The sequence below is a fragment of the Gorilla gorilla genome, chromosome 9 (assembly GCF_029281585.2).
Source record: "Gorilla gorilla gorilla isolate KB3781 chromosome 9, NHGRI_mGorGor1-v2.1_pri, whole genome shotgun sequence".
NCBI classification, from domain to species: Eukaryota; Metazoa; Chordata; class Mammalia; order Primates; family Hominidae; genus Gorilla; species Gorilla gorilla.
This window is the reverse complement of record NC_073233.2, coordinates 146,472,020-146,544,108: the sequence shown is the minus strand read 5'-3', so window position 1 is coordinate 146,544,108 and position 72,089 is coordinate 146,472,020.

The window sequence follows — 72,089 nt, the reverse complement described above, 5'->3', positions numbered from 1 at the left end:
TCTGTATAAACATGGAAATATCCGCACCGCTATCTGTGTAAACATGGAAATATCTACACCCCTATCTGCATAAACATGGAAATATCTACACCGCCATCTCTATGAACATGGCAATATCTACAATGCCATCTGTCTGAACATGTAAATATCTACACCGCCATCTGTATGAACATGCAAATATGTACACAGCTATCTGTATATCAATGGAAATATCTACGCTGCTATCTCTATAAACGTGGAAATAACTACACTGCTATCTGTATAAACATGGAAATATCTACACCGCCATCTCTATGAACATGGAAATATCTACACCGCCATTTGTATGAACATGGAAATATCTACACCGCCATCTCTATGAACATGCACATATCTACACCGGCATCTGTATGAACATGTAAATATCTACACCGCCATCTGTATGAACATGGAAATATCTACACCGCTGTCTGTATGAACATGGAAATATCTACACCGCTATCTGTATGAACATGGAAATATCTACACCGCTGTCTGTATGAACATGGAAATATCTACACCGCAATCTGTATTAACATGCAAAAATCTACACAGCTATCTGTATATCAATGGAAATATCTACACTGCTATCTCTATAAACATGGAAATAACTACACTGCTATCTGCATAAACATGGAAATATCTACACCGCCACCTGTATGAACATGGAAATATCTACAGTGCCCTCCGTACGAACCTGGAAATGTCTACAATGCCGTCTGTATGAACATGTAAATATCTACACTGCCATCTGTATGAACATGGAATTATCTACACCGCTAACTGTATTAACATGGAAATATCAACACCGCTATCTTTATGAACATGGAAATATCTACACCGCTATCTGTATGAACATAGAAATATCTACACCGCTATCTGTATGAACATGCAAATATCTACCCAGCTATCTGTATATCAATGGAAATATCTACACTGCTATCTCTGTAAACATGGAAATAACTACACTGCTCTCTGAATAAACATGGAAATATCTACACCGCCATCTCTATGAACATGGGAATATCTACACCGCCATTTGTATGACCATGGAAATATCTACACCGCCATCTCTATGAACATGGAAATATCTACACCGCCATTTGTATGAACATGGAAATATCTACACCGCCATCTGCATGAACATAGAAATATCTTCACCGCCATCTGTATGAACATGGATATATCTACACCGGCATCTGGATGAACATGGAAATATCTACACCGCTATCTGCATGAACATGGCAATATCTACACAGCTATCTGCATATACATGGAAATATCTACACAGATTTCTCTATAAATATGGAAATAACTACAGCGCTATCTCTATAAACTTCGAAATATCTACACTGCCATCTGTATGAACATGGAAATATCTACACCGCCATCTGTACGATCTTGGAGATATCTACACCGCCATCTGTACTAAGATGGAAATATCTACACTGCTATCTGTATAAACACGGAAATATCTACAGCGCCATCTGTATGAACATGGAAATATCTACACCCCCATCTGTATAAACGTGGAAATATCTACACCGCTATCTGTATGAACTTAGAAATATCTACATTGCTATCTGTATAAAATTGGAATTATCTACACCGCTATCTCTATAAACATGGAAATATCTACACCGCTACCTGTATAAACATTTAAATATCTACACCGCTATCTGTATAAATATGGAAATATCTTCACCGCTATCTGTATAAACATGGAAATATCTACAACGCTGTCTCTATAAACTTGGAAATATCTACACCACTATCTCTATATACATGGAAATACCTAGACCGCCATCTCTATAAACATGGAAATATCTACACCCCCATCTTTATAAACATGGAAATATCTATACCGCTATCTGCATAAACATATAAATATCTACACCGCCATCTCTATGAACATGGAAATATCTACAAGGCCATTTGTACGAACATGGAAATATCTACACCGCCATCTGTATGTACATGTAAATATCTACACCGCCATCTGTATGAACATGGAAATATCTACACCGCTAACTGTATGAATATGGAAATATCTACACCGCTATCTGTATGAACATGGAAATATCTGCACCGTTATCTGTATGAACATGGAAATATCTACACCGCTATCTGTATGAACATGGAAATATCTACACCGCTATCTGTATGAACATAGAAATATCTACACAGCTATCTGTATATCAATGGAAATATCTACACTGCTATCTCCATAAACATGGAAATAACTGCATTGCTATCTGTATAAACATGGAAACATCTAAACCGCCAACTGTATGAACATGGAAATATCTACACCGCTATCTGTATGAACATGGAAATATCTACACCGTTATCTGTATGAACATGGAAATATCTACACCGCTATGTGTATGAACATGGAAATATCTACACCGCAATCTGTGTGAACATGGAAATATCTACACCGCTATCTGTATGAACATTCAAATATCTACAAAGCTATCTGTATATCAACGGAAATATCTACACTGCTATCTCTATAAACATGGAAATAACTACACTGCTATCTGTAAAAACATGGAAATATCTACACCACCACCTGTATGAACCTGGAAATATCTACACCGCCATCTGTACGAACATGGAAATATCTACACCACCATCTGTATGAACACGGAAATATCTACAACGACATCCGTATGAACATGGAAATATCTACACCGCTAACTGTATGAACATGGAAATATCTACAACGTTATCTGTATGAACATGGAAATAACTACACCGCTATCTGTATGAACATGGAAATATCTACACCGCTATCTGTATGAACATGCAAATATCTACACAGCTATCTGTATATCAATGGAAATATCTACACTGCTATCTCTATAAACGTGGAAATAACTACACTGCTATCTGTATAAACATGGAATTATCTACACCGCCATCTCTATGAACATGCAATTATCTACACCGCCATTTGTATGAACATGGAAATATCTACACCGCCATCTCTATGAACATGGAAACATCTACACCGCCATCTGTATGAACATGGAAATATCTACACCGCTAACTGTATGAACATGGAACTATCTTCAAAGCTATCTGCCTGAACATTGAAATATCTACACAGATATCTGCATATACGTGGAAATATCTACACAGATTTCTCTATAAATATAGAAATAACTACAGCGCAATCTCTATAAACTTTGAAATATCTACACCGCCATCTGTATGAACATGGAAATATCTACACCGCCATCTGTATGAACATTTACATATTTATACCGCCATCTGTATTAAGATGGAAATATCTACACCGCTATCTGTATAAACATGGAAATATCTGCATCACTATCTGTATAAACATGGAAATAAGCGCACCGCTATCTGTATAAACATGGAAATATCTACACTGCTATCTGCATACACATGGAAATATCCACACCGCTATCTGTGTAAACATGGAAATGTCTACACCGCTATCAGTGTAAACATGGAAATATCTACACCGCCATCTGTGTAAGCATGAAAATATCTACACCGCCATCTCTGTGAATATGGAAATATCTACACCGCAATTTGTATGAACATGGAAATATCTACACCGCCATCTGCATGAACATGGAAATATCTTCACCGCCATCTGTATGAACATGCATATATCTACACCGGCATCTGGATGAACATGGAAATATCTACACCGCTATCTGCATGAACATGGAAATATCTACACAGCTATCTGCATATACATGGAAATATCTACACAGGTTTCTCTATAAATATGGAAATAACTACAGCGCTATCTCTATAAACTTCAAAATATCTACACTGCCATCTGTATGAACATGGAAATATCTACACCGCCATCTGTACGAGCATGGAGATATCTACACCGCCATCTGTATTAAGATGGAAATATCTACACTACTATCTGTATAAACATGGAAATATCTGCCCAACTATCTGTATAAACATGGAAATATCCGCACCGCTATCTGTGTAAACATGGAAATATCTACACCCCTATCTGCATAAACATGGAAATATCTACACCGCCATCTCTATGAACATGGCAATATCTACACCGCCATCTGTATGAACATGTAAATATCTATACCACCATCTGTACGAACATGTAATTATCTCCACCTCCATCTGTATGAACATGGAAATATCTACACCGCTATGTGTATAAACATGGAAATATGTACACCGTTATCTGTATGAACATGGAAATACCTACACCGCTATGTGTATGAACATGGAAATATCTACACCGCTATCTGTATGAACATGGAAATATCTACACCGCTATCTGTATGAACATGCAAGTATCTACAAAGCTATCTGTATATCAACGGAAATATCTACACTGCTATCTCTATAAACATGGAAATAACTACATTGATATCCGTAAAAACATGGAAATATATACACCGCCACCTGTAAGAACATGGAAATATCTACACTGCCATCCGTACGAACATGGAAATATCTACACCGCTATCTGTATGAACATGCAAATATCTACACAGCTATCTGTATATCAATGGAAATATCTACGCTGCTATCTCAATAAACGTGGAAATATCTACACTGCTATCTGTATAAACATGGAAATATCTACACCGCCATCTCTATGAACATGGAAATATCTACACCGCCATTTGTATGAACATGTAAATATCTACACCGCCATCTCTATGAACATGGAAATATCTATACCGCCATCAGTATGAACATGTAAATATCTACACCGCCATCTGTATGAACATGGAAATATCTACACCGCTATCTGTATGAACATGGAAATATCTGCACCTTTATCTGTATGAACATGGAAATATCTACACCACTATCTGTATGAACATGGAAATATCTACACCGCTGTCTGTATGAACATGGAAATATATACGCCACAATCTGTATGAACATGCAAAAATCTACACAGCTATCTGTATATCAATGGAAATATCTACACTGCTATCTCTATAAACATGGAAATAACTACACTGCTAACTGCATAAACATGGAAATAGCTACACCGCCACCTGTATGAACATGGAAATATCTACAGTGCCATCCGTAAGAACATGGAAATATCTACAACGCCGTCTGTATGAACATGTAAATATCTACACCGCCATCTGTATGAACATGGAAATATCTACACCGCTAACTGTATGAACATGGAAATATCTACACCACTATCTTTATGAACATGGAAATATCTACACCGCTATCTGTATGAACATAGAAATATCTATACCGCTATCTGTATGAACATGCAAATATCTACCCAGCTATCTGTATATCAATGGAAATATCTACACTGCTATCTCTATAAACATGGAAATAACTACACTGCTATCTGAATAAACATGGAAATATCTACACCGCCATCTCTATGAACATGGAAATATCTACACCGCCATTTGTATGACCATGGAAATATCTACACCGCCATCTCTATGAACATGGAAATATCTACACCGCCATTTGTATGAACATGGAAATATCTACACCGCCATCTGCATGAACATGGAAATATCTTCACCGCCATCTGTATGAACATGGATATATCTACACCGGCTTCTGCATGAACATGGAAATATCTACACCGCTATCTGCATGAACATGGAAATATCTACACAGCTATCTGCATATACATGGAAATATCTACACAGGTTTCTCTATAAATATGGAAATAACTACAGTGCTATCTCTATAAACTTCGAAATATCTACACTGCCATCTGTATGAATATGGAAATATCTACACCGCCATCTGTACAAGCATGGAGATATCTACACCGCCATCTGTATTAAGATGGAAATATCTATACTGCTATCTGTATAAACATGGAAATATCTGCCCAACTATCTGTATAAACATGGAAATATCCTCACCGCTATCTGTGTAAACATGGAAATATCTACACCCCTATCTGCATAAACATGGAAATATATACACCGCCATCTCTATGAACATGGCAATATCTACAACGCCATCTGTATGAACATGTAAATATCTACACCGCCATCTCTATGAACATGGAAATATCTACACCGCTAACTGTATGAACATGGAAATATCTACACCGCTATCTCTATGAACATGGAAATATCTACACCGTTATCTGTATGAACATGGAAATACCTACACCGCTATGTGTATGAACTTGGAAATATCTACACCGCTATCTGTATGAAGATGGAAATATCTACACTGCTATCTGTATGAACATGCAAGTATCTACAAAGCTATCTGTATATCAACGGAAATATCTACACTGCTATCTCTATAAACATGGAAATAACTACACTGCTATCTGTAAAAACATGGAAATATATACACCGCCACCTGTAAGAACATGGAAATATCTACACTGCCATCCGTACGAACATGGAAATATCTACACCGCCATCTGTATGAACATGTAAATATCTATACCGCCATCTGTATGAACATGGAAATATCTACACCGCTAACTGTATGAACATGGAAATATCTACACCGCTATCTTTATGAACATGGAAATATCTACACTGCTATCTGTATGAACATAGAAATATCTACACCGCTATCTGTATGAACATGCAAATATCTACCCAGCTATCTGTGTATCAATGCAAATATCTACACTGCTATCTCTGTAAACATGGAAATAACTACACTGCTATCTGAATAAACATGGAAATATCTACACCGCCATCTCTATGAACATGGAAATATCTACACCGCCATTTGTATGACCATGGAAATATCTACACCGCCATCTCTATGAACATGGAAATATCTACACCGCCATTTGTATGAACATGGAAATATCTACACCGCCATCTGCATGAACATAGAAATATCTTCACCACCATCTGTATGAACATGGATATATCTACACCGGCATCTGGATGAACATGGAAATATCTACACCGCTATCTGCATGAACATGGCAATATCTACACAGCTATCTGCATATACATGGAAATATCTGCACAGATTTCTCTATAAATATGGAAATAACTACAGCGCTATCTCTATAAACTTCGAAATATCTACACTGCCATCTGTATGAACATGGAAATATCTACACCGCCATCTGTACGATCTTGGAGATATCTACACCGCCATCTGTATTAAGATGGAAATATCTACACTGCTATCTGTATAAACATGGAAATATCTATAGCGCCATCTGTATGAACATGGAAATATCTACACCCCCATCTGTATAAACGTGGAAATATCTACACCGCTATATGTATGAACTTGGAAATATCTACACTGCTATCTGTATAAAATTGGAATTATCTACACCGCTATCTCTATAAACATGGAAATATCTACACCGCTATCTGTATAAACATTTAAATATCTACACCGCTATCTGTATAAATATGGAAATATCTTCACCGCTATCTGTATAAACAAGGAAATATCTACAATGCTGTCTCTATAAACTTGGAAATAACTACACCACTATCTCTATATATATGGAAATACCTAGACCGCCATCTCTATAAACATGGAAATATCTGCACCACCATCTTTATAAACATGGAAATATCTATACCGCTATCTGCATAAACATATAAATATCTACACCGCCATCTCTATGAACATGGAAATATCTACAAGGCCATGTGTATGAACATGGAAATATCTACACCGCCATCTGTATGAACATGTAAATATCTACACCGCTAACTGTATGAACATGGAAATATCTACACCGCTATCTGTATGAACATGGAAATATCTGCACCGTTATCTGTATGAACATGGAAATATCTACACCACTATCTGTATGAACATGGAAATATCTACACCGCTATCTGTATGAACATAGAAATATCTACACAGCTATCTGTATATCAATGGAAATATCTACACTGCTATCTCTATAAACATGGAAATAACTGCATTGCTATCTGTATAAACATGGAAACATCTACACCGCCAACTGTATGAACATGGAAATATCTACACCGCTATATGTATGAACATGGAAATATCTACACCGTTATCTGTATGAACATGGAAATATCTACACCGCTATGTGTATGAACATGGAAATATCTACACCGCAATCTGTGTGAACATGGAAATATCTACACCGCTATCTGTATGAACATTCAAATATCTACAAAGCTATCTGTATATCAACGGAAATATCTACACTGCTATCTCTATAAACATGGAAATAACTACACTGCTATCTGTAAAAACATGGAAATATCTACACCACCACCTGTATGAACCTGGAAATATCTACACCGCCATCTGTACGAACATGGAAATATCTACCCCGCCATCTGTATGAACACGGAAATATCTGCACCGACATCCGTATGAACATGGAAATATCTACACCGCTAACTGTATGAACATGGAAATATCTACAACGTTATCTGTATGAACATGGAAATAACTACACCGCTATCTGTATGAACATTTAAATATCTACACCGCTATCTGTATGAACATGCAAATATCTACACAGCTATCTGTATATCAATGGAAATATCTACACTGCTATCTCTATAAACGTGGAAATAACTACACTGCTATCTGTATAAACATGGAATTATCTACACCGCCATCTCTATGAACATGGAATTATCTACACCGCCATTTGTATGAACATGGAAATATCTACACCGCCATCTCTATGAACATGGAAACATCTACACCGCCATCTGTATGAACATGGAAATATCTACACCACTAACTGTATGAACATGGAACTATCTACACCGCTATCTGCCTGAACATTGAAATATCTACACAGATATCTGCATATACGTGGAAATATCTACACAGATTTCTCTATAAATATAGAAATAACTACAGCGCTATCTCTATAAACTTCGAAATATCTACACCGCCATCTGTATGAACATGGAAATATCTACACCGCTATCTGTATGAACATTTACATATCTATTCCGCCATCTGTATTAAGATGGAAATATCTACACCGCTATCTGTATAAACATGGAAATATCTGCATCACTATCTGTATAAACATGGAAATAAGCGCACCGCTATCTGTATAAACATGGAAATATCTACACCGCTATCTGCATACACATGGAAATATCCACACCGCTATCTGTGTAAACATGGAAATGTCTACACCGCTATCAGTGTAAACATGGAAATATCTACACCGCCATCTGTGTAAACATGAAAATATCTACACCGCCATCTCTATGAATATGGAAATATCTACACCGCAATTTGTATGAACATGGAAATATCTACACCGCCATCTGCATGAACATGGAAATATCTTCAACGCCATCTGTATGAACATGGATATATCTACACCGGCATCTGGATGAACATGGAAATATCTACACCGCTATCTGCATGAACATGGAAATATCTGCACAGCTATCTGCATATACATGGAAATATCTACACAGGTTTCTCTATAAATATGGAAATAACTACAGCGCTATCTCTATAAACTTCGAAATATCTACACTGCCATCTGTATGAACATGGAAATATCTACACCGCCATCTGTACGAGCATGGAGATATCTACAGCGCCATCTGTATTAAGATGGAAATATCTACACTGCTATCTGTATAAACATGGAAATATCTGCCCAACTATCTGTATAAACATGGAAATATCCGCACCGCTATCTGTGTAAACATGGAAATATCTACAACCCGATCTGCATAAGCATGGAAATATTTACACCGCCATCTCTATGAACATGGCAATATCTACACCGCCATCTGTATGAACATGTAAATATCTATACCGCCATCTGTACGAACATGTAAATATCTACACCGCCATCTGTATGAACATGGAAATATCTACACCGCTATCTGTATAAACATGGAAATATCTACACCGTTATCTGTATGAACATGGAAATACCTACACCGCTATGTGTATGAACATGGAAATATATACACCGCTATCTGTATGAACATGGAAATATCTACACCGCTATCTGTATGAACATGCAAGTATCTACAAAGCTATCTGTATGTCAACGGAAATATCTACACTGCTATCTCTATAAACATGGAAATAACTACACTGATATCCGTAAAAACATGGAAATATATACACCGCCACCTGTAAGAACATGGAAATATCTACACTGCCATCCGTACGAACATGGAAATATCTACACCGCTATCTGTATGAACATGCAAATATCTACACAGCTATCTGTATATCAATGGAAATATCTACGCTGCTATCTCAATAAACGTGGAAATATCTACACTGCTATCTGTATAAACATGGAAATATCTACACCGCCATCTCTATGAACATGGAAATATCTACACGGCCATTTGAATGAACATGTAAATATCTACACCGCCATCTCTATGAACATGGAAATATCTATACCGCCATCTGTATGAACATGTAAATATCTACACCGCCACCTGTATGAACATGGAAATATCTACACCGCTATCTGTATGAACATGGAAATATCTGCACCTTTATCTGTATGAACATGGAAATATCAAAACCACTATCTGTATGAACATGGAAATATCTACACCGCTGTCTGTATGAACATGGAAATATCTACGCCACAATCTGTATGAACATGCAAAAATCTACACAGCTATCTGTATATCAATGGAAATATCTACACTGCTATCTCTATAAACATGGAAATAACTACACTGCTATCTGCATAAACATGGAAATATCTACACCGCCACCTGTATGAACATGGAAATATCTACAGTGCCATCCGTACGAACATCGAAATATCTACAACGCTGTCTGTATGAACATGTAAATATCTACACCGCCATCTGTATGAGCATGGAAATATCTACACCGCTAACTGTATGAACATGGAAATATCTACACCGCTATCTTTATGAACATGGAAATATCTACACCGCTATCTGTATGAACATAGAAATATCTACACCGCTATCTGTATGAACATGCAAATATCTACCCAGCTATCTGTATATCAATGGAAATATCTACACTGCTATCTCTATAAACATGGAAATAACTACACTGCTATCTGAATAAACATGGAAATATCTACACCGCCATCTCTATGAACACGGAAATATCTACACCGCCATTTGTATGACCATGGAAATATCTACACTGCCATCTATATGAACATGGAAATATCTACACCGCCATTTGTATGAACATGGAAATATCTACACCGCCATCTGCATGAACATGGAAATATCTTCACCGCCATCTGTATGAACATGGATATATCTACACCGGCATCTGGATGAACATGGAAATATCTACACCGCTATCTGCATGAACATGGAAATATCTACACAGCTATCTGCATATACATGGAAATATCTACACAGGTTTCTCTATAAATATGGAAATAACTACAGCGCTACCTCTATAAACTTCGAAATATCTACACTGCCATCTGTATGAATATGGAAATATCTACACCGCCATCTGTACGAGCATGGAGATATCTACACCGCCATCTGTATTAAGATGGAAATACCTATAATGCTATCTGTATAAACATGGAAATATCTGCCCAACTATCTGTATAAACATGGAAATATCCGCACCGCTATCTGTGTAAACCTGGAAATATCTACACCCCTATCTGCATAAACATGGAAATATCTACACCGCCATCTCTATGAACATGGCAATATCTACAACGCCATCTGTATGAACATGTAAATATCTACACCGCCATCTGTATGAACATGGAAATATCTACACCGCTAACTGTATGAACATGGAAATATCTACACCACTATCTCTATGAACATGGAAATATCTACACCGTTATCTGTATGAACATGGAAATACCTACACCGCAAAGTGTATGAACTTGGAAATATCTACACCGCTATCTGTATGAAGATGGAAATATCTACACCGCTATCTGTATGAACATGCAAGTATCTACAAAGCTATCTGTATATCAACGGAAATATCTACACAGCTATCTCTATAAACATGGAAATAACTACACTGCTATCTGTAAAAACATGGAAATATATACACCGCCACCTGTAAGAACATGGAAATATCTACACTGCCATCCGTACGAACATGGAAGTATCTGCACCGCCATCTGTATGAACATGTAAATATCTATACCGCCATCTGTATGAACATGGAAATATCTACACCGCTAACTGTATGAACATGGAATTATCTACACCGCTATCTCTATGAACATGGAAATATCTACACCTCTATCTGTGTGAACATGGAAATACCTACACTGCTATCTGTAAGAACATGGAAATATCTACACCACTATCTGTATGAACATGGAAATATCTACACCGCTATCTGTATGAACTTGCAAATATCTACACAGCTATCTGTATATCAATGGAAATATCTACGCTGCTATCTCTATAAACGTGGAAATAAATACACTGCTATCTGTATAAACATGGAAATATCTACACAGCCATCTCTATGAACATGGAAATATCTACACCGCCATTTGTATGAACATGGAAATATCTACACCGCCATCTCTATGAACATGGAAATATCTGCACCGTTATCTGTATGAACATGGAAATATCTACACCACTATCTGTATGAACATGGAAATATCTAAACCGCTGTCTGTATGAACATGGAAATATCTACACCGCAATCTGTATGAACATGCAAAAGTCTACACAGCTATCTGTATATCAATGGAAATATCTACATTGCTATCTCTATAAACATGGAAATAACTACACTGCTATCTGCATAAACATGGAAATATCTACACCGCCATCTGTATGAACATGGAAATATCTACAGTGCCATCCGTACGAACATGGAAATATCTACACCGCTAACTGTATGAACATGGAATTATCTACACCGCTATCTCTATGTACATGGAAATATCTACACCGCTATCTGTATGAACATGGAAATATCTACACCGCTATCTGTATGAACATGGAAATATCTACACCACTATCTGTATGAACATGGAAATATCTACACCGCTATCTGTATGAACATGCAAATATGTACACAGCTATCTGTATATCAATGGAAATATCTACGCTGCTATCTCTATAAACGTGGAAATAACTACACTGCTATCTGTATAAACATGGAAATATCTACACCGCCATCTCTATGAACATGGAAATATCTACACCGCCATCTCTATGAACATGGAAATATCTACACCGGCATCTGTATGAACATGTAAATATCTACACCGCCATCTGTATGAACATGGAAATATCTACACCGCCATCTGTATGAACATGGAAATATCTACACCGCCATCTGTATGAACATGGAAATATCTACACCGCAATCTGTATGAACATGCAAAAATCTGCACAGCTATCTGTATATCAATGGAAATATCTACACTGCTATCTCTATAAACATGGAAACAACTACACTGCTATCTGCATAAAGATGGAAATATCTACACCGCCACCTGTATGAACATGGAAATATCTACAGTGCCATCCGTACGAACATGGAAATATCTACACCGCTAACTGTATGAACATGGAATTATCTACACCGCTATCTCTATGAACATGGAAATATCTACACCGCTATCTGTATGAACATGGAAATATCTACACCGCTATCTGTATGAACATGGAAATATCTACACCACTATCTGTATGAACATGGAAATATCTACACCGCTATCCGTATGAACATGCAAATATGTACACAGCTATCTGTATATCAGTGGAAATATCTACGCTGCTATCTCTATAAACGTGGAAATAACTACACTGCTATCTGTATAAACATGGAAATATCTACACCGCCATCTCTATGAACATGGAAATATCTACACCACCATTTGTATGAACATGGAAATATCTACACCGCCATCTCTATGAACATGGAAATATCTACACCGGCATCTGTATGAACATGTAAATATCTACACCGCCATCTGTATGAACATGGAAATATCTACACCGCTATCTGTATGAACATGGAAATATCTACACCGCTATCTGTATGAACATGGAAATATCTACACCGCTGTCTGTATGAACATGGAAATATCTACACCGCAATCTGTATTAACATGCAAAAATCTACACAGCTATCTGTATATCAATGGAAATATCTACACTGCTATCTCTATAAACATGGAAATATCTACACTGCTATCTGCATAAACATGGAAATATCTACACCGCCACCTGTATGAACATGGAAATATCTACAGTGCCATCCGTACGAACATGGAAATATCTACAACGCCGTCTGTATGAACATGTAAATATCTACACCGCCAACTGTATGAACATGGAAATATCTACACCGCTAACTGTATTAACATGGAAATATCTACACCGCTATCTTTATGAACATGGAAATATCTACACCGCTATCTGTATGAACATAGAAATATCTACACCGCTATCAGTATGAACATGCAAATATCTACCAAGCTATCTGTATATCAATGGAAATATCTACACTGCTATCTCTGTAAACATGGAAATAACTGCACTGCTATCTGAATAAACATGGAAATATCTACACCGCCATCACTATGAACGTGGAAATATCTACACCGCCATTTGTATGACCATGGAAATATCTACACCGCCATCTCTATGAACATGGAAATATCTACACCGCCATTTGTATGAACATGGAAATATCTACACCGCCATCTGCATGAACATAGAAATATCTTCACCGCCATCTGTATGAACATGGATATATCTACACCGGCATCTGGATGAACATGGAAATATCTACACTGCTATCTGCATGAACATGGCAATATCTACGCAGCTATCTGCATATACATGGAAATATCTACACAGATTTCTCTATAAATATGGAAATAACTACAGCGCTATCTCTGTAAACTTCGAAATATCTACACTGCCATCTGTATGAACATGGAAATATCTATACCGCCATCTGTACGATCTTGGAGATATCTACACCGCCATCTGTATTAAGATGGAAATATCTACACTGCTATCTGTATAAACATGGAAATATCTACAGCGCCATCTGTATGAACATGGAAATATCTACACACCCATCTGTATAAACGTGGAAATATCTACACCGCTATCTGTATGAACTTGGAAATATCTACACTGCTATCTGTATAAAATTGGAATTATCTACACCGCTATCTCTATAAACATGGAAATATCTACACCGCTATCTGTATAAACATTTAAATATCTACACCGCTATCTGTATAAATATGGAAATATCTTCACCGCTATCTGTACAAACATGGAAATATCTACAACGCTGTCTCTATAAACTTGGAAATAACTACACCACTATCTCTATATACATGGAAATACCTAGACCGCCATCTCTACAAACATGGAAATATCTACACCACCATCTTTATAAACATGGAAATATCTATACCGCTATCTGCATAAACATATAAATATCTATACCGCCATCTCTATGAACATGGAAATATCTACAAGGCCATTTGTACGAACATGGAAATACCTACACCGCCATCTGTATGAACATGTAAATATCTACACCGCCATCTGTATGAACATGGAAATATCTACACCGCTAACTGTATGAACATGGAAATATTTACACCGCTATCTGTATGAACATGGAAATATCTGCACCGTTATCTGTATGAACATGGAAATATCTACACCGCTATCTGTATGAACATGGAAATATCTACACCGCTATCTGTATGAACATAGAAATATCTACACAGCTATCTGTATATCAATGGAAATATCTACACTGCTATCTCTACAAACATGGAAATAACTGCATTGCTATCTGTATAAACATGGAAATATCTACACCGCCACCTGTATGAACATGGAAATATCTACACTGCCATCCGTACGAACATGGAAATATCTACAACGCCGTCTGTATGAACATGTAAATATCTATACCGCCATCTGTATGAACATGGAAATATCTACACCGATAACTGTATTAACATGGAATTATCTACAATGCTATCTCTATGAACATGGAAATATCTACACCGCCATCTGTATGAACATGTAAATATCTACACCGCCATCTGTATGAACATGGAAATATCTACACAGCTAACTGTATGAACATGGAAATATCTACACCGCTATCTGTATGAACATGGAAATATCTGCACCGTTATCTGTATGAACATGGAAATATCTACACCGCTATCTGTATGAACATGGAAATACCAACACCGCTATCTTTATGAACATGGAAATACCTACACAGCTATCTGTATGAACATGCAAATATCTACACAGCTATCTGTATACCAATGGAAATATCTACACTGCTATCTCTATAACCATGGAAATAACTACACTGCTATCTGTATAAACATGGAAATATCTACTCCGCCATCTGTATGAACATGGAAATATCTACACCGCCATTTGTATGAGCATGGAAATATCTACACCGCCATCTCTATGAACATGGAAATATCTACACCGCCATTTGTATGAATCTGGAATTATCTAAACCGCCATCTGTATGAACATGGAAATATCTTCACCGCCGTCTGTATGAACATGGATATATCTACTCCGGCATCTGGATTAACATGGAAATATCTACACTGCTATCTGCATGAACATGGAAATATCTACAAAGCTATCAGCATATACATGGAAATATCTACACAGATTTCTCTATAAATATGGAAATAACAACAGCGCTATCTCCATAAACTTCGAAATATCTACACCGCCATCTGTATGAACATGGACATATCTACACCGCCATCTGTATTAAGATGGAAATATCAGCACCGCTATCTGTATAAACATGGAAATATCTGCCCAACTATCTGTACAAACATGGAAATATCCGCACCGCTATCTGTATAAACATGGAAATATCTACACCCCTATCTGCATAAACATGGAAATATCCACACCGCTATGTGTGTAAACATGTAAATGTCTACACCGGAATCTCTGTATACATGGAAATATATACACCGCCATCTGTGTAAATATGAAAATATCTACACCGCCATCTCTATAAACATGGAAATATCTACAGCGCCATCTGTATGAACTTGGAAATATCTACACCGCGATCTCTATAAACCTGGAAATATCTACACCGCTATCTGTATGAACTTGGAAATATCTACACTGCTATATGTATAAAATTGGAATTATCTACACCACTATGTCTATAAACATGGAAATATCTACACCGCTATCTGTATAAACATGGAAATATCTACACCGCTATCTGTATAAACATGGAAATACCTTCACCGCTATCTGTATAAACATGGAAATATTTACAACGCCATCTCTATAAACTTGGAAATAACTACACCACTATCTCTATAAACATGGAAATATCTAGACCGCCATCTCTATAAACATGGAAATATCTACACCACCATCTGCATAAACATCGAAATATCTATACCGCTATCTGCATAAACATGGAAATATCTACGCCACCGTCTCTATGAACATGGAAATATTTACACCGCCATCTCTATAAACTTGGAAATAACTACACCACTATCTCTATAAACATGGAAATATCTAGACCGCCATCTCTATAAACATGGAAATATCTACACCACCATCTGTATAAACATGGAAATATCTATACCGCTATCTGCATAAACATGGAAATATCTACGCCACCGTCTCTATGAACATGGAAAACCTACACCGCCATCTGTACGAACATGTAAATATCTACACCGCCATCTGTATGAACATGGAAATATCTACACCGCTAACTGTATGAACATGGAAATATCTACTCCGCTATCTGTATGAACATGGAAATATCTACACCGTTATCTGTATGAACATGGAAATATCTACACCGCTATGTGTATCAACATGGAAATATCTACACCGCTATCTGTATGAACATGGAAATATCTACACCGCTATCTGTATGAACATGCAAGTATCTACAAAGCTATCTGTATATCAACGGAAATATCTACACTGCTATCTCTATAAACATGGAAATAACTACACTGCTATCTGTAAAAACATGGAAATATATACACCACCACCTGTAAGAACATGGAAATATCTACACTGCCATCCGTACAAACATGGAAATATCTACACCGCCATCTGTATGAACATGTAAATATCTATACCGCCATCTGTATGAACATGGAAATATCTACACCGCTAACTGTATGAACATGGAAATATCTACAAAGCTATCTGTATGAACATGGAAATATCTACACCGCTATCTGTATGAACATGGAAATATCTACACCGCTGTCTGTATGAACATGCAAATATCTACACAGCTATCTGTATATCAATGGAAATATCTACGCTGCTATCTCTATAAACATTGAAATAACTACACATGGAAATATCTACACCACCATCTGTATGAACATGGAAATATCTACACCACTATCTGTATGAACATGGAAATATCTACAGCGCTATCTGAACATGCAAATATCTACACAGCTATCTGTATATCAATGGATATATCTACGCTGCTATCTTTATAAACGTGGAAATATCTACACTGCTATCTGTATGAACATGGAAATATCTACACCGCTATCTGTATGAACATGGAAATATCTACACCGCTATCTGTATGAACATGGAAATATCTACACCGCTATCTGTATGAACATGCAAATATCTACACAGCTATCTGTATATCAATGGAAATATCTACGCTGCTATCTCTATAAACGTGGAAATAACTACACTGCTATCTGTATAAACATGGAAATATCTACACCGCCATCTCTATGAACATGGAAATATCCACACCGCCATTTGTATGAACATGGAAATATCTACACCGCCATCTCTATGAACATGGAAATATCTACACCGCCATCTGAATGAACATGTAAATATCTACACCGTTATCTGTATGAACATGGAAATATCTACACCGCTAACTGTATGAACATGGAAATATCTACACCGCTATCTGTATGAACATGGAAATATCTACACCGCTATCTGTATGAACATGCAAATATCTACACAGCTATCTGTATATCAATTTAAATATCTACACTGCTATCTCTATAGACATGGAATAACTACACTGCTATCTGCATAAACATGGAAATACCTACACCGCCACCTGTATGAACATGGAAATATCTACACTGCCATCCGTACGAACATGGAAATACCTACAAAGCCGTCTGTATGAACATGTAAATATCTACACCGCCATCTGTATGAACATGGAAATATCTAAACCGATAACTGTATGAACATGGAAATATCTACACCGCTATCTGTATGAACATGGAAATAACTACACCGCTATCTGTATCAACATGGAAATATCTACACCGCTATCTGTATGAACATGGAAATATCTACACCGCTATCTTTATGAACATGGAAATATCTTCACAGCTATCTGTATGAACATGCAAATATCTACACAGCTATCTGTATATCAATGGAAATATCTACACTGCTATCTCTATAACCATGGAAATAACTACACTGCTATCTGTATAAACATGGAAATATCTACACCGCCATCTGTATGAACATGGAAATATCTACACCGCCATTTGTATGCGCATGGAAATATCTACACCGCCATCTCTATGAGCATGGAAATATCTACACCGCCATTTGTATGAACATGGAATTATCTACACAGCCATCTGTATGAACATGGAAATATCTTCACCGCCATCTGTATGAATATGGATATATATACTCCGGCATCTGGATGAACATGGAAATATCTACACTGCTATCTGCATGAACATGGAAATATCTACAAAGCTATATGCATATACATGGAAATATCTACACAGATTTCTCTACAAATATGGAAATAACTACAGCGCTATCTCCATAAACTTCGAAATATCTACACCGCCATCTGTATGAATATGGAAATATCTACACCGCCATCTGTACAAGCATGGAGATATCTACACCGCCATCTGTATTAAGATGGAAATATCTATACTGCTATCTGTATAAACATGGAAATATCTGCCCAACTATCTGTATAAACATGGAAATATCCGCACCGCTATCTGTGTAAACATGGAAATATCTACACCCCTATCTGCATAAACATGGAAATATATACACCGCCATCTCTATGAACATGGCAATATCTACAACGCCATCTGTATGAACATGTAAATATCTACACCGCCATCTCTATGAACATGGAAATATCTACACCGCTAACTGTATGAACATGGAAATATCTACACCGCTATCTCTATGAACATGGAAATATCTACACCGTTATCTGTATGAACATGGAAATACCTACACCGCTATGTGTATGAACTTGGAAATATCTACACCGCTATCTGTATGAAGATGGAAATATCTACACCGCTATCTGTATGAACATGCAAGTATCTACAAAGCTATCTGTATATCAACGGAAATATCTACACTGCTATCTCTATAAACATGGAAATAACTACACTGCTATCTGTAAAAACATGGAAATATATACACCGCCACCTGTAAGAACATGGAAATATCTACACTGCCATCCGTACGAACATGGAAATATCTACACCGCCATCTGTATGAACATGTAAATATCTATACCGCCATCTGTATGAACATGGAAATATCTACACCGCTAACTGTATGAACATGGAAATATCTACACCGCTATCTTTATGAACATGGAAATATCTACACTGCTATCTGTATGAACATAGAAATATCTACACCGCTATCTGTATGAACATGCAAATATCTACCCAGCTATCTGTGTATCAATGGAAATATCTACACTGCTATCTCTGTAAACATGGAAATAACTACACTGCTATCTGAATAAACATGGAAATATCTACACCGCCATCTCTATGAACATGGAAATATCTACACCGCCATTTGTATGACCATGGAAATATCTACACCGCCATCTCTATGAACATGGAAATATCTACACCGCCATTTGTATGAACATGGAAATATCTACACCGCCATCTGCATGAACATAGAAATATCTTCACCACCATCTGTATGAACATGGATATATCTACACCGGCATCTGGATGAACATGGAAATATCTACACCGCTATCTGCATGAACATGGCAATATCTACACAGCTATCTGCATATACATGGAAATATCTACACAGATTTCTCTATAAATATGGAAATAACTACAGCGCTATCTCTATAAACTTCGAAATATCTACACTGCCATCTGTATGAACATGGAAATATCTACACCGCCATCTGTACGATCTTGGAGATATCTACACCGCCATCTGTATTAAGATGGAAATATCTACACTGCTATCTGTATAAACATGGAAATATCTATAGCGCCATCTGTATGAACATGGAAATATCTACACCCCCATCTGTATAAACGTGGAAATATCTACACCGCTATATGTATGAACTTGGAAATATCTACACTGCTATCTGTATAAAATTGGAATTATCTACACCGCTATCTCTATAAACATGGAAATATCTACACCGCTATCTGTATAAACATTTAAATATCTACACCGCTATCTGTATAAATATGGAAATATCTTCACCGCTATCTGTATAAACAAGGAAATATCTACAATGCTGTCTCTATAAACTTGGAAATAACTACACCACTATCTCTATATATATGGAAATACCTAGACCGCCATCTCTATAAACATGGAAATATCTGCACCACCATCTTTATAAACATGGAAATATCTATACCGCTATCTGCATAAACATATAAATATCTACACCGCCATCTCTATGAACATGGAAATATCTACAAGGCCATGTGTATGAACATGGAAATATCTACACCGCCATCTGTATGAACATGTAAATATCTACACCGCTAACTGTATGAACATGGAAATATCTACACCGCTATCTGTATGAACATGGAAATATCTGCACCGTTATCTGTATGAACATGGAAATATCTACACCACTATCTGTATGAACATGGAAATATCTACACCGCTATCTGTATGAACATAGAAATATCTACACAGCTATCTGTATATCAATGGAAATATCTACACTGCTATCTCTATAAACATGGAAATAACTGCATTGCTATCTGTATAAACATGGAAACATCTACACCGCCAACTGTATGAACATGGAAATATCTACACCGCTATATGTATGAACATGGAAATATCTACACCGTTATCTGTATGAACATGGAAATATCTACACCGCTATGTGTATGAACATGGAAATATCTACACCGCAATCTGTGTGAACATGGAAATATCTACACCGCTATCTGTATGAACATTCAAATATCTACAAAGCTATCTGTATATCAACGGAAATATCTACACTGCTATCTCTATAAACATGGAAATAACTACACTGCTATCTGTAAAAACATGGAAATATCTACACCACCACCTGTATGAACCTGGAAATATCTACACCGCCATCTGTACGAACATGGAAATATCTACCCCGCCATCTGTATGAACACGGAAATATCTGCACCGACATCCGTATGAACATGGAAATATCTACACCGCTAACTGTATGAACATGGAAATATCTACAACGTTATCTGTATGAACATGGAAATAACTACACCGCTATCTGTATGAACATTTAAATATCTACACCGCTATCTGTATGAACATGCAAATATCTACACAGCTATCTGTATATCAATGGAAATATCTACACTGCTATCTCTATAAACGTGGAAATAACTACACTGCTATCTGTATAAACATGGAATTATCTACACCGCCATCTCTATGAACATGGAATTATCTACACCGCCATTTGTATGAACATGGAAATATCTACACCGCCATCTCTATGAACATGGAAACATCTACACCGCCATCTGTATGAACATGGAAATATCTACACCACTAACTGTATGAACATGGAACTATCTACACCGCTATCTGCCTGAACATTGAAATATCTACACAGATATCTGCATATACGTGGAAATATCTACACAGATTTCTCTATAAATATAGAAATAACTACAGCGCTATCTCTATAAACTTCGAAATATCTACACCGCCATCTGTATGAACATGGAAATATCTACACCGCTATCTGTATGAACATTTACATATCTATTCCGCCATCTGTATTAAGATGGAAATATCTACACCGCTATCTGTATAAACATGGAAATATCTGCATCACTATCTGTATAAACATGGAAATAAGCGCACCGCTATCTGTATAAACATGGAAATATCTACACCGCTATCTGCATACACATGGAAATATCCACACCGCTATCTGTGTAAACATGGAAATGTCTACACCGCTATCAGTGTAAACATGGAAATATCTACACCGCCATCTGTGTAAACATGAAAATATCTACACCGCCATCTCTATGAATATGGAAATATCTACACCGCAATTTGTATGAACATGGAAATATCTACACCGCCATCTGCATGAACATGGAAATATCTTCAACGCCATCTGTATGAACATGGATATATCTACACCGGCATCTGGATGAACATGGAAATATCTACACCGCTATCTGCATGAACATGGAAATATCTGCACAGCTATCTGCATATACATGGAAATATCTACACAGGTTTCTCTATAAATATGGAAATAACTACAGCGCTATCTCTATAAACTTCGAAATATCTACACTGCCATCTGTATGAACATGGAAATATCTACACCGCCATCTGTACGAGCATGGAGATATCTACAGCGCCATCTGTATTAAGATGGAAATATCTACACTGCTATCTGTATAAACATGGAAATATCTGCCCAACTATCTGTATAAACATGGAAATATCCGCACCGCTATCTGTGTAAACATGGAAATATCTACAACCCGATCTGCATAAGCATGGAAATATCTACACCGCCATCTCTATGAACATGGCAATATCTACACCGCCATCTGTATGAACATGTAAATATCTATACCGCCATCTGTACGAACATGTAAATATCTACACCGCCATCTGTATGAACATGGAAATATCTACACCGCTATCTGTATAAACATGGAAATATCTACACCGTTATCTGTATGAACATGGAAATACCTACACCGCTATGTGTATGAACATGGAAATATATACACCGCTATCTGTATGAACATGGAAATATCTACACCGCTATCTGTATGAACATGCAAGTATCTACAAAGCTATCTGTATGTCAACGGAAATATCTACACTGCTATCTCTATAAACATGGAAATAACTACACTGATATCCGTAAAAACATGGAAATATATACACCGCCACCTGTAAGAACATGGAAATATCTACACTGCCATCCGTACGAACATGGAAATATCTACACCGCTATCTGTATGAACATGCAAATATCTACACAGCTATCTGTATATCAATGGAAATATCTACGCTGCTATCTCAATAAACGTGGAAATATCTACACTGCTATCTGTATAAACATGGAAATATCTACACCGCCATCTCTATGAACATGGAAATATCTACACGGCCATTTGAATGAACATGTAAATATCTACACCGCCATCTCTATGAACATGGAAATATCTATACCGCCATCTGTATGAACATGTAAATATCTACACCGCCACCTGTATGAACATGGAAATATCTACACCGCTATCTGTATGAACATGGAAATATCTGCACCTTTATCTGTATGAACATGGAAATATCAAAACCACTATCTGTATGAACATGGAAATATCTACACCGCTGTCTGTATGAACATGGAAATATCTACGCCACAATCTGTATGAACATGCAAAAATCTACACAGCTATCTGTATATCAATGGAAATATCTACACTGCTATCTCTATAAACATGGAAATAACTACACTGCTATCTGCATAAACATGGAAATATCTACACCGCCACCTGTATGAACATGGAAATATCTACAGTGCCATCCGTACGAACATCGAAATATCTACAACGCTGTCTGTATGAACATGTAAATATCTACACCGCCATCTGTATGAGCATGGAAATATCTACACCGCTAACTGTATGAACATGGAAATATCTACACCGCTATCTTTATGAACATGGAAATATCTACACCGCTATCTGTATGAACATAGAAATATCTACACCGCTATCTGTATGAACATGCAAATATCTACCCAGCTATCTGTATATCAATGGAAATATCTACACTGCTATCTCTATAAACATGGAAATAACTACACTGCTATCTGAATAAACATGGAAATATCTACACCGCCATCTCTATGAACACGGAAATATCTACACCGCCATTTGTATGACCATGGAAATATCTACACTGCCATCTATATGAACATGGAAATATCTACACCGCCATTTGTATGAACATGGAAATATCTACACCGCCATCTGCATGAACATGGAAATATCTTCACCGCCATCTGTATGAACATGGATATATCTACACCGGCATCTGGATGAACATGGAAATATCTACACCGCTATCTGCATGAACATGGAAATATCTACACAGCTATCTGCATATACATGGAAATATCTACACAGGTTTCTCTATAAATATGGAAATAACTACAGCGCTACCTCTATAAACTTCGAAATATCTACACTGCCATCTGTATGAATATGGAAATATCTACACCGCCATCTGTACGAGCATGGAGATATCTACACCGCCATCTGTATTAAGATGGAAATACCTATAATGCTATCTGTATAAACATGGAAATATCTGCCCAACTATCTGTATAAACATGGAAATATCCGCACCGCTATCTGTGTAAACCTGGAAATATCTACACCCCTATCTGCATAAACATGGAAATATCTACACCGCCATCTCTATGAACATGGCAATATCTACAACGCCATCTGTATGAACATGTAAATATCTACACCGCCATCTGTATGAACATGGAAATATCTACACCGCTAACTGTATGAACATGGAAATATCTACACCACTATCTCTATGAACATGGAAATATCTACACCGTTATCTGTATGAACATGGAAATACCTACACCGCAAAGTGTATGAACTTGGAAATATCTACACCGCTATCTGTATGAAGATGGAAATATCTACACCGCTATCTGTATGAACATGCAAGTATCTACAAAGCTATCTGTATATCAACGGAAATATCTACACAGCTATCTCTATAAACATGGAAATAACTACACTGCTATCTGTAAAAACATGGAAATATATACACCGCCACCTGTAAGAACATGGAAATATCTACACTGCCATCCGTACGAACATGGAAGTATCTGCACCGCCATCTGTATGAACATGTAAATATCTATACCGCCATCTGTATGAACATGGAAATATCTACACCGCTAACTGTATGAACATGGAATTATCTACACCGCTATCTCTATGAACATGGAAATATCTACACCTCTATCTGTGTGAACATGGAAATACCTACACTGCTATCTGTAAGAACATGGAAATATCTACACCACTATCTGTATGAACATGGAAATATCTACACCGCTATCTGTATGAACTTGCAAATATCTACACAGCTATCTGTATATCAATGGAAATATCTACGCTGCTATCTCTATAAACGTGGAAATAAATACACTGCTATCTGTATAAACATGGAAATATCTACACAGCCATCTCTATGAACATGGAAATATCTACACCGCCATTTGTATGAACATGGAAATATCTACACCGCCATCTCTATGAACATGGAAATATCTGCACCGTTATCTGTATGAACATGGAAATATCTACACCACTATCTGTATGAACATGGAAATATCTAAACCGCTGTCTGTATGAACATGGAAATATCTACACCGCAATCTGTATGAACATGCAAAAGTCTACACAGCTATCTGTATATCAATGGAAATATCTACATTGCTATCTCTATAAACATGGAAATAACTACACTGCTATCTGCATAAACATGGAAATATCTACACCGCCATCTGTATGAACATGGAAATATCTACAGTGCCATCCGTACGAACATGGAAATATCTACACCGCTAACTGTATGAACATGGAATTATCTACACCGCTATCTCTATGTACATGGAAATATCTACACCGCTATCTGTATGAACATGGAAATATCTACACCGCTATCTGTATGAACATGGAAATATCTACACCACTATCTGTATGAACATGGAAATATCTACACCGCTATCTGTATGAACATGCAAATATGTACACAGCTATCTGTATATCAATGGAAATATCTACGCTGCTATCTCTATAAACGTGGAAATAACTACACTGCTATCTGTATAAACATGGAAATATCTACACCGCCATCTCTATGAACATGGAAATATCTACACCGCCATCTCTATGAACATGGAAATATCTACACCGGCATCTGTATGAACATGTAAATATCTACACCGCCATCTGTATGAACATGGAAATATCTACACCGCCATCTGTATGAACATGGAAATATCTACACCGCCATCTGTATGAACATGGAAATATCTACACCGCAATCTGTATGAACATGCAAAAATCTGCACAGCTATCTGTATATCAATGGAAATATCTACACTGCTATCTCTATAAACATGGAAACAACTACACTGCTATCTGCATAAACATGGAAATATCTACACCGCCACCTGTATGAACATGGAAATATCTACAGTGCCATCCGTACGAACATGGAAATATCTACACCGCTAACTGTATGAACATGGAATTATCTACACCGCTATCTCTATGAACATGGAAATATCTACACCGCTATCTGTATGAACATGGAAATATCTACACCGCTATCTGTATGAACATGGAAATATCTACACCACTATCTGTATGAACATGGAAATATCTACACCGCTATCCGTATGAACATGCAAATATGTACACAGCTATCTGTATATCAGTGGAAATATCTACGCTGCTATCTCTATAAACGTGGAAATAACTACACTGCTATCTGTATAAACATGGAAATATCTACACCGCCATCTCTATGAACATGGAAATATCTACACCACCATTTGTATGAACATGGAAATATCTACACCGCCATCTCTATGAACATGGAAATATCTACACCGGCATCTGTATGAACATGTAAATATCTACACCGCCATCTGTATGAACATGGAAATATCTACACCGCTATCTGTATGAACATGGAAATATCTACACCGCTATCTGTATGAACATGGAAATATCTACACCGCTGTCTGTATGAACATGGAAATATCTACACCGCAATCTGTATTAACATGCAAAAATCTACACAGCTATCTGTATATCAATGGAAATATCTACACTGCTATCTCTATAAACATGGAAATATCTACACTGCTATCTGCATAAACATGGAAATATCTACACCGCCACCTGTATGAACATGGAAATATCTACAGTGCCATCCGTACGAACATGGAAATATCTACAACGCCGTCTGTATGAACATGTAAATATCTACACCGCCAACTGTATGAACATGGAAATATCTACACCGCTAACTGTATTAACATGGAAATATCTACACCGCTATCTTTATGAACATGGAAATATCTACACCGCTATCTGTATGAACATAGAAATATCTACACCGCTATCAGTATGAACATGCAAATATCTACCAAGCTATCTGTATATCAATGGAAATATCTACACTGCTATCTCTGTAAACATGGAAATAACTGCACTGCTATCTGAATAAACATGGAAATATCTACACCGCCATCACTATGAACGTGGAAATATCTACACCGCCATTTGTATGACCATGGAAATATCTACACCGCCATCTCTATGAACATGGAAATATCTACACCGCCATTTGTATGAACATGGAAATATCTACACCGCCATCTGCATGAACATAGAAATATCTTCACCGCCATCTGTATGAACATGGATATATCTACACCGGCATCTGGATGAACATGGAAATATCTACACTGCTATCTGCATGAACATGGCAATATCTACGCAGCTATCTGCATATACATGGAAATATCTACACAGATTTCTCTATAAATATGGAAATAACTACAGCGCTATCTCTGTAAACTTCGAAATATCTACACTGCCATCTGTATGAACATGGAAATATCTATACCGCCATCTGTACGATCTTGGAGATATCTACACCGCCATCTGTATTAAGATGGAAATATCTACACTGCTATCTGTATAAACATGGAAATATCTACAGCGCCATCTGTATGAACATGGAAATATCTACACACCCATCTGTATAAACGTGGAAATATCTACACCGCTATCTGTATGAACTTGGAAATATCTACACTGCTATCTGTATAAAATTGGAATTATCTACACCGCTATCTCTATAAACATGGAAATATCTACACCGCTATCTGTATAAACATTTAAATATCTACACCGCTATCTGTATAAATATGGAAATATCTTCACCGCTATCTGTACAAACATGGAAATATCTACAACGCTGTCTCTATAAACTTGGAAATAACTACACCACTATCTCTATATACATGGAAATACCTAGACCGCCATCTCTACAAACATGGAAATATCTACACCACCATCTTTATAAACATGGAAATATCTATACCGCTATCTGCATAAACATATAAATATCTATACCGCCATCTCTATGAACATGGAAATATCTACAAGGCCATTTGTACGAACATGGAAATACCTACACCGCCATCTGTATGAACATGTAAATATCTACACCGCCATCTGTATGAACATGGAAATATCTACACCGCTAACTGTATGAACATGGAAATATTTACACCGCTATCTGTATGAACATGGAAATATCTGCACCGTTATCTGTATGAACATGGAAATATCTACACCGCTATCTGTATGAACATGGAAATATCTACACCGCTATCTGTATGAACATAGAAATATCTACACAGCTATCTGTATATCAATGGAAATATCTACACTGCTATCTCTACAAACATGGAAATAACTGCATTGCTATCTGTATAAACATGGAAATATCTACACCGCCACCTGTATGAACATGGAAATATCTACACTGCCATCCGTACGAACATGGAAATATCTACAACGCCGTCTGTATGAACATGTAAATATCTATACCGCCATCTGTATGAACATGGAAATATCTACACCGATAACTGTATTAACATGGAATTATCTACAATGCTATCTCTATGAACATGGAAATATCTACACCGCCATCTGTATGAACATGTAAATATCTACACCGCCATCTGTATGAACATGGAAATATCTACACAGCTAACTGTATGAACATGGAAATATCTACACCGCTATCTGTATGAACATGGAAATATCTGCACCGTTATCTGTATGAACATGGAAATATCTACACCGCTATCTGTATGAACATGGAAATACCAACACCGCTATCTTTATGAACATGGAAATACCTACACAGCTATCTGTATGAACATGCAAATATCTACACAGCTATCTGTATACCAATGGAAATATCTACACTGCTATCTCTATAACCATGGAAATAACTACACTGCTATCTGTATAAACATGGAAATATCTACTCCGCCATCTGTATGAACATGGAAATATCTACACCGCCATTTGTATGAGCATGGAAATATCTACACCGCCATCTCTATGAACATGGAAATATCTACACCGCCATTTGTATGAATCTGGAATTATCTAAACCGCCATCTGTATGAACATGGAAATATCTTCACCGCCGTCTGTATGAACATGGATATATCTACTCCGGCATCTGGATTAACATGGAAATATCTACACTGCTATCTGCATGAACATGGAAATATCTACAAAGCTATCAGCATATACATGGAAATATCTACACAGATTTCTCTATAAATATGGAAATAACAACAGCGCTATCTCCATAAACTTCGAAATATCTACACCGCCATCTGTATGAACATGGACATATCTACACTGCCATCTGTATTAAGATGGAAATATCAGCACCGCTATCTGTATAAACATGGAAATATCTGCCCAACTATCTGTACAAACATGGAAATATCCGCACCGCTATCTGTATAAACATGGAAATATCTACACCCCTATCTGCATAAACATGGAAATATCCACACCGCTATGTGTGTAAACATGTAAATGTCTACACCGGAATCTCTGTATACATGGAAATATATACACCGCCATCTGTGTAAATATGAAAATATCTACACCGCCATCTCTATAAACATGGAAATATCTACAGCGCCATCTGTATGAACTTGGAAATATCTACACCGCGATCTCTATAAACCTGGAAATATCTACACCGCTATCTGTATGAACTTGGAAATATCTACACTGCTATATGTATAAAATTGGAATTATCTACACCACTATGTCTATAAACATGGAAATATCTACACCGCTATCTGTATAAACATGGAAATATCTACACCGCTATCTGTATAAACATGGAAATACCTTCACCGCTATCTGTATAAACATGGAAATATTTACAACGCCATCTCTATAAACTTGGAAATAACTACACCACTATCTCTATAAACATGGAAATATCTAGACCGCCATCTCTATAAACATGGAAATATCTACACCACCATCTGCATAAACATCGAAATATCTATACCGCTATCTGCATAAACATGGAAATATCTACGCCACCGTCTCTATGAACATGGAAATATTTACACCGCCATCTCTATAAACTTGGAAATAACTACACCACTATCTCTATAAACATGGAAATATCTAGACCGCCATCTCTATAAATATGGAAATATCTACACCACCATCTGTATAAACATGGAAATATCTATACCGCTATCTGCATAAACATGGAAATATCTACGCCACCGTCTCTATGAACATGGAAAACCTACACCGCCATCTGTACGAACATGTAAATATCTACACCGCCATCTGTATGAACATGGAAATATCTACACCGCTAACTGTATGAACATGGAAATATCTACTCCGCTATCTGTATGAACATGGAAATATCTACACCGTTATCTGTATGAACATGGAAATATCTACACCGCTATGTGTATCAACATGGAAATATCTACACCGCTATCTGTATGAACATGGAAATATCTACACCGCTATCTGTATGAACATGCAAGTATCTACAAAGCTATCTGTATATCAACGGAAATATCTACACTGCTATCTCTATAAACATGGAAATAACTACACTGCTATCTGTAAAAACATGGAAATATATACACCACCACCTGTAAGAACATGGAAATATCTACACTGCCATCCGTACAAACATGGAAATATCTACACCGCCATCTGTATGAACATGTAAATATCTATACCGCCATCTGTATGAACATGGAAATATCTACACCGCTAACTGTATGAACATGGAAATATCTACAAAGCTATCTGTATGAACATGGAAATATCTACACCGCTATCTGTATGAACATGGAAATATCTACACCGCTGTCTGTATGAACATGCAAATATCTACACAGCTATCTGTATATCAATGGAAATATCTACGCTGCTATCTCTATAAACATTGAAATAACTACACATGGAAATATCTACACCACCATCTGTATGAACATGGAAATATCTACACCACTATCTGTATGAACATGGAAATATCTACAGCGCTATCTGAACATGCAAATATCTACACAGCTATCTGTATATCAATGGATATATCTACGCTGCTATCTTTATAAACGTGGAAATATCTACACTGCTATCTGTATGAACATGGAAATATCTACACCGCTATCTGTATGAACATGGAAATATCTACACCGCTATCTGTATGAACATGGAAATATCTACACCGCTATCTGTATGAACATGCAAATATCTACACAGCTATCTGTATATCAATGGAAATATCTACGCTGCTATCTCTATAAACGTGGAAATAACTACACTGCTATCTGTATAAACATGGAAATATCTACACCGCCATCTCTATGAACATGGAAATATCCACACCGCCATTTGTATGAACATGGAAATATCTACACCGCCATCTCTATGAACATGGAAATATCTACACCGCCATCTGAATGAACATGTAAATATCTACACCGTTATCTGTATGAACATGGAAATATCTACACCGCTAACTGTATGAACATGGAAATATCTACACCGCTATCTGTATGAACATGGAAATATCTACACCGCTATCTGTATGAACATGCAAATATCTACACAGCTATCTGTATATCAATTTAAATATCTACACTGCTATCTCTATAGACATGGAATAACTACACTGCTATCTGCATAAACATGGAAATACCTACACCGCCACCTGTATGAACATGGAAATATCTACACTGCCATCCGTACGAACATGGAAATACCTACAAAGCCGTCTGTATGAACATGTAAATATCTACACCGCCATCTGTATGAACATGGAAATATCTAAACCGATAACTGTATGAACATGGAAATATCTACACCGCTATCTGTATGAACATGGAAATAACTACACCGCTATCTGTATCAACATGGAAATATCTACACCGCTATCTGTATGAACATGGAAATATCTACACCGCTATCTTTATGAACATGGAAATATCTTCACAGCTATCTGTATGAACATGCAAATATCTACACAGCTATCTGTATATCAATGGAAATATCTACACTGCTATCTCTATAACCATGGAAATAACTACACTGCTATCTGTATAAACATGGAAATATCTACACCGCCATCTGTATGAACATGGAAATATCTACACCGCCATTTGTATGCGCATGGAAATATCTACACCGCCATCTCTATGAGCATGGAAATATCTACACCGCCATTTGTATGAACATGGAATTATCTACACAGCCATCTGTATGAACATGGAAATATCTTCACCGCCATCTGTATGAATATGGATATATATACTCCGGCATCTGGATGAACATGGAAATATCTACACTGCTATCTGCATGAACATGGAAATATCTACAAAGCTATATGCATATACATGGAAATATCTACACAGATTTCTCTACAAATATGGAAATAACTACAGCGCTATCTCCATAAACTTCGAAATATCTACACCGCCATCTGTATGAACATGGAAATATCTACACCGCCATCTGTATTAAGATGGAATTATCTACACCGCTATTTGTATAAACATGGAAATATCTGCCCAACTATCCATACAAACATGGAAATATCCACACCGCTATCTGCATAAACATGGAAATATCTACACCGCTATCAGCATAAACATGGAAATATCCACACGGCTATCTGTGTAAACATGGAAATGTCTACACCGATATCTTTGTATACATGGAAATATCTACACCGCCATCTGTGTAAATATGAAAATATCTGCACCGTATTTTCTATAAACATGGAAATATCTACACCGCCATCTGTATAAACATGGAAATATCTACAACGCCATCTCTATAAACCTGGAAATATCTACACCGCTGTCTGTATGAACTTGGAAATATCTACACTGCTATCTGTAGAAAATTGGAATTATCTACACCACTATGTCTATAAACATGGAAATGTCTTCAACGCTATCTGTGTAAACATGGAAACATCTACAACGCCATCTCTATAAACTTGGAAATAACTACACCACGATCTCTATAAACATGGAAATATCTAGACTGCCATCTCTATAAACATGGAAATATCTACACCACCATCTGTATAAACATGGAAATATCTATACCGCAATCTGCATAAATATGGAAATATCTACGCCACCGTCTCTATGAACATGGAAATACCTACACCGCTATGTGTATTAACATGGAAATATCTACACTGCTATCTGTATGAACATGGAAATATCTACACCGCTATCTGTATGAACATGAAAGTATCTACAAAGCTATCTGTATATCAACGGAAATATCTACACTGCTATCTCTATAAACATGGAAATAACTACACTGATATCTGTAAAAACATGGAAATATCTACACCGCCAACTGTATGAACATGGAAATATCTACACTGCCATCCGCACGAACATGGAAATATCTACACCGCCATCTGAATGAACATGTAAATATCTTCACCGCCATCTGTATGAACATGGAAATATCTACACCGCTAACTGTATGAACATGGAATTATCTACACCGCTATCTCTATGAACATGGAAATATCTACACCGCTATCTGTATGAACATGGAAATATATACACCGCTATCTGTATGAACATGGAAATATCTACACCGCTATCTGTATGAACATGGAAATATCTACACCGCTATCTGTATGAACATGCAAATATCTACACAGCTATCTGTATATCAATGGAAATATCTATGCTGCTAACTCTATAAACGTGGAAATAACTACACTGCTATCTGTATAAACATGGAAATATCTACACCGCCATCTCTATGAACATGGAAATATCTACACCGCCATTTGTATGAACATGGAAATATCTACACCGCAATCTCTATGAACATGGAAATATCTACACCGCCATCTGTATGAACATGTAAATATCTACACCGCCATCTGTATGAACATGGAAATATCTATACCGCTAACTGTATGAACATGGAAATATCTACACAGCTATCTGTATATCAATGGAAATATCTACACTGCTATCTCTATCAACATGGAAATAACTACACTGCTATCTTCATAAACATGGAAATATCTACACAGCCACCTGTATGAACATGGAAATATCTACACCGCTATCTGTATGAACATGGAAATATCTACACCCCTATCTGTATGAACATGGAAATATCTGCACCGTTATCTGTATGAACATGGAAATATCTACAACGCCATCTCTATAAACCTGGGAATATCTACACCACTATCTGTATGAACTTGGAAATATCTACACTGCTATCTGTATAAAATTGGAATTATCTACACCACTATGTCTATAAACAGGGAAATATCTACACCGCTTTCTGTATAAACATGGAAATAACTTCACCGCAATCTGTATAAACATGGAAATATCTACAACGCCATCTCTATAAACTTGGAAATAACTACACCACTATCTCTATAAACATGGAAATATCTAGACCGCCATCTCTATAAACATGGAAATATCTACACCACCATCTGTATAAACATGGAAATATCTATACCGCTATCTGCATAAACATCGAAATATCTACGCCATCGTCTCTATGAACATGGAAATATCTACACCGCCATCTGTACGAACATGTAAATATCCACACCGCCATCTATATGAACGTGGAAATATCTACACCGCTAACTGTATGAACATGGAAATATCTACACCGCTATCTGTATGAACATGGAAATATCTACACCGTTATCTGTATGAACATGGAAATACCTACACCGCTATGTGTATGAACATGGAAATATCTACACCGCTATCTGTATGAACATGGAAATATCTACACCGCTATCTGTATGAACATGCAAGTATCTACAAAGCTATCTGTATATCAATGGAAATACCTACACTGCTATCTCTATAAACATGGAAATAACTACACTGCTATCAGTAAAAACATGGAAATATATACACCGCCACCTGTAGGAACATGGAAACATCTACACTGCCATCCGTACGAACATGGAAATATCTACACCGCCATCTGTATGAACATGTAAATATCTATACCGCCGTCTGTATGAACATGGAAATATCTACACCGCTAACTGTATGAACATGGAATTATCTACACCGCTATCTCTATGAACATGGAAATATCTACACCACTATCTGTATGAACATGGAAATATCTACACCGCTATCTGTATGAACATGGAAATATCTACACCGCTGTCTGTATGAACATGGAAATATCTACACCGCTATCTGTATGAACATGCAAATATCTACACAGCTATCTGTATATCAATGGAAATATCTACACTGCTATCTCTATAAACATGGAAATAACTACACTGCTATCTGCATAAACATGGAAATATCTACACCGCCACCTCTATGAACATGGAAATATCTACACTGCCATGCGTACGAACATGGAAATATCCACAACGCCATCTGTATGAACATGTAAATATCTACACTGCTATCTGTATGAACATGGAAATATCTACACCGCTAACTGTATGAACATGGAAATATCTACACCGCTATCTGTATGAACATGGAAATATCTACACCGCTATCTGTATGAACATGGAAATATCTACACCGCTAATTGTATGAACATGGAAATATCTACACCGCCATCTCTATGAACATGGAAATATCTACACTGCCATCTGAATGAACATGTAAATATCTACACCGCCATCTGTATGAACATGGAAATATCTACACCGCTCTCTGGATGAACATGGAAATATCTACACCACTATCTGTATGAACATGGAAATATCTACACCGCTATCTGTATGAACATGCAAATATCTACACAGCTATCTGTATATCAATGGAAATATCTACGCTGCTATCTCTATAAACGTGGAAATAACTACACTGCTATCTGTATAAACATGGAAATACCTACACCACCAACTCTATGAACATGGAAATATCTACACTGCCATTTGTATGAACATGGAAATAACTACACCGCCATCTCTATGAACATGGAAATATCTACACCGCTATCTGTATGAACATGGAAATATCTACACCGCCATTTGTATGAACATGGAAATATCTACACCGCCATCTGCAGGAACATGGAAATATCTTCACCGCCATCTGTATGAACATGGATATATCTACACCGGCATCTGGATGAACATGGAAATATCTACACCGCTATCTGCACGAACATGGAAATATCTACACAGCTATCTGCATATACATGGAAATATCTACACAGATTTCTCTATAAATATGGAAATAACTACAGCGCTATCTCTATAAACTTCGAAATATCTACACTACCATCTGTATGAACATGGAAATATCTACACCGCCATCTGTACGAACATGGAGATATCTACACTGCCATCTGTATTAAGATGGAAATATCTACATTGCTATCTGTATAAACATGGAAATATATGCCCAACAATCTGTATAAACATGGAAATATCGGCACCGCTATCTGTGTAAACATGGAAATATCCACACCGCTATCTGCATAAACATGGAAATATCCACACCGCTAACTGTGTAAACCTGGAAATGTCTACACCGCTTTCTGTGTAAACAAGGAAATATCTACACCGCCATCTGTGTTAACATGAAAATATCTACACCGCCATCTCTATAAACATGGAAATATCTACAGCGCCATCTGTATGAACATGGAAATATCTACACCCCCATCTGTATAAACGTGGAAATATCCACACCGCTATCTGTATGATCTTGGAAATATCTACACTGCTATCTGTATAAAATTGGAATTATCTACACCACTATCTCTATAAACATGGAAATATCTACACTGCTATCTGTATAAACATTTAAATATCTACACCGCTATCTGTATATATATGGAAATATCTTCACCGCTATCTGTATAAACATGGAAATATCTACAACGCTGTCTCTATAAACTTGGAAATAACTACACCACTATCTCTATATACATGGAAATACCTTGGCCGCCATCTCTATAAACAAGGAAATATCTACACCACAATCTGTATAAACATGGAAATATCTATACCGCTATCTGCATAAACATATAAATATCTACACCGCCATCACTATGAACATGGAAATATCTTCACCGCCATCTGTACGAACATGGAAATATCTACACCGCCATCTGTATGAACTTGTAAATATCTACACCGCCATCTGTATGAACATGGAAATATCTACACCGATATCTGTATGAACATGGAAATATCTACACCGCTATCTGTATGAACATGGAAATATCTGCACCGTTATCTGTATGAACATGGAAATATCTACAACGCCATCTCTATAAACCTGGGAATATCTACACCACTATCTGTATGAACTTGGAAATATCTACACTGCTATCTGTATAAAATTGGAATTCTCTTCACCACTATGTCTATAAACATGGAAATATCTACACCGCTTTCTGTATAAACATGGAAATATCTACACCGCTATCTGTATAAACATGGAAATATCTTCACCGCCATCTGTATGAACATGGAAGCATCTAAATCGCCATCTGTACGAACATGGAGATATCTACACCGCCATCTGTATTAAGATGGAAATATCTTCACCGTTATCTGTATAAACATGGAAATATCTGCCCAACTATCTGTATAAACATGGAAATATCCGCACCGCTATCTGTATAAACATGGAAATATCTACACCGCTATCTGCATAAACATGGAAATATCCACACCGCTATATGTGTAAACATGGTAATGTCTACACCGCTCTGTGTGTAAACATGGAAATATCTACACCGCCATCTGTGTAAACATGAAAATATCTACACCGCCATCTCTATAAACATGGAAATATCTACACCACCATCTGTATGAACATGGAAATATCTACACTGCCATCTCTATAAACGTGGAAATATCTACACCGCTATCTGTATGAACATGGAAATATCTACACCGCTATCTGTATGAACATGGAGATATCTACACCGCTATCTGTACGAACATGGAAATATCTAAACCGCTATCTGTATGAACATGCAAATGTCTACACAGCTATCTGTATGAACATGGAAATATCTACACTGCTATCTCTATAAACATGGAAATAACTACACTGCTATCTGTAAAAACATGGAAATATCTACACCGCCCTCTGTATGAACATGGAAATAACTACACCGCCATCCGTATTAACATGGAAATATCTACACCGCTAACTGTATGAACATGGAATTATCTACACCGCTATCTCTATGAACATGGAAATATCTACACCGCTATCAGTATGAACATGGAAATATCTACACCGCTGTCTGTATGAACATGGAAATATCTACACCACCATCTCTATGAACATGGAAATATCTACATTGCCATTTGTATGAACAAGGAAATATCTACACCGCCATCTGTATGAACATGGAAATATCTTCACCGCCATCTGTATGAACATGGATATATCTACACCGGCATCTGGATGAACATGGAAATATCTACACCTCTATCTGCATGAACATGGAAATATCTACACACCTATCTGCATATACATGGAAATATCTACACAGATTTCTCTATAAATATCGAAATAACTACAGCGCTATCTCTATAAACTTCGAAATATCTACAGCGCCATCTGTATGAACAAGGAAATATCTACACCACTATCTGAATAAACATTTAAATATCTACACCGCTATCTATATAAACATGGAAATATCTTCACCGCCATCTGTATAAACATGGAAATATCTACAACGCAATCTGTATGAACATGGAAATATCTACACCGCTATCTGTATGAACATGGAAATATCTACAGCGTTATCTGTATAAACATGGAAATATCTTCACCGCTATGTGTATGAACATGGAAATATCTACACCGCTATCTGTATAAACATGGAAATATCTGCCCAACTATCTGTACAAACATGGAAATATCCGCACCGCTACCTGTATAAACATGGAAATATCTACACAACTATCTGCATAAACATGGAAATATCCACACCGCTATCTGTGTAAACATGGAAATGTCTACACCGGTATCTGTGTATACATGGAAATATCTACACCGCCATCTGTGTAAATATGAAAATATCTGCACCGCCATCTCTATAAACATGGAAATATCTACACCGCCATCTGTATGAACATGGAAATATCTACACCGCCATCTCTTTAAACCTGGAAATATCTACACCGCTATCTGTATGAACTTGGAAATATCTACACTGCTATCTGTATAAAATTGGAATTATCTACACCACTATGTCTATAAACATGGAAATATCTACACCGCTTTCTGTATAAACATGGAAATATCTACACCGCTATCCGTATAAACATGGAAATATCTTCACCGCTATCTGTATAAACATGGAAATATCTACAACGCCATCTCTATAAACTTGGAAATAACAACACCACTATCTGTATAAACATGGAAATATCTAGACCGCCATCTCTATAAACATGGAAATATCTACACCACCATCTGAATAAACATGGAAATATCTATACCGTTATCTGCATAAACATGGAAATATCTACGCCACCGTCTCTATGAACATGGAAATATCTACACCGCTATCTGTACAAACATGTAAATATCTACACCGCCATCTGTATGAACATGGAAATATCTACACCGCTAACTGTATGAACATGGAAATACCTACACCGTTATCTGTATGAACATGGAAATACCTACACCGCTATGTGTATGAACATGGAAATATCTACACCGCTATCTGTATGAACATGGAAATATCTACACCGCTATCTGTATGAACATGGAAATATCTACACCGCTATCTGTATGAACATGCAAGTATCTACAAAGCTATCTGTATATCAATGGAAATATCTACACTGCTATCTCTATAAACATGGAAATAACTACACTGCTATCTGTAAAAACATGGAAATATCTACACCGCCACCTGTATGAACATGGAAATATCTACACCGCCATCTGTATGAACATGGAAATATCTACACCGCTAACTGTATGAACGTGGAATTATCTACACCACTATCTCTATGAACATGGAAATATCTACACCGCTATCTGTATGAACATGGAAATATCTACACCGCTGTCTGTATGAACATGGAAATATCTACACCGCCATCTCTATGAACATGGAAATATCTACATTGCCATTTGTATGAACAAGGAAATATCTACACCGCTATCTGTATGAACATGGAAATATCTTCACCGCCATCTGTATGAACATGGATATATCTACACCGGCATCTGGATGAACATGGAAATATCTACACCGCTATCTGCATGAACATAGAAATATCTACATACCTGTCTGCATATACAGGGAAATATCTACACAGATTTCTCTATAAATATGGAAATATCTACAGCGCTATCTCTATAAACTTCGAAATATCTACAGCGCCATCTGTATGAACAACGAAGTATCTACACCACTCTCTGAATAAACATTTAAATATCTACACAGCTATCTATATAAACATGGAAATATCTTCACTGCTATCTGTATAAACATGGAAATATCTACAACGCAATCTGTATGAACATGGAAATGTCTACACCGCTATCTGTATGAACATGGAAATATCTACAGCTTTATCTGTATGAACATGGAAATATCTACACCGCTATGTGTATGAACATGGAAATATCTACACCGCTATCTGTATAAACATGGAAATATCTGCCCAACTATCTGTACAAACATGGAAATATCCGCAACGCTATCTGTATAAGCATGGAAATATCTACACCACTATCTGCATAAACATGGAAATATCCACACCGCTATCTGTGTAAACATGGAAAAGTCTACACCGGTATCTGTATATACATGGAAATATCTACACCGCTATCTGTATGAACATGGAAATATCTACACCGTTATCTGTATGAACATGGAAATACCTACACCGCTATGTATTTCAACATGGAAATATCTACACCACTATCTGTATGAACATGGCAATATCTACACCGCTATCTGTATGAACATGCAAGTATATACAAACTATCTGTATATCAACGGAAATATCTACACTGCTATCTCTATAAACATGGAAATAACTACACTGGTATCTGTAAAAACATGGAAATATCTACACCGCCACCTGTATGAACATGGAAATATCTACACTGCCATCCGTATGAACATGGAAATATCAACATCGCCATCTGTATGAACATGTAAATATCTACACCGCCATCTGTATGAACATGGAAATATCTACACCGCTAACTGTATGAACATGGAATTATATACACCGCTATCTCCTTGAACATGGAAATATCTACACCGCTATCTGTATGAACATGGAAATATCTACACCGCTATCTGTATGAACATGGAAATAACTACACCGCTATCTGTATGAACATGGAAATATCTACACCGCTATCTGCATGAACATGCAAATATCTACACAGCTATCTGTATATCAATGGAAATATCTACGCTGCTATCTCTATAAACGTGGAAATAACTACACTGCTATCTGTATAAACATGGAAATATCTACACCGCTATCTCTATGAACATGGAAATATCTAAACCGCCATTTGTATGAACATGGAAATATCTACACCGCCATCTCTATGAAAATGGAAATATCTACACCGCCATTTGTATGAACAAGGAAATATCTACACCGCCATCTGTATGAACATGGAAATACCTTCACCGCCATCTGTATGAAGATGGATATATCTACACCGGCATCTGGATGAACATGGAAATATCTACACCGCTATCTGCATGAACATGGAAATATCTACACAGCTATCTGCATATACATGGAAATATCTACACAGATTTCTCTATAAATATGGAAATAACTACAGCGCTATCTCTATAAACTTTGAAATAACTACAGCGCCATCTGTATGAACATGGAAATATCTACACCACTATCTGAATAAACATTTAAATATCTACACCTCTATCTATATAAACATGGAAATATCTTCACCGCTATCTGTATAAACATGGAAATATCTACAACGCCATCTGTATGAACATGGAAATATCTACACCGCCATCTCTATAAACATGGAAATATCTAGACCGCCATCTCTATAAACTTGGAAATATCTACACCACCATCTGTATAAACATGGAAATATCTATACCGCTATCTGCATAAACACGGAAATATCTATGCCACCATCTCTATGAACATGGAAATATCTACACCGCCATCTGTACGAACATGGAAGTATCTACACCGCCATCTGTATCAACATGTAAATATCTACACCGCCATCTGTATGAACATGGAAACATCTACACCGCTAACTGTATGAACATGGAAATATCTACACCGCTATCTGTATGAACATGGAAATATCTACACCGTTATCTGTATGAACTTGGAAATATCTAAACCGCTAACTGTATGAACATGGAAATATCTACACCGCTATCTGTATAAACATGGAAATATCTGCCCAACTATCTGTACAAACATGGAAATATCCGCACCGCTATCTGTTTAAACATGGAAATATCTACACCCCTATCTGCATAAACATGAAAATATCCACACCGCTATCTGTGTAAACATGGAAATGTCTACACTGGTATCTGTGTATACATGGAAATATCTACACCGCCATCTGTGTTACTATGAAAATATCTGCACCGCCATCTCTATAAACATGGAAATATCTACACCGCCATCTCTATAAACGTGGAAATATCTACACTGCTATCTCTATAAACATGGAAATAACTACACAGCTATCTGTAAAAACACGGGAATATCTACACCGCCACCTGTATGAACATGGCAATATCTACACTGCCATCCGTACGAACATGGAAATATCTACACCGCCATCTGTATGAACATGTAAATATCTACACCGCCATCTGTATGAACATGGAAATATCTACACCGCCATCTGTATGAACATGGAAATATCTACACCGCTAACTGTATGAACATAGAAATATCTACACCGCTATCAGAATGAACATGGAAATATCTACACCGCTCTCTGTATGAACATGCAAATATCTACACAGCTATGTGTATATCAATGGAAATATCTACACTGCTATCTCTATAAACATGGAAATATCTACACCGCCATCTCTATGAACTTGGAAATATCTACACCGCCATGTGTATGAACATTGAAATATCAACATCGCCATCTGTATGAACATGGAAATATCTTCACCGCCATCTGTATGAACATGGAAATATCTACACCGCCATGTGTATGAACATTGAAATATCTACACCGCCATCTGTATGAACATGGAAATATCTTCACCGCCATCTGTATGAACATGGATATATCTACACAGGCATCTGGATGAACATGGAAATATCTACACCGCTATCTGCATGAACATGGAAATATCTACAGAGCTATCTGCATATACATGGAAATATCTACACAGATTTCTCTATAAATATGGAAATAACTGCAGCGCTGTCTCTATAAACTTCAAAATATCTACACCGCCAGCTGTATGAACATAGACAAATCTACACCGCCATCTGTATTAAGATGGAAATATCTACACCGCTATCTGTATAAACATGGAAATATTTGCCAAACTATCTGTATAAACATGGAAATATCCGCACCGCTATCTGTATAAACATGGAAATATCTACACCGCTATCTGCATAAACATGGAAATATCCACACCGCTACCTGTGTAAACATGGAAATGTCTACACCGCTATCTGTGTAAACATGGAAATATCTACACCGCCATCTGTGTAAACTTGAAAATATCTACACCGCCATCTCTATAAACATGGAAATATCTACACCGCCATCTGTATGAACATGGAAATATCTACACCGCCATCTCTATAAATGTGGAAATATCTACAGCGCTATCTGTATGAACTTGGAAATTTCTACACTACTATCTGTATAAAATTGAAATTATCTACACCACTATCTCTATAAACATGGAAATATCTACACTGCTGTCTTTATAAACATGGAAATATCTACACCGCTATCTGTATAAACATGGAAATATCTTCACCGCTATCTGTATAAACATGGAAATATCTACAACGCTGTCACTATAAACTTGGAAATAACTACACCACTATCACTATAAACATGGAAATATCTAGACCGCCATCTCTATAACCATGGAAATATCTACACCACCATCTGTATAAACATGGAAATACCTATACCGCTATATGCATAAACATGGAAATATCTACACCGCCATCTCTATGAACTTTGAAATATCTACACCGCCATCTGTATGAGCCTGGAATCATCTACTCCGCCACCAGTAGGAACATGGATATATCTACACCACCATCTGGATGAACATATTAATATCTACACCACCATATGTATAAACATGGAAATATTTACACCGCCATCTGTATGAACATGGAAATATCTACACCGCTATCTGTATGAACATGGAAATATCTACACCGCTATCTGTATGAACATGGAAATATCTACACCGCCATCTGTATGAATATGTATATACCTACACCGCCATCTGTATGAACATGGAAATATCTACACCGCTAACTGTACCAACATGGAAATATCTACACCGCTATCTGCATGAACATGGAAATATCTAAACCGCTATCTGTATGAACATGGAAATATCTACACCGCTATCTGTATGAACATGGAAATATCTACACCGCTATCTGTATGAACATGGAAATATCTACAGCACAATCTGTATGAACATGGAAATATCTACACCGCTATCTGTATGAACATGCAAATATCTACACAGCTATCTGTATATCAATGGAAATATCTACACTGCTATCTCTATAAACATGGAAATAACTACACTGTTATCTTTATAAACATGGAAATATCTACACCGTCCTCTCTATGAACATGGAAGTATCTTCACCGCCATTTGTATGAACATGGAAATATCTACACCGCCAGATCTATGAACATGGAAATATCTCCACCGCCATTTGTATGAACATGGAAATATCTACACCACCATCTGTATGAACATGGAAATATCCACACCGCTAACTGTACAAACATGGAAATATCTACACCGCTATCTATATGAACATGGAAACATCTACACCGCTATCTGTATGAACATGGAAATATCTACACCGCTATCTGTACGAACATGGAAATATCTACACCGCTATCTGTATGAACATGCAAATATCTACACAGCTATCTGTATATCAATGGAAATATCTACACAGCTATCTCTATAAACATGGAAATAACTACACTACTATCTGTATAAACATGGAAATATCTACACCGCCACCTGTATGAACATGGAAATATCGACACTGCCATCCGCACGAACATGGAAATATCTACAACGCCGTCTGTATGAACATGTAAATATCTACACCGCCATCTGTATGAACATGGAAATATCTACACTGCTAACTGTATGAACATGGAAATACCTACACCGCCATCTGCATGAACATGGAAATATCTACACCGCCATCTGTACGAACATGGAAATATCTACACCACCATCTGTATCAACATGTAAATATCTACACCGCCATCTGTATGAACATGGAAATATCTACACCGCCATTTGTATGAACATGGAAATATCTACACCGCCATCCCTATGAACATGGAAATATCTCCACCGCCATTTGTACGAGCATGGAAATATCTACACCGCCATCTGTATGAGCAAGGAAATATCTTCACCGCCATCTGTATGAACATGGATATATGTACACAGGCATCTGGATGAACATGGAAATATCTACACCGCTATCTGCATGAACATGGAAATATCTACACTGCTATCTAAATATACATGGAAATATCTACACATATTTCTCTATAAATAAGGAAATAACTACAGCGCTCTCTATAAACTTCGAAATATCTACACCGCCATCTGTATGAACATCGAAATATCTACACCGCCATCTGAATGAACAGCTACATATCTACACCGCCATCTGTATTAAGATGGATATTTCTACACCGCTATCTGTTTAAACATGGAAATATCTGCCCAACTATCTATATAAACATGGAAATATCTACACCGCTATCTGTACAAACATGGAAGTATCTACACCGCTATCTGCATAAACATGGAAATATCCACACCGCTATCTGCGTAAACATGGAAATGTCTACACCGCTATCTGTGTAAACATGGAAATATCTACACTGCCATCTGTGTAAACATGAAAATATCTACACCGCCATCTCTATAAACATGGAAATATCTACACCGCCATCTGTATGAACATGGAAATATCTACACCGCCATCTCTATAAACGTGGAAATATCTACACTGCTATCTGTATGAACTTGGAAATATCTACACTGATATCTGTATAAAATTAGAATTATCTACACCACTTTTTCTATAAACATGGAAATATCTACACCGCCATCTGTATGAACATGGAAATATCTACACCGCCATCTCTATAAACGTGGAAATATCTACACCGCTATCTGTATGAACTTGGAAATATCTACACTGCTCTCTGTATAAAACTGAAATTATCTACACCACTATCTCTATAAACATGGAAATATCTATACTGCTATCTATAAACATGGAAATAACTACACCGCTATCTGTATAAACATGGAAATATCTTCACCGCTATCTGTATAAACATGGAAATATCTACAACGCTGTCTCTATAAACTTGGAAATAACTACACCACTATCTCTGTAAACATGGAAATATCTAGACTGCCATCTCTATAAACATGGAAATATCTACACCACCATCTGTATAAACATGGATATATCTATACCGCTATCAGCATAAACATGAAAATGTCTACACCTCCATCTCTATGAACATGGACATATCCACACCGCCATCTGTATGAACATGGGAATATCTACACCGCCATCTGTATGAACATGGAAATATCTACACCGCTAACTGTACGAACACGGAAATATCTACACCGCTATCTGTATGAACATGGAAATATCTACACCGCTAACTGTACGAACACGGAAATATCTACACCGCTATCTGTATGAACATGGAAATATCTACACTGCTATCTGTATGAACATGGAAATATCTACACCGCTATCTGTATGAACATGGAAATATCTACACCGCTATCTGTACGAACATGGAAATATCTACACCGCTATCTGTATGAACATGCAAATATCTACACAGCTATCTGTATATCAATGGAAATATCTACACAGCTATCTCTATAAACATGGAAATAACTACACTGCAATCTGTATAAACATGGAAATAACTACACCGCCATCTCTATGAACATGGAAATATCTCCACCACCACTTGTATGAACATGGAAATATCTACACCGCCATCTGTATGAGCATGGAAATACCTTCACCGCCATCTGTATGAACATGGAAATACCTACACCGCTATGTGTATGAACATGGAAATATCTACACCGCTATCTGTATGAACATGGAAATATCTACACCGCTATCTGTATGAACATGGAAATATCTACACCGCTATCTGTATGAACATGCAAGTATCTACAAAGCTATCTGTATATCAATGGAAATATCTACACTGCTATCTCTATAAACATGGAAATAACTACACTGCTATCTGTAAAAACATGGAAATATCTACACCGCCACCTGTATGAACATGGAAATATCTACACCGCCATCTGTATGAACATGGAAATATCTACACCGCTAACTGTATGAACGTGGAATTATCTACACCACTATCTCTATGAACATGGAAATATCTACACCGCTATCTGTATGAACATGGAAATATCTACACCGCTGTCTGTATGAACATGGAAATATCTACACCGCCATCTCTATGAACATGGAAATATCTACATTGCCATTTGTATGAACAAGGAAATATCTACACCGCTATCTGTATGAACATGGAAATATCTTCACCGCCATCTGTATGAACATGGATATATCTACACCGGCATCTGGATGAACATGGAAATATCTACACCGCTATCTGCATGAACATAGAAATATCTACATACCTGTCTGCATATACAGGGAAATATCTACACAGATTTCTCTATAAATATGGAAATATCTACAGCGCTATCTCTATAAACTTCGAAATATCTACAGCGCCATCTGTATGAACAAGGAAGTATCTACACCACTATCTGAATAAACATTTAAATATCTACACAGCTATCTATATAAACATGGAAATATCTTCACTGCTATCTGTATAAACATGGAAATATCTACAACGCAATCTGTATGAACATGGAAATGTCTACACCGCTATCTGTATGAACATGGAAATATCTACAGCTTTATCTGTATGAACATGGAAATATCTACACCGCTATGTGTATGAACATGGAAATATCTACACCGCTATCTGTATAAACATGGAAATATCTGCCCAACTATCTGTACAAACATGGAAATATCCGCAACGCTATCTGTATAAGCATGGAAATATCTACACCACTATCTGCATAAACATGGAAATATCCACACCGCTATCTGTGTAAACATGGAAAAGTCTACACCGGTATCTGTATATACATGGAAATATCTACACCGCTATCTGTATGAACATGGAAATATCTACACCGTTATCTGTATGAACATGGAAATACCTACACCGCTATGTATTTCAACATGGAAATATCTACACCACTATCTGTATGAACATGGCAATATCTACACCGCTATCTGTATGAACATGCAAGTATATACAAACTATCTGTATATCAACGGAAATATCTACACTGCTATCTCTATAAACATGGAAATAACTACACTGGTATCTGTAAAAACATGGAAATATCTACACCGCCACCTGTATGAACATGGAAATATCTACACTGCCATCCGTATGAACATGGAAATATCAACATCGCCATCTGTATGAACATGTAAATATCTACACCGCCATCTGTATGAACATGGAAATATCTACACCGCTAACTGTATGAACATGGAATTATATACACCGCTATCTCCTTGAACATGGAAATATCTACACCGCTATCTGTATGAACATGGAAATATCTACACCGCTATCTGTATGAACATGGAAATAACTACACCGCTATCTGTATGAACATGGAAATATCTACACCGCTATCTGCATGAACATGCAAATATCTACACAGCTATCTGTATATCAATGGAAATATCTACGCTGCTATCTCTATAAACGTGGAAATAACTACACTGCTATCTGTATAAACATGGAAATATCTACACCGCTATCTCTATGAACATGGAAATATCTAAACCGCCATTTGTATGAACATGGAAATATCTACACCGCCATCTCTATGAAAATGGAAATATCTACACCGCCATTTGTATGAACAAGGAAATATCTACACCGCCATCTGTATGAACATGGAAATACCTTCACCGCCATCTGTATGAAGATGGATATATCTACACCGGCATCTGGATGAACATGGAAATATCTACACCGCTATCTGCATGAACATGGAAATATCTACACAGCTATCTGCATATACATGGAAATATCTACACAGATTTCTCTATAAATATGGAAATAACTACAGCGCTATCTCTATAAACTTTGAAATAACTACAGCGCCATCTGTATGAACATGGAAATATCTACACCACTATCTGAATAAACATTTAAATATCTACACCTCTATCTATATAAACATGGAAATATCTTCACCGCTATCTGTATAAACATGGAAATATCTACAACGCCATCTGTATGAACATGGAAATATCTACACCGCCATCTCTATAAACATGGAAATATCTAGACCGCCATCTCTATAAACTTGGAAATATCTACACCACCATCTGTATAAACATGGAAATATCTATACCGCTATCTGCATAAACACGGAAATATCTATGCCACCATCTCTATGAACATGGAAATATCTACACCGCCATCTGTACGAACATGGAAGTATCTACACCGCCATCTGTATCAACATGTAAATATCTACACCGCCATCTGTATGAACATGGAAACATCTACACCGCTAACTGTATGAACATGGAAATATCTACACCGCTATCTGTATGAACATGGAAATATCTACACCGTTATCTGTATGAACTTGGAAATATCTAAACCGCTAACTGTATGAACATGGAAATATCTACACCGCTATCTGTATAAACATGGAAATATCTGCCCAACTATCTGTACAAACATGGAAATATCCGCACCGCTATCTGTATAAACATGGAAATATCTACACCCCTATCTGCATAAACATGAAAATATCCACACCGCTATCTGTGTAAACATGGAAATGTCTACACTGGTATCTGTGTATACATGGAAATATCTACACCGCCATCTGTGTTACTATGAAAATATCTGCACCGCCATCTCTATAAACATGGAAATATCTACACCGCCATCTCTATAAACGTGGAAATATCTACACTGCTATCTCTATAAACATGGAAATAACTACACAGCTATCTGTAAAAACACGGGAATATCTACACCGCCACCTGTATGAACATGGCAATATCTACACTGCCATCCGTACGAACATGGAAATATCTACACCGCCATCTGTATGAACATGTAAATATCTACACCGCCATCTGTATGAACATGGAAATATCTACACCGCCATCTGTATGAACATGGAAATATCTACACCGCTAACTGTATGAACATAGAAATATCTACACCGCTATCAGAATGAACATGGAAATATCTACACCGCTCTCTGTATGAACATGCAAATATCTACACAGCTATGTGTATATCAATGGAAATATCTACACTGCTATCTCTATAAACATGGAAATATCTACACCGCCATCTCTATGAACTTGGAAATATCTACACCGCCATGTGTATGAACATTGAAATATCAACACCGCCATCTGTATGAACATGGAAATATCTTCACCGCCATCTGTATGAACATGGAAATATCTACACCGCCATGTGTATGAACATTGAAATATCTACACCGCCATCTGTATGAACATGGAAATATCTTCACCGCCATCTGTATGAACATGGATATATCTACACAGGCATCTGGATGAACATGGAAATATCTACACCGCTATCTGCATGAACATGGAAATATCTACAGAGCTATCTGCATATACATGGAAATATCTACACAGATTTCTCTATAAATATGGAAATAACTGCAGCGCTGTCTCTATAAACTTCAAAATATCTACACCGCCAGCTGTATGAACATAGACAAATCTACACCGCCATCTGTATTAAGATGGAAATATCTACACCGCTATCTGTATAAACATGGAAATATTTGCCAAACTATCTGTATAAACATGGAAATATCCGCACCGCTATCTGTATAAACATGGAAATATCTACACCGCTATCTGCATAAACATGGAAATATCCACACCGCTACCTGTGTAAACATGGAAATGTCTACACCGCTATCTGTGTAAACATGGAAATATCTACACCGCCATCTGTGTAAACTTGAAAATATCTACACCGCCATCTCTATAAACATGGAAATATCTACACCGCCATCTGTATGAACATGGAAATATCTACACCGCCATCTCTATAAATGTGGAAATATCTACAGCGCTATCTGTATGAACTTGGAAATTTCTACACTACTATCTGTATAAAATTGAAATTATCTACACCACTATCTCTATAAACATGGAAATATCTACACTGCTGTCTTTATAAACATGGAAATATCTACACCGCTATCTGTATAAACATGGAAATATCTTCACCGCTATCTGTATAAACATGGAAATATCTACAACGCTGTCACTATAAACTTGGAAATAACTACACCACTATCACTATAAACATGGAAATATCTAGACCGCCATCTCTATAACCATGGAAATATCTACACCACCATCTGTATAAACATGGAAATACCTATACCGCTATATGCATAAACATGGAAATATCTACACCGCCATCTCTATGAACTTTGAAATATCTACACCGCCATCTGTATGAGCCTGGAATCATCTACTCCGCCACCAGTAGGAACATGGATATATCTACACCACCATCTGGATGAACATATTAATATCTACACCACCATATGTATAAACATGGAAATATTTACACCGCCATCTGTATGAACATGGAAATATCTACACCGCTATCTGTATGAACATGGAAATATCTACACCGCTATCTGTATGAACATGGAAATATCTACACCGCCATCTGTATGAATATGTATATACCTACACCGCCATCTGTATGAACATGGAAATATCTACACCGCTAACTGTACCAACATGGAAATATCTACACCGCTATCTGCATGAACATGGAAATATCTAAACCGCTATCTGTATGAACATGGAAATATCTACACCGCTATCTGTATGAACATGGAAATATCTACACCGCTATCTGTATGAACATGGAAATATCTACAGCACAATCTGTATGAACATGGAAATATCTACACCGCTATCTGTATGAACATGCAAATATCTACACAGCTATCTGTATATCAATGGAAATATCTACACTGCTATCTCTATAAACATGGAAATAACTACACTGTTATCTTTATAAACATGGAAATATCTACACCGTCCTCTCTATGAACATGGAAGTATCTTCACCGCCATTTGTATGAACATGGAAATATCTACACCGCCAGATCTATGAACATGGAAATATCTCCACCGCCATTTGTATGAACATGGAAATATCTACACCACCATCTGTATGAACATGGAAATATCCACACCGCTAACTGTACAAACATGGAAATATCTACACCGCTATCTATATGAACATGGAAACATCTACACCGCTATCTGTATGAACATGGAAATATCTACACCGCTATCTGTACGAACATGGAAATATCTACACTGCTATCTGTATGAACATGCAAATATCTACACAGCTATCTGTATATCAATGGAAATATCTACACAGCTATCTCTATAAACATGGAAATAACTACACTACTATCTGTATAAACATGGAAATATCTACACCGCCACCTGTATGAACATGGAAATATCGACACTGCCATCCGCACGAACATGGAAATATCTACAACGCCGTCTGTATGAACATGTAAATATCTACACCGCCATCTGTATGAACATGGAAATATCTACACCGCTAACTGTATGAACATGGAAATACCTACACCGCCATCTGCATGAACATGGAAATATCTACACCGCCATCTGTACGAACATGGAAATATCTACACCACCATCTGTATCAACATGTAAATATCTACACCGCCATCTGTATGAACATGGAAATATCTACACCGCCATTTGTATGAACATGGAAATATCTACACCGCCATCCCTATGAACATGGAAATATCTCCACCGCCATTTGTACGAGCATGGAAATATCTACACCGCCATCTGTATGAGCAAGGAAATATCTTCACCGCCATCTGTATGAACATGGATATATGTACACAGGCATCTGGATGAACATGGAAATATCTACACCGCTATCTGCATGAACATGGAAATATCTACACTGCTATCTAAATATACATGGAAATATCTACACATATTTCTCTATAAATAAGGAAATAACTACAGCGCTCTCTATAAACTTCGAAATATCTACACCGCCATCTGTATGAACATCGAAATATCTACACCGCCATCTGAATGAACAGCTACATATCTACACCGCCATCTGTATTAAGATGGATATTTCTACACCGCTATCTGTTTAAACATGGAAATATCTGCCCAACTATCTATATAAACATGGAAATATCTACACCGCTATCTGTACAAACATGGAAGTATCTACACCGCTATCTGCATAAACATGGAAATATCCACACCGCTATCTGCGTAAACATGGAAATGTCTACACCGCTATCTGTGTAAACATGGAAATATCTACACTGCCATCTGTGTAAACATGAAAATATCTACACCGCCATCTCTATAAACATGGAAATATCTACACCGCCATCTGTATGAACATGGAAATATCTACACCGCCATCTCTATAAACGTGGAAATATCTACACTGCTATCTGTATGAACTTGGAAATATCTACACTGATATCTGTATAAAATTAGAATTATCTACACCACTTTTTCTATAAACATGGAAATATCTACACCGCCATCTGTATGAACATGGAAATATCTACACCGCCATCTCTATAAACGTGGAAATATCTACACCGCTATCTGTATGAACTTGGAAATATCTACACTGCTCTCTGTATAAAACTGAAATTATCTACACCACTATCTCTATAAACATGGAAATATCTATACTGCTATCTATAAACATGGAAATAACTACACCGCTATCTGTATAAACATGGAAATATCTTCACCGCTATCTGTATAAACATGGAAATATCTACAACGCTGTCTCTATAAACTTGGAAATAACTACACCACTATCTCTGTAAACATGGAAATATCTAGACTGCCATCTCTATAAACATGGAAATATCTACACCACCATCTGTATAAACATGGATATATCTATACCGCTATCAGCATAAACATGAAAATGTCTACACCTCCATCTCTATGAACATGGACATATCCACACCGCCATCTGTATGAACATGGGAATATCTACACCGCCATCTGTATGAACATGGAAATATCTACACCGCTAACTGTACGAACACGGAAATATCTACACCGCTATCTGTATGAACATGGAAATATCTACACCGCTAACTGTACGAACACGGAAATATCTACACCGCTATCTGTATGAACATGGAAATATCTACACTGCTATCTGTATGAACATGGAAATATCTACACTGCTATCTGCATAAACATGGAAATATCCACACCGCTATCTGTGTAAACATGGAAATGTCTACTCCGCTATCTGTGTAAACATGGAAATACCTACACCACCATCTGTGTAAAGATGAAAATACACCGCCATCCCTATAAACATGGAAATATCTGCACCGCCATCTGTATGAACATGGAAATATCTACACCGCCATCTCTATAAACGTGGAAATATCTTCACCGCTATCTGTATGAACTTGGAAATATCTACACTGCTCTCTGTATAAAATTGAAATTATCTGCACCACTATCTCTATAAACATGGAAATATCTACACTGCTATCTATAAACATGGAAATATCTACACCGCTATCTGTATAAACATGGAAATATCTACAACGCTGTCTCTATAAACTTGGAAATAACTACACCACTATCTCTGTAAACATGGAAATATCTAGACCGCCATCTCTAAAAACATGGAAATATCTACACCACCATCTGTATAAACATGGAAATATCTATACCGCTATCTGCATAAGCATGGAAATATCTACACCGCCATCTCTATGAACATGTAAATATCTACACCGCCATCTGTACGAACATGGAAATATCTATACCGCCATCTGTATGAACTTGTGAATATCTACACCGCCATCTGTATGAACTTGGAAATATCTACACCGCTAACTGAATGAACATGGAAATATCTACACCGTTATCTGTATGAACATGGAAATATGTACACCGCTATCTGTATGAACATGGAAATATCTACACAGCTATCTGTACGAACATGAAAATATCTACACCGCCTTCTGTATTAACATGGAAATATCTACACCGCTATCTGTATAAACATGGATATATCTGCACCAATATCTGTATAAACATGGAAATATCCGCTCCGCTATCTGTATAAACATGGAAATATGTACACCGCTATCTGCATAAACATGGAAATATCCACACCGCTATCTGTGTAAACATGGAAATGTCTACACCGCTATCTGTGTAAACATGGAAATATCTACAGTGCCATCTGTGTAAACATGAAAATATCTACACTGCCATCTCTATAAACATGGAAATATCTTCACCGCCATCTGTATGAACATGGAAATATCTATACCGCCATCTCTATAAACGTGGAAATAACTTCACCGCTATCTGTATGAACTTGGAAATATCTACACCGCTATCTCTATGAACATGGAAATATCTACATCGCTATCTGTATGAACTTGCAAATATCTACACAGCTATCTGTATATCAATGGAAATATATACACTGCTATCTATATTAACATGGAAATAACTACACTGCTATCTGTATAAACATGGAAATATCTACACCGCCATCTCTATGAACATGGAAATATCTACACTGCCATCTGTATGAACATGGAAATATCTTCACCGCCATCTATATGAACATGGATATATCTACACCGGTTTCTGGATGAACTTGGAAATATCTTCACCGCTATCTGCATGAACATGGAAATATCTACACAGCTATCTGCATATACATGGAAATATCTACGCAGATTTCTCCATAAATATGGAAATAACTACAGCGCTATATCTATAAACTTTGAAATATCTACACCGCCATCTGTATGAACATGGAAATATCTACACCGCCATCTGTACGAACATGGACATATCTACACCGCCCTCTGTAATAAGATGGAAAATCTACACCGCTATCTGTATAAAGATGGAAATATCTCCACCACTATCTGTATAAACATGGAAATAACCGCACCGCTATCTGTATAAACATGGAAATATCTACACCGCTATCTGCATAATCATGGAAATATCCACACCGCTATCTCTGTAAACATGGAAATGTCTACACCGCTATCTGTGTAAACGTGGAAATATCTACACCGCCATCTGTGTAAACATGAAAATATCTACACCGCAATCCTGATAAACATGGAAATATCTACACTGCCCTCCGTATGAACATGGAAATATCTACACCGCTATCTGTATGAACTTAGAAATATCTACTCTGCTATCTGTATAAAATTGGAAATATCTACACCACTATCTCTATAAACATGGAAATATCTACACCGCTATCTGTATAAACATGGAAATATCTACACCGCTATATGTATAAACATGGAAATATCTTCACCGCTATCTGTATAAAGATGTAAATATCTACAACGCTGTCTCTATAGACTTTGAAATAACTACACAACTGTCTGTATAAACGTGGAAATATCTAGACTGCCATTTCTATACACATGGAAATATCTACCACACCATCTGTATAAACATGGAAATATCTATACCGCTATCTGCATAAACATGGAAATATCTACACCGCCATCTCTATGAACATGGAAATATCTACACCGCCATCTGTATGAACATGGAAATATTTACACCGCCATCTGTACGAACATGTAAATATCTACACTGCCATCTGTATCAACATGGAAATATCTACACAGCTATCTGTATGAACATGCAAATATCTACTCAGCTATCTGTATATCAATGGAAATATCTAGACTGCTATCTCTGTAAACATGGAAATAACTACACTGCTATCTGTATAAACATGGAAATATCTACACCGCCACCTGTATGAAAATGGAAATATCTACACTGCCATCCGTACGAACATGGAAATATCTACACCACCATCTGTATGAACATGTAAATATCTACACCGCCATCTGTATGAACATGGAAATATCTACACCGCTATCTGTATGAACATGGAAATATATACACCGCTCTCTGTATGAACATGGAAATATCTACACCGCTATCTGTATGAACATGGAAATACCTACACCACTATGTGTATGAACATGCAAATATCTACACAGCTAACTGTATATCAATGGAAATATCTACACTGCTATCTCTATAAACATAGAAATATCTACACTGCTATCTGTATAAACATGGAAATATCTACACGGCCATCTGTATGAACAAGGAAATATCTACACCGCCATTTGTATGAACATGGAAATATCTACACCGCCATCTCTATGAACATGGAAATATCTACAAAGCCATTTGTATGAACATGGAAATATCAACACCGCCATCTGTATGAACATGGAAATATCTACACCGCCATCTCTATGAACATGGAAATATCTACACCGCCATTTGTAAGAACATGGAAATATCTACACCGCCATCTGTATGAACATGGAAATATCTACACCGCCATCTCTATAAACGTGGAAATATCTTCACCGCCATCTATATGAACATGGAAATATCTACACTGCTCTCGGTATAAAATTGGAATTATCTACACCACTATCTCTATAAACATGGAAATATCTACACTGCTATCTGTATAAACATGGAAATATCTATACCGCTATCTGTATAAACATGGAAATATCTTCACCGCTATCTGTATAAACATGGAAATATCTACAACGCTGTCTCTATAAACTTGGAAGTAACTACACCACTATCTCTGTAAACATGGAAATATCTAGACCGCCATCTCTATAAACATGGAAATATCTACACCACCATCTGTATAAGCATGGAAATATCTATACCGCTAACTGCATAAACATGGAAATATCTACACCGCCACCTGTATGAACATGGAAATATCTACACAGCTATCTGCATATACATGGAAATATCTACCCAGATTTCTCTATAAATATGGAAATAACTACAGCGCTATCTCTATAAACTTCGAAATATCTACACCGCCATCTGTATGAACATGGAAATATCTTCACCGCCATCTGTACGAACATGGACATATCTACACCGCCCTCTGTAATAAGATGGAAAATCTACACCGCTATCTGTATAAAGATGGAAATATCTCCACCACTATCTGTATAAACATGGAAATAACCGCACCGCTATCAGTATAAACATGGAAATATCTACACCGTTATCTGCAAAAACATGGAAATATCCACACCGCTATCTGTGTAAACATGGAAATATCTACACCGCCATCTGTGTAAACATGAAAATATCTACACCGCCATCCCTAGAAACCTGGAAATATCTACACAGTTTTCTGTATGAACATGGAAATATCTACACCGCCATTTGTATGAACATGGAAATACCTACACCGCCATCTCTATGAAAATGGAAATATCTACACCGCCATTTGTATGAACATGGAAATATCTACACCGCCATCTGTATGAACATGGAAATATCTTCACCGCCATCTGTATGAACATGGATATATGTACACCGGCATCTGGATGAACATGGAAATATCTACACCACTATCTGCATGAACATGGAAATATCTACACAGCTATCTGAGTATACATGGAAATATCTACACAGATTTCTCTATAAATATGGAAATAACTACAGCGCTATCTCAATAAACGTCGAAATATCTACACCGCCATCTGTATGAACATGGAAATATCTACGCTATCATCTGTAAAAACATGGACATACCTACACTGCCATCTGTATTAAGATGGAAATATCTACACCGCTATCTGTATAAACATGGAAATATCTGCCCAACTATCTGTATAAACATGGCAATATCCGCACCACTATCTATATAAACATGGAAATATGTACACTGCTATCTGCATAAACATGGAAATATCCACACAGCTATCTGTGTAAACATGGAAATGTCTACAGCGCTATCTGTGTAAAGATGGAAATATCTTAACAGCCATCTGTGTAAACATGAAAATATCTACACTGCCATCCCCATAAACATGGAAATATCTACACCACCATCTGCATAAACATGGAAATATCTATAACGCTATCTGCATAAACATGGAAATATCTACACCGCCACCTCTATGAACATGGAAATATCTATACCGCCATCTGTACGAACATGGAAATATCTACACCGCCATCTGTATGAACATGTAAATATCTACACCGCCATCTGTATGAACATGGAAATATCTACACCGCTAACTGTATGAACATGGAAATATCTACACCGCTATCTGTATGAACATGGAAACATCTACACCGCTATCTGTATTAACATGCAAATATCTATACAGGTATCTGTATATGAATGGAAATATCTACATTGCTATCTCAATAAACATGGAAATAACTACACTGCTATCTGTATAAACATGGAAATATCTACACCGCCACCTGTACGAACATGGAAATACCTACACTGCCATCCGTACGAACATGGAAATATCTACACCGCCATCTGTATGAACATGTAAATATCTACACCGCCATCTGTATGAACATGGAAATATCTACACCGCTAACTGTATGAACATGGAAATATCTACACCGCTATCTGTGTGAACATGGAAATATCTACACCGCTATCTGTATGAACATGGAAATATCTTCACCGCTATCTGTATGAACATGGAAATATCTACACCGCTATCTGTATGAACATGGAAATATCTACACCGCTATCTGTATGAACATGCAAATATCTACACAGCTATCTGTATATCAATGGAAATATCTACACTGCTATCTCTATAAACATGGAAATAACTACACTGCTATGTGTATAAACATGGAAATATCTACACTGCCATCTCTATGAACATGGAAATATCTACACCGCCATTTGCATGAACACGGAAATATCTACACCGCCATCTCTATGAACATGGAAATATCTACACCGCCATTTGTATGAACATGGAAATATCTACACCACCATCTGTATGAACATGGAAATATCTTCACCGCCATCTGTATGAACATGCATATATCTACACCGGCATCTGGATGAACATGGAAATATCTTCACCGCTATCTGCATGAACATTGAAATATCTGCACAGATATCTGCATATGCATGGAAATATCTACAGAGATTTCTCTATAAATATGGAAATAACTACAGCGCTATCTCTATAAACTTCGAAATATCTACACCGCCATCTGTATGAACATGGAAATATCTACACCGCCATCTGTACAAACATGGACATATCTACAAAGCCATCTGAATTAAGATGGAAATATCTACACCGCTATCTGTATAAACATGGAAATATCTGCCCAACTATCTGTATAAACATGGAAATATCCGCACCGCTATCTGTATAAACATGGAAATATGTACACCGCTATCTGCATAAACATGGAAATATCCACACCGCTATCTGTGTAAACATGGAAATATCCACACCGCTATCTGTGTAAACATGGAACTGTCTACACCGCTCTCTGTGTAAACGTGGAAATATCTACACCGCCATCTGTGTAAACATGAAAATATCTACAGCGCCATCCCTATAAACATGGAAATATCTACACCGTTTTCTGTATGAACATGGAAATACCTACACCGCTATCTGTACGAACATGGAAATATCTACACCGCTATCTCTACGAACATGGAAATATCTACACCGCTATCTGTATGAACATGCAAATATCTATACAGCTATCTGTATATCAATGGAAATATCTACATTGCTATCTCTATAAACATGGAAATATCTACACTGCTATCTGTATAAACATGGAAATATCTACACTGCCACCTGTACGAACATGGAAATATCTACACTGCCATCCATACGAACACGGAAATATATACACCGCCATCTGTATGAACATGTAAATATCTACACCGCCTTCTGTATGAACATTGAAATATCTACACCGCTAACTGTACAAACATGGAAATATCTACACTGCTATCTGTGTGAACATGGAAATGTCTACACCTCTATCTGTATGAACATGGAAATATCTACACCTCTATCTGTATGAACATGGAAATATCTACACCGCTATCTGTATGAACATGGAAATATCTACACCGCTATCTGAATGAACATGCGAATAACTACACAGCTATCTGTATATCAATGGAAATGTCTACACTGCTATCTCTATAAACATAGAAATAACTACACTGCTATCTGTATAAACATGGAATTATCTACACTGTCATCTCTATGAACATGGAAATACCTACACCGACATTTGTATGAACACGGAAATATCTACACCGCCATCTCTATGAACATGGAAATATATACACCGCCATTTGTATGAACATGGAAATTTCTACACCACCATCTGTATGAACATGGAAATATCTTCACCGCCATCTGTATGAACATGCATATATCTACACCGGCATCTGGATGAACATCGAAATATCTTCACTGCTATCTGCATGAACATGGAAATATCTACACAGCTATCTGCATATACATGGAAATATCTACAGAGATTTCTCTATAAATATGGAAATAACTAAAGTGCTATCTCTATAAACTTCGAAATATCTACACCGCCATCTGTATGAACATGGAAATATCTACACCGCCATCTGTACAAACATGGACATATCTACAAAGCCATCTGTATTAAGATGGAAATATCTACACCGCTATCTGTATAAACATGGAAATATCTGCCCAACTATCTGTATAAACATGGAAATATCCGCACCGCTATCTGTATAAACATGGAAATATCTACACCGCTATCTGCATAAACATGGAAATATCCACACCGCTATCTGTGTAAACATGGAAATGTCTACACCGCTATCTGTGTAAACATGGAAATATCTACACCGCCATCTGTGTAAACATGAAAATATCTACACCGCAATCTCTATAAACATGGAAATATCTACACCGCCTTCTGTATGAACATGGAAATATCTACCCCGCCATCTATATAAACGTGGAAACATCTACACCGCTATCTGTAAGAACTTGGAAATATCTACACTACTATCTGTATAAAACTGAAATTATCTACACCACGATGTCTATAAACATGGAAATATCTACACTGTTATCTGTATAAACATGAAAATATCTACACCGCTATCTGTATAAACATGGCAATATCTTCACCGCTATTTGTATAAACATGGAAATATCTACAATGCAGTCTCTATAAACTTGGAAATATCTAGACCGCCATCTCTATAAACATGGAAATATCTACACCACCATCTGTATAAACATTGAAATATCTATACCGCTATCTGCATAAACATGGAAATATCTCCACCGCCATCTCTATGAACACGGAAATATCTACACCGCCATCTGTACGAACATGGAAATATCCACACCGCCATCTGTATGAACATGTAAATATCTACGCCGCCATCTGTATGAACATGGAAATATCTACACCGCTAACTGTATGAACATGGAAATATCTACACCGCTATCTGTACGAACATGGAAATATCTACACCGCTATCTGTATGAACATTCAAATATCTACACAGCTATCTGTATATCAAAGAAAATATCTACAGTGCTATGTCTATAAACATGGAAATAACTACACTGCTATCTGTATAAACATGGAAATATCTACACCGCCACCTGTATGAACATGGAAATATCTACAACGCCATTCGTACGAACATAGAAATATCTACACGGCCATCTGTATGAACATGTAAATATCTACACCGCCACCTGTATGAACATGGAAATATCTACACCGCTAACTGTATGAACATGGAAATATCTACACCGCTATCTGTGTGAACATGGAAATATCTACACCGCCATCTCTATAAACGTGAAAATATGTACACCGCTATCGGTATGAACTTGGAAATATCTACACTGCTATCTGTAGAAAATTGAAATTATCTACACCACTATCTCTATAAACATGGAAATATCTACATTGTTATCAGTATAAACATGGAAATATCTACACCGCTATCTGTATAAACATGGAAATAACTTCACCGCTATCTGTATAAACATGGAAATATCTACAACGCTGTCTCTATAAACTTGGAAATAACTACACCACTATCTCTAAAATCATGGAAATATTTACACCGCTAACTGTATGAACATGGAAATATCTACACCGGTATCTGTATGAACATGGAAATATCTACACCGCTATCTGTATGAACATGGAAATATCTGCACCGCTATCTGTATGAACATGGAAATATCTACACTGCTAAGTGTATAAGGATGGAAATATCTACACCGCTAAGTGTATAAGCATGGAAATATCTACAAAGCTATCTGTATAAACATGGAAATATCTACACTGCTATCTGCATAAACATGGAAATATCCACACCGCTATCTGTGTAAACATGGAAATGTCTACACCGCTATCTGTGTAAAGATGAAAATACACCGCCATCCCTATAAACATGGAAATATCTGCACCGCCATCTCTATCAACGTGGAAATATCTTCAAGGCTATCTGTATGAACTTGGAAATATCTACACTGCTCTCTGTATAAAATTGAAATTATCTGCACCACTATCTCTATAAACATGGAAATATCTACACTGCTATCTATAAACATGGAAATATCTACACCGCTATCTGTATAAACATGGAAATATCTACAACGCTGTCTCTATAAACTTGGAAATAACTACATCACTATCTCTGTAAACATGGAAATATCTAGACCGCCATCTCTAAAAACATGGAAATATCTACACCACCATCTGTATAAACATGGAAATATCTATACCGCTATCTGCATAAGCATGGAAATATCTACACCGCCAACTCTATGAACATGTAAATATCTACACCGCCATCTGTACGAACATGGAATTACCTATACCGCCATCAGTATGAACATGTGAATATCTAAACCGCCATCTGTATGAACATGGAAATATCTACACCGCTAACTGAATGAACATGGAAATATCTACACCGCTATCTGTATGAACATGGAAATATCTACACCGCTATCTGTACGAACATGAAAATATCTACACCGCCTTCTGTATTAACATGGAAATATCTACACCGCTATCTGTATAAACATGGATATATCTGCACCAATATCTGTATAAACATGGAAATATCCGCTCCGCTATCTGTATAAACATGGAAATATGTACACCGCTATCTGCATAAACATGGAAATATCCACACCTCTATCTGTGTAAACATAGAAATGTCTACACCGCTATCTGTGTAAACATGGAAATATCTACAGTACCATCTGTGTAAACATGAAAATATCTACACTGCCATCTCTATAAACATGGAAATATCTTCACCGCCATCTGTATGAACATGGAAATATCTATACCGCCATCTCCATAAATGTGGAAATATCTTCACCGCTATCTGTATGAACTTGGAAATATCTACACCGCTATCTGTATGAACATGGAAATATCTACATCGCTATCAGTATGAACTTGCAAATATCTACACAGCTATCTGTATATCAATGGAAATATATACACTACTATCTATATAAACATGGAAATATCTACACTGCTATCTGTATAAACATGGAAATACCTACACCGCCATCTCTATGAACATGGAAATATCTACACTGCCATCTGTATGAACATGGAAATATCTTCACCGCCATCTATATGAACATGGATATATCTACACAGGCTTCTGGATGAACTTGGAAATATCTTCACCGCTATCTGCATGAGCATGGAAATATCTACACAGCTATCTGCATATACATGGAAATATCTACGCAGATTTCTCCATAAATATGGAAATAACTACAGCGCTATATCTATAAACTTCGAAATATCTACACCGCCATCTGTATGAACATGGAAATATCTACACCGCCATCTGTACGAACATGGACATATCTACACCGCCCTCTGTAATAAGATGGAAAATCTACACCGCTATCTGTATAAAGATGGAAATATCTCCACCACTATCTGTATAAACATGGAAATAACCGCACCGCTATCTGTATAAACATGGAAATATCTACACCGCTATCTGCATAATCATGGAAATATCCACACCGCTATCTCTGTAAACATGGAAATGTCTACACCGCTATCTGTGTAAACGTGGAAATATCTACACCGCCATCTGTGTAAACATGAAAATATCTACACCGCGATCCCGATAAACATGGAAATATCTACACCGCCCTCCGTATGAACATGGAAATATCTACACCGCTATCTGTATGAACTTAGAAATATCTACACTGCTATCTGTATAAAATTGGAAATATCTACACCACTATCTCTATAAACATGGAAATATCTACACCGCTATCTGTATAAACATGGAAATATCTACACCGCTATATGTATAAACATGGAAATATCTTCACCGCTATCTGTATAAAGATGGAAATATCTACAACGCTGTCTCTATAGACTTTGAAATAACTACACCACTGTCTGTATAAACGTGGAAATATCTAGACTGCCATTTCTATACACACGGAAATATCTACCACACCATCTGTATAAACATGGAAATATCTATACCGCTATCTGCATAAACATGGAAATATCTACACCGCCATCTCTATGAACATGGAAATATCTACACCGCCATCTGTATTAACATGGAAATATTTACACCGCCATCTGTACGAACCTGTAAATATCTACAACGCCATCTGTATCAACATGGAAATATCTACCCCGCTATCTGTATGAACATGCAAATATCTACACAGCTATCTGTATATCAATGGAAATATCTAGACTGCTATCTCTGTAAACATGGAAATAACTACACTGCTATCTGTATAAACATGGAAATATCTACACCACCATCTGCATAAACATGGAAATATCTATAACGCTATCTGCATAAACATGGAAATATCTACACCGCCACCTCTATGAACATGGAAATATCTATACCGCCATCTGTACGTACATGGAAATATCTACACCGCCATCTGTATGAACATGTAAATATCTACACCGCCATCTGTATGAACATGGAAATATCTACACCGCTAACTGTATGAACATGGAAATATCTACACCGCTATCTGAACATGGAAACATCTACACCGCTATCTGTATTAACATGCAAATATCTATACAGGTATCTGTATATGAATGGAAATATCTACATTGCTATCTCTATAAACATGGAAATAACTACACTGCTATCTGTATAAACATGGAAATATCTACACCGCCAACTGTACGAACATGGAAATACCTACACTGCCATCCGTACGAACATGGAAATATCTACACCGCCATCTGTATGAACATGTAAATATCTACACCGCCATCTGTATGAACATGGAAATATCTACACCGCTAACTGTATGAACATGGAAATATCTACACCGCTATCTGTGTGAACATGGAAATATCTACACCGCTATCTGTATGAACATGGAAATATCTACACCGCTATCTGTATGAACATGGAAGTATCTACACCGCTATCTGTATGAACATGGAAATATCTACACCGCTATCTGTATGAACATGCAAATATCTACACAGCTATCTGTATATCAATGGAAATATCTACACTGCTATCTCTATAAACATGGAAATAACTACACTGCTATGTGTATAAACATGGAAATATCTAAACTGCCATCTCTATGAACATGGAAATATCTACACCGCCATTTGCATGAACACGGAAATATCTACACCGCCATCTCTATGAACATGGAAATATCTTCACCGCCATCTGTATGAACATGCATATATCTACACCGGCATCTGGATGAACATGGAAATATCTTCACTGCTATCTGCATGAACATTGAAATATCTGCACAGCTATCTGCATATACATGGAAATACCTACAGAGATTTCTCAATAAATATGGAAATAACTACAGCGCTATCTCTATAAACTTCGAAATATCTACACCGCCATCTGTATGAACATGGAAATATCCACACCGCCGTCCGCATGAACACTGACATACCTACACCGCCATTTGCAATAAGATGGACATATCTACACCGCTCTCTGTATAAACATGGAAATATCTGCACCACTATCTGTATAAACATGGAAATATCTACAGCGCTATCTGCATAAACATGGAAAATCCACACTGCTATCTGCTTAAACATGCAAATATCTACAGAGCTATCTGTGTAAACATGGAAATAACTACACCGCCATCTGTGTAAACATGAGAATATCTACACCGCCATCTCTATAAACATGGAAATATCAACACCGCCATCTGTATGAACATGGAAATATCTACACCGCCATCTCTATAAACGTGGAAATATCTACACCGCTATCTGTATGAACTTAGAAATATCTACACTGCTCTCTGTATAAAATTGGAATTATCTACACCACTATCTCTATAAACATGGAAATATCTACACCGCTATCTGTATAAACATGGAAATATCTACACCGCTATCTGTATAAACATGGAAATATCCGCACCGCTATCTGTATAAACATGGAAATATCTATACCGCTATCTACATAAACATGGAAATAACCACACCGCTATCTGTGTAAACATGAAAATATCTACACCGCCATCTGTGTAAACATGAAAATATCTACAATGCTGTCTCTATAAACTTGGAAATAACTACACCACTATCTCTATAAACATGGAAATATCTAGACTGCCATCTCTATAAACATGGAAATATCTACACAACCATCTGTATAAACATGGAAATATCTATACCGCTATCTGCATAAACATGGAAATATCTACACCGCCATCTCTATGAACCTGTAAATATCTACACCGCTATCTGTATGAACATGGAAATATCTACACCGCTATCTGTATGAACATGGAAATATCTATACCGCTATCTGTATGAACATGCAAATATCTACACAGCTATCTGTTTATCAATGGAAATATATGCACTGCTATCTCTATAAACACGGAAATAACTATACTGCTATGTGTATAAACATGGAAATATCTACACCGCCACCTGTATGAACATGGAAATATCTACACTGCCATCCGTACGAACATGGAAATATCTACACCGCCATCTGTATGAACATGTAAATATCTACAATGCCATCTGTATGAACATGGAAATATCTACACCGCTATCAGTAAGAACATGGAAATAACTACACCGCTATCTGTATGAACATGGAAATATCTACACCGCTCTCTGTACGAACATTGAAATATCTACACCGCTATCTGTACGAACATGCAAATATCTACACAGCTCTCTGTATATCAATGGAAATATCTACACTGCTATCTCTATAAACATGGAAATAACTACACTGCTATCTGTATAAACATGGAAATATCTACACCGCCACCTGAATGAACATGGAAATACCTACACTGCCATCCATACGAACATGGAAATATCTACACCGCCCTCTGTATGAACATGGAAATATCTACACGGCTAACTGTATGAACATGGAAATATCTACACCGCCATCTCTATGAACATGGAAATATCTACACCGCCATTTTTATGAACATGGAAATATCTACACCGCCATCTGTATGAACATGGAAATATCTACACCGCTATCTGTATGAACCTGGAAATAACTACACCGCTATCTGTATGAACATGGAAATATCTACACCGCTCTATGAACATGGAAATATCTACACCGCTATCTGTACGAACATGCAAATATCTACACAGCTATCTGTATATCAATGGAAATATCTACACTTCTATCTCTATAAACATGGAAGTATCTACACCACAATCTGTATGAACATGGAAATATCAACACCGCTTACTGTATGAACATGGAAATATCTACACCGCTATTGGTATGAACATGGAAATATCTACACCGCCATCTGTATGAACATGGAAATATCTACACCGCTATCTGAATGAACATGGAAATATCTACACCGCTATCTGTATGAACTTGGAAATATCTACACCGCTAACTGTATGAACATGGAAATATCTACACCGCTATCTGTATGAACATGGAAATATCTACACCGCTATCTGTATGAACATGGAAATATCTACACCGCTAACTGTATGAACATGGAAATATCTACACCGCCATCTGTATGAACATGGAAATATCTACACCGCTATGTATATGAACATGCAAATATCTATACAGTTATCTGTATATCAATGGAAATATCTACATTGCTATCTCTATAAACATGGAAATAACTACACTGCTGTCTGTATAAACATGGAAATATCTACACCGTCATCTCTATGAACATGGAAATATCTACTCCGCCATTTGTATGAACATGGAAATATCTACACCGCCATCTCTATGAACATGGAAATATCTACACCGCCATTTGTATCAACATGGAAATATCTACACCGCCATCTGTATGAACATGGAAATATCTTCACCGCCATCTGTATGAACATGGATATATGTACACCGGCATCTGGATGAACATGGAAATTTCTACACCGCTATCTGCATGAACATGGAAATATCTACAGAGCTATCTGAATATACATGGAAATATCTACACAGATTTCTCTATAAATATGGAAATAACTACAGCACTATCTCTATAAACTTCGAAATATCTACACCGCCATCTGTATGAACATGGAAATATCTACACCGCCTTCTGTACAAACATGGACATATCTACACCGCGATCTGTATTAAGATGGAAATATCTACACCGCTATCTGTATAAACATGGAAATATCTGCCAAACTATCTGTATAAACATGGAAATATCCGCACCGCTATCTTTATAAATATGGAAATATCTACACTGCTATCTGCATAAACATGGAAATATCCACACCGCTATCTGTGTAAACATGGAAATGTCTACACCGCTATCTGTGTAAACATGGAAATATCTACACCGCCATCTGTGTAAACATGAAAATATCTACACCGCCATCCCTATAAACATGGAAATATCTACACCGCCATCTGTATGAACATGGAAATATCTACACCGCCATCTCTATAAACGTGGAAATATCTACACCGCTATCTGTATGAACTTGGAAATATCTACACTGCTCTCTGTATAAAACTGAAATTATCTACACCACTATCACTATAAACATGGAAATATCTACACCGCTAGCTGAATGAACATGGAAATATCTACACCGCTATCTGTATGAACTTGGAAATATCTACACCGCTAACTGTATGAACATGGAAATATCCACACCGCTATCTGTATGAACATGGAAATATCTAGACCGCTATCTGTATGAACATGGAAATATCTACACCGCTAACTGTAT